General features: G+C 33.8%; 1 protein-coding gene across 1 annotated transcript; it reads right to left on the bottom strand.

The window, feature by feature from the left end:
• Positions 1-21,466: 21,466 nt before the first annotated feature.
• LOC149425135 (monocarboxylate transporter 12-B) lies at positions 21,467-51,337 on the bottom strand. Its single transcript, XM_089650381.1, has 7 exons — positions 51,216-51,337; positions 49,594-49,864; positions 43,569-43,771; positions 31,201-31,513; positions 30,258-30,442; positions 24,914-25,079; positions 21,467-22,343 (listed from the first exon to the last, which is right to left on the bottom strand). Exons 1-7 carry the CDS (start codon positions 51,300-51,302, stop codon positions 22,018-22,020), a joined length of 1,551 nt encoding a protein of 516 aa, XP_089506507.1. The 5' UTR covers positions 51,303-51,337; the 3' UTR covers positions 21,467-22,017.
• Between the last annotated feature and the right edge of the window lie 20,752 nt (positions 51,338-72,089).

Below are 72,089 nucleotides of genomic sequence, written 5' to 3'. Positions count from 1 at the left end.
TCGGAGTCAAAGTTTTCAAGCCGCTTGGGCCGAAAACTGGACAAAATGACCAGTGGCGGGGAGTGGTGATTTTGCCAGTGGCGTGGAGTAGGGACATTTTATAAAAGTAAACAATTTTTATGAAATTAAATAATATGGTCAACTACGTCCGTTACACCTTATATCGTAGGTAATAGGCATTAAAATCGCTTGACTGCTTGGAGTCTAGAAAAGTTCGATTTCAAGCGAAAAACTGGTTTTATTTATTTTGTAAATAATTTTATAAGAAAGCAAAAAAGTTAATCAAGTGAAACTGTCACAGATAATCTTAGCTATAATATTGTATTTTTTAAAGTTGTTTCCTTTATGCGTTCATACATTTCTATTAAAAAAAATTTTTTTGAGTAGTTTGCATTTATATTTTTTATTGAGTAATTTATTTTTTTATTTTTATTCTACTCAAGCGAAGCGATAGGAAAACCTTCAATTTATCTAAAACATATTTTTGGTATTCATTATGTACACCAATTCGTTATAAAGATTAATCAAAATGGTGATTTGGCATTAAGCTTCGCCTTAATGCTTAAATAAATAGCACACCAATCCGTTTATAATTTATTAATTAAAAATCCACATTTTGATGACAAGTTGGTAACGTAACGTGGCCTGCCGGCGCTTTCCCAAGAAGTGCCCTGAATGACAAATAACCCTCTTTAGTTCAAAGTTATAACTACTCCCGGAGAAAAGGTGAAACAGTTGATAGCCAGTTAATTATTATGAATTTATTGCAATAAACCCGGGGTAATATGAAATATTATTTATTAAACAAGGGTAGTTATTTTCATAACAGAGTAGGACCGACATTTATTTTGTATATTATCTGCGTGTCCGTGATTACCACCAAAAGTTGATGGAATACACTGTCATCGACGACGAGTCCATCTGGCGAGCTTCAGAAAAATTGGATGTCGGGAAGTAGGCTGATTTCCGTTTCCAAATATCCACTTTATTCATTCATTCATTCGAGAAAACAAAATTGAAATTCATATTGACATATTTAAAAAGAAGCGAAAACGCATCTCAATCATTTATATTCCACAAATGAAAACTTATTTCATCAATTTACATTACATAAGTAGAACCATTTGTTTTAAATGTCTTTTTTTGCTGACTAGTAAAGCCATGAATAGATTGAACAATCGATTTCATATTATTATCTTTCTTTATATTACGTTCAAGAGAATTGATTTAAGAATATGTAAGCTGGGAGCTTGACAAAAGGGGTAACCAAAAACAACCAAATGATAAAACATTATGTAACAGTTCCGTGAAAAGATAGCTTTACTATTCCGAGTATTTTTCAAGCCTTCTCGTCACACGGTTTTTACATAAACCAATATGAACATTCATCCATCACTCACGAATTTTCATTTACTCCAGACCCGTTTAAACGTAGCATAACATCTGCTCGAGTGTTCAAATGGGTAGCGTATTGTAGGCACAAACAAAAATAACATCAAACAATATGGACATTATTTAATATAAATTTTGCAAACTGTAACGCTGAAAACATCCTCTTCTTTTTTTGGATATGGCATTTGTTAGGTGGATACTTATGCAAAAATATATGTCTTTGATGTTTAAAATAATAATTAATTTTTTTTGTAAAAAGTACATGTTTAAAATAAAAAATTTTTTCGAAGCCCTAAAATTCTGTGAAACAACCCGACCAAATTAAAAATACATAAAGACTGTACCGAACTTTTGTCCCTTATTAATTTTAACATACCTTTGAGATGTATACGACATACAAGCTATTCCACACGCTTAATTATAAAACAAATGCAGCACCTAATTTGCCAATCAGCCGAGCTCTAAATGATATTTGTCTAAACTCAAATATTGACATTTTTTCGGATTCACTACCCAAATTTAAACGTGGATTCATGTCAATAAAATAAACCGTTCAATTTGCATACACACACTCAAACATACAAATACACACAGACACACTCACACCTATATACTAAAAACGTAACCTGGTAATTAAGGAATAAACATACCATTTACCAGACATTACAAGAAACATATCATGAGTACCCAACATGAAATATCTAATTCCTGTATATTGTTTCGTCACTGTAACTCACGTACTGTTTGTTTCTTTAATGTCAAATCAATAAATAAATAAAGTATTATGATCATGATATAAGAAGGTATAAAAGATAAAATAATGAAGAGCATAATTAATGCGATTTCTGGCCTGATGTGTATAAGACGCGGTGTTCCAGTGGCTGTACACGTGGTACTTACTAAACGGGCTGGTGGCGTGGCAATGGAAGGATCATTACAAGAGTTTTGAATTCTTTCAGTATCGTATCGATGAACCTTACAGAATCAAAACAATGCTTGAAATGGCAATAGCCGTGTTTAGGTACTTCCAACTTTAATGTTTCTCATCTCCTTCCACACTCTTTTTTATGCAAATACCGCATAAGCATCCTAACTACTCTCATCCGTCTGGAGCCAGTAAAACTATGGCATCCCCAATTGGGGCATTTTGTGAGGCTGAATATATTGTGGAGGAGAAGGAGACGGGGAATAGGAAGATGGGGGTAACTAGCTATTCAGATCTGGTCACCAAACACAACTAAAGCCATTTCAAGAAACGTTTTAATTCTGAATGGTGATCTTACAACAGGGCAATACAGAGAGTAACTTCTAATCTGGAAGGTGCCACAAGTACACAAAATATTATTTTAAATGAATAAATTGTGACATTCAAAAACTAATCAAATAAAATTTACTTTTCCACCCCAGGATTTGAACCCGCGACCTTTAGATTGCTATTCGAGAGCCTTACCCTCGACCTTATGCCTCTACTGCTTTCAGCCCCATATCATTCCACAATCTGGGCTACCCCCGCTGGTTCCGGACAGTAAAAAGAAGTTTGGGACTCTTGTGCCCTGTGCATCACATAAAAAATATTACCCCATTTTAAGGGAAATAAATGTAAAATTTCTTTATCTGTTTTAGTACTTGTACAGGAACACCAATATTATTCAGCCACGATCGGCAGGTAATTATACCGTTCACCGAATTTCGCACAAATGACCCAAATTTCTTCATATACGATTTTCACTGCGTGAAAAAAATAATGTATTCGGGTAATACAGGAAAGCCGTGAAATATAGTCCGCAAACACTCGCATATAAATCAGCCTTGGCCACCCACACACCAACCCTGTTGATAATGCTCACTTAAAAAAGCATAATTATCACATTGTTTTGCGGGGCATTTAAATACTGACAAACAGGGTGCGATACTGACATGTAAATATGCGTGCATTCCTGGAATTATCTTAATATGTTTCAATCTTTGTAAAGTCATTCGTCATCGAGTTTTTTTCAGTCTGGAAAATCATTAATCGTAAAATTTTTTTGGTTCATTCCAGAAAATAAATGTCATTCGACACTTTTTTTTTCATTCTCAAAAGTCATTCGTCATGACAATTTTTTTTGTCATTCTCGACAGTCTTTCGTCGTTATATTTTTTTTGTGCTAGAAGTTCATTCCATTTTACAATATTTTTTCAATCTAGAAAAATATTTCTTATTACAGGTTTTTTCTATTTTAGTAATTCGTAATTTCAGTTTCTTTTTTTCATTCTGAGATTTATTGGTCATTATATTATATTACAGTTGGTTTTTTTATTTGTCATTACAATATTTTGTTCATTTCACAAATCCACTACAGTTTTTTTGTTCTAGAATATTAATTGATTTTTTTTCATCATAGAAAGTCAACGAGTTAATTTTGTTCTAGAAAGTCAACGATTTAAATTTGTTCTAGAAAGTTTATTGTTTATTGTGGTATTTTAAGTAGGTACATAGTTATCTATGTCCTAATACAATCCTTATATACATGTAATTACAGTAACACATTTAAAATGAATCAATCACATATTTTCGTAATTCAATTTTAAATGTTTTTATGTTTTCTTCTGATTTTATTTCTTCTGGTAGCTCTCCAAATATCTTCAACGCTCCGTACATCAATGACTTTGACTCTGTGTTTTTCTCCTGAAGGGGAGTCTCAATTCATTTCTTTTCCTCGTCTCATGTGTGTGTTTGTTCTGTAGTTTATCAATTTTTCTTAGAAATTCACTAGACGTATGGCCATTGATTATCTTGTAGATTAAAATTATGGTATTTAAGTAAATAATTTGTTTAAATGACAAGATATTTAACTCCTTCAACATGTTCTTAATTTTTGTGTATCTATTTTTCCTCAATATTGTCCTCATTGCTCTATTTTGTAGAATTGTCATTTGTTTCATTAAACCGACGTTTACTGGAAACTGTGTTAAGAAATCTTCTTATTCTTCCCAAAAGTGAGATTTTTTTGGCAATCTTTTTAATAATTTGTTTTGTATTTTGAGCAAAAGTTAATTTGGAGTCAATTATTACCCCCAAATATTTCATTTCAAATACTTCTATCAATATGTCTTTTTTTGTTTGCGTTACTCGTTTTCCAATGTTCATTAATTTTGTTTTGTTTACATTCAATTTAAGTTTATTTTTCTTCAGCCATATTGATATATTATGTAGGTCTTCATTTATATGGTTCATTATGAGTTCATAATCTTCTCCTGTTATATATATCAGTGCGTCGTCTGCAAATAATCTTATTTTACAATGTTTCAATACTTTTACCATATCATTAATGTACACTATAAAAAGAATAGGTCCGAGAACCGACCCTTGTGGTACTCCCAATGTAATCTTTACTGGTTCGGATATCGTCTCACCCACTTTTGTAGTTTGATATCTATTACTTAAATAATCCTTGAACCATTTCAACGCCTTTCCTTTTATTTCATTTTTAGATAGTTTTTTAATAATTATATCTCTATCTATCGTTTCAAAAGCTCTCTGAGTCTGAGTCCAGGAAAACCGCGATCAAATATTTATTTTTATCTGAGTCTTGTTTCCAGTCCTCCAGAACTATATTGAGAGCCATTTCACAAGATTGGTTATTTCTAAATCCACACTGTTCTTCACATAATATATTCCATATTTCATATGTTCAAGTATTTGTTCATACTTAGGGAGCGTGAAAGTAATGACAGTAATGGAATAATAATAAGTAATGAAAGTAATGACTTAAATGAAATAAATTACATAGTAATGAATAATTACTTATTGAAAAAACATGTAACGACAGAAAGGTTTTGCAATTTTCCATATTCTAGAAAATAATATGGTTTATGTTCATTCCAAAAAGTCATTGGAGTTTTTTTTATTTCAAGAAAGTCACCGCAGTTTTTGTTTATTATAGAAAGTCTTTACAGTTTTTTTCATCCTAGAAACTCTTGCCTACTGTATACTGAGTCTCACAGTGCATTGACCAGCGAATTTTCAAAGGCGCAAAAAAGAAGAGAAGAAAAAAACCGTGGTCATTTTCATAATGAAATATTTTTATATTTGCAAAGTTCCACTTCCCGCAGAATTGAAACTCTCGAGCAGTCTCACAAAAAAAATCAACACTTAGGAAACTAACATTAACAACAATTATTTAAACTCAACTTGTGCGAAATTTTTGTCACTTTGAATAAATGTAAACGACGTTCATAGAATTTTTTCATTTTTTTAATTACTTCTTGGCTTTCACCAATCAAGCAGGAGTTTTGCAATATTTAAACTGTCGGTTGTAATAGTTCAGTTTGTCCACAAAGTTAGCTACAATTTTTTTAATGTAAAATGAAGTAGGCAGCTCTTACAGACAGATGCGTAAAACCGTCTTCCATTTGGTTTGAGGGAGGTATGTGGTGCAGAGAGGGGGCAGCTGAACGATATTCACGAACATCGTCCGGCAATTTTCATTGAAATCGTCATCGTCATCATCATTAACTGTGTTACGCGAAATTTTAGGAAAAAAACTTGTTATCGCTTGATTCAGTTAATTGATATACTCGTAATCTCGTCAATTGAATAACGTGGGGAGAATTAAAAATCCTGTGTAACCATATTAAACTCACCATTAATTAACACTCAGAAAATATGTCTTTGTTGTCGTATATCATCCTGTATCGTTCTGCGGAGCATTTAAAATGCTAGCATATTGTTTTATCCCGACGAGATAACCAACACCTGACACTGTACTGGCGTCCCGGGCATAAATCATGACCCGGTCACGTTCGCAGAATGCTATTGAAAACTTTCCAAATTGAATAACAAAATGTATCTTTTGCCACACGCTTTTTACCCTACTTTACTGGCCTTACAATAGTTTTTAGGAACTTTTATCGAAAAATACTACAATAATTTAATAATGGATTGTATCAATATAGGTTGAAAGTTTGTGCAAGTACCTACATAAATTTTCAACAACAATAAATATTTTTAAGTTTCTGCATTATTAATTGTTTGTAGACCCAAGTTGGCTTTTACATTATGATACATTTTATGTATCGATTCTAGAAAAAATGCAATTTTTTTACAAAAAATACTCCCAACACAGCATCCCCGAAGATGTTATGGGCTCTGAGGGTTATTATTAATGTAAAAAATAAAAATGACTCCAACAAATATTAAGCATAAGTAGTAAAACGGCAATTTTTTTATATTCACATGTATTGCAGATAATAATGATTGTAGCCTTCCAGCCATCTCTGTGCTTTTATTACCGACTGCCTGACTAAATGACTCAGTTCTGATATTTCTGTCAGATTTAGCCCGTCGACCCACGGGTCGGTAAACAATCGACATAAACCAATAGTAAGATAAAAGTTTGCAGCGCAGTTCAGTGTGGAACTTTTCTGCGCAGAGCCTTACAGCATTTGTTGATTGCTTACCAACCCGTGGGACGACAGGTTTAAAGAGAATTTTTAGTCGATGATTATTATTATATTGACTTCAGATTTTAAATGAATTTATTGAGCTCTAGCGACTGTCAAACAAGGAACAAGCCCCTATTATCATAGTCATCAGAAGATGCTTGAATGTGAATGATGCAAGCACCATATGTTAAAACAGAGTTGGGGAAACGGCGTGATAGCTAGTTGGTACAACTTAAAAAATAATGTATTATACAGATATTTTTGTAGTATTGTTTCATTTGATGATTTTACCAGGAATAGCTAAAGCATTTCGTATAAATACTTTTATTACTCGTCGTTGTTAAAATATTCAGCACACTCGCTGTGAAATTAAAGGGACAAAACTGCATCACCCCCTTGTTCGTTATATTTCCAACCGCGCTTTATTGTGATATGTCAAATTCCGCAAGGCTTCTCCTTTTAATTCACCCCATCTCTTATGCCTCCTTCCTTCATATGTCGCTAGTATTGTTGTATCGGGGTTGTAGCAGGAGACCGGAACTGGTGTCGATTAAACGCTAGCGGACATCCCGGAGCAGTAGGATATTAAATGACTTTTGCATGAGGGTTCGCGGATTTTGAATTCATAAAGTGGGGGTGAAATATCTACCGGATAAGGCAAGGTATTGGTAGATGACTTACTTAGAAATGAAATGCATTTCTATATTAATTCGCGCAGTTATTTTAATTTAAGTACTTCAGTGACATTATTGTTTACTTTTCGATTCTTATCCTAAGTACAGAATGAAATTATCAAAACGAATTACTATGGTTCCCTAAGTTCATCGCATGTATGGTCAAAACTCACATATTTCTACCTTTTTCGTTTATTTTAGCATTCGACTCTCTCAAAAATATTCAATTCAATGATGCCATTGCGTCAGTAGGAAAAGCAGTTTTTTTTATTTACACAGGAGGGTTAGATCCTAAAAACCTAATAAGGATTATTAATAATATACCCAAGTTGTGTCTCAGATTTTTCACGACGTCTTTTATAATTTAGCTGTAATATATATTTCAAAAAATTCAAAACCTGGTTGACATAATATTTTGAATAAACGTGTTTTGTTTGGCTTTAGAGGGAATCCTTATTTTCTATTGCACAAACAAATGTTTCGAAAAACAATCAATTATTACTATGTTTCGGAAACACACAGTCAGATTTGAAAATAAATTCATTATTCCAATCACTAAATTGCACGGATTGATTCTTCTTCGAAAGTTATCAGTTGTAAAAACATTTTTGGTATAGAATAAAGAAGAAAAATAAAAGTGCGTTTGATACAAATATGAATGAAAACATATATCGCCATTGACTTTGTACCATGGTTCTAGACTACTTAGCACGCACTCTGCCTCACCTATACCTGCTTGATATCGTCTATCTCCATCCTATTTGAATTTTGTAATCACGGTGAAACACTTTTCTGTATTGGAAATGAAGACATCATTTCTTTCCCTCTAAAACCATTGGAATTTGTCAGGACGGTAATAAAATAACAATTGGGAGAATGTTGGGAGTCATGGGATGGTGTTGAATTACACTAATATAATTTTTTTTAATTTGCAAAATTTTTAACGAACTAATGCAAAGTGCACACATCGTGTTAAAACTACAGAATGAAAGGCGAAAAAACAATTTTTCCTTTTTGTGCGTAATGCTTCCGGCAGAAAAAAGTTTTTAACGAGTTGCCTTGTTTCTCGTACAAGGAAGGGAATATGTTTCCACACTTTGCCGCTCCTCTTCCTCTTCCCAATCTGTATGAGTCTCCTTCCGGTAGCGCAGACCTGCACTTCCGAAACACACTGTACACAACAGCCTTTACTCCCCTCCGCGACACAGGGTAATACGGAAAAGTTTGGTTGGTGAGAACATATTTTACATGCCACCCATTATTTATATTAGTATTAGCTACAATACACACATCATTTAATAAATACACATCATAGCTTACAAATCTGGAGTACATCGGAATATCGGTAACTATGCTGAACGACTTACTTACTTTAAAGAAGTCTCACTCGCCAAAAGAAGAAACATATCAGATATAATCTCCCTGTTTAAAATCATTAACAATGTGTATGATTCATCTTTAATTAATCAAATTAACCTTAAGTCTAGAAATGAATTATTATTTTTGGAATAACTTTTATTGAGTAAAACCTCAAATTGTAATATTTAAATATTGAAGACAATATTAGTGATTTTTTAAACGAAAATCTGAAACAGAAAAATCAGAAAAGGAAACGGTCACATCTGGGACTCGAACCCAAGGGTCCTGGGTTCGAGTCCCAGATGTGACCGTTTCCTTTTCTGATTTTTCTGTTTCAGATTTTCGTTTAAAAAATCACTAATATTGTCTTCAATATTCAAATTAACCTTAATATAAGACCGAAGTCCACAAGAAACCCTGTAACCTTATGGATAGATACCTGTCGTAGTAATACAAGTTTTTTCAAAACAACATCGAGAATGACTCGATTATATAATAGATACTGCAATCTTCTAGATTTAGATATATTTTCAAACTCAATTAACACCTTCAGAAAGAACTTACACATACTTATACCGGATGATCTTACTTTTGCATTAACTCCATTATATATTAGGGTGTATCGATTTTTAACTTTTTTTTTGTTTTAAAATTCCAAGTTGAAAAAAAGTTGCTACTAGGTACCACAACTTACCACAACTTACCATAAAAAGTTTTGTATTTAAAAAAAAAATGTTTAGGTCTCCCGCACAAGGCCTAAAGTTTTAATTTTTTTCAAAAAATATCAATTTTTTTTAAATTTAAAAAAATAAAATCGTAACTTTTGTGTTTTCTTCCAAATTAAAAAACAGTAATATTAGGGCATAAAAATAAGTAAGAAACGATATTTTTTATTAAAAATGGATTTTAGGTTTCCCGCACAAGCCCTGAAGTTTGTTAATTTTGATGAAATTTTGTAATTTTGTGTACATATAAAAATCATGTTTTTTTAAAGTTTAAACTACCTATTTATTTTTATGCCCTAATATTACTGTTTTTTAACTTGGAATAAACACAAAAGTTACGAATTTATTTTTTTAAATTTAAAAAAAAATTGATATTTTTTGAAAAAAATTAAAACTTTAGGCCTTGTGCGGGAGACCTAAACATTTTTTTTTTAAATACAAAACTTTTTGTGGTAAGTTGTGGTACGTAGTAGCAACTTTTTTTCAACTTGGAATTTGAAAAGAAAAAAAAAAGTTAAAAATCGATACACCCTACTATATATGATTCGTGCGTGCATATGTGTATACATGTTTGCATACAATATGCGCACAGTGTACACACTTATGTGTGTGTTTGTATTTAAATGTGTATGTATGCATCTATGTATATATGTATAATAAATCTATAAGTATGAATGCATCTTTCTTCCTAATAATTGATTTCGATCCTCCTTGTTTTTATATACATTATTGTAATTAAATTTATTATAACTGTAACTAACCAATTACTATTACACAAATAATATTGAGATGAATGTTGTGATCACCTTTAATTAGAAACATCATTATAACTATGTATAAGCGTAAATTACTGTTAAAATTATGTGATGTATTATGTTGGCGAATCAATAAATAAATAAATAAATGAACGACGTAACTCATAGAAGGTACCATTAAACAAAGTTTAAAAAAAATCTTCATTAGCGCCTTAAATATTGCATTTTATTTTATTTCAGCTCAGTTTTATTTTCAATTTTTTATTGTATTTCATATTATATTTTTATTAAATATTGGGCTTCAGCATGGATAAATTACCCAATGAGACCCTCATTATCAAATAACTAATGTTATAAAATATATAAATTATTGTACCTAATAAAAAAATTATAGCTGTAGTGGAAAGCTGACTAGGCCTGATTAAATAATACGGGTTTTACTCGTTGAAAATGTTATAAATTCGAGTTATTACAATGTGTTGGTTGTCAAATATTTAATGCGTATTCCATCACACAAGTGGCTATCACTAAACGTATTCTCAACCCGATTTTCTTCTTTCTGAGCAAAATGTTTGTAAGATGAGTATCTCATCAGTATCAGAGTGATTATTTTGAACGATAGAATACTTCACATCCTCTTATAAAAATGCGACATTTTAACTGATCAGTGAAAAAAGTTATTACAACTCTACACTACAGAATGTAGGTTCGTATGTTTTTATTACAATAAAAGCGATTATGTATTTAAATCCCTCCCGCATTATTAGCTAAATACATGATTTGTGTCGCTCAATTTAGTAATAGATTTTAAAGTACGTTGAGAACTGTTCGCATTAATATAAAATACGACAACAATAAAAAAAAGAAATTTTTTTTCACTGCGATAAAGCTAAGGGCTGCTTGGTGAAAATTAAACTAATAAACCAACGGTTTCATATAAATTATTGAAAATTTACGGGGTTTAAAACCGAAACGGTTATAAACCACAAGATAAAAGTTTCAATTAGAAAGAAAAATATTTTATTATCTTTATGAAACAATTATTTATAAGGATTTTTTTATTTCCACCCCTATTAACATCCCTCCCCTTTCTTTGAATTTATTTCTTTACCATATTTCAGTTAATTTATTTCACAATCATGCCTTTTCTTCGCAGGGACACTTCCGGATTTGAAAATTTTCTCCTTTTCTGATTTTAGACAATATTTCTGCTGTTGATTCTTTCTCGTGCCGTGTCTTCCTGGAATGTTATAAACTGATTTCTTTCATTTTCAAAATGCTCGTGATTTTTTTTTCATTTTCCATTAGTCAAACACCATTCAAATCATCTCTTTATTACTATACATCTATCAACAATCATCATTTAAAAAATAATAATTATCTTTGATTTCAAACCGTTCTACTTATTAAATCGTTACGCACCGATTCATTACCGGTACAGTTAAATCAGCCTTTTACGCCCAGTTAGACCATACCTGTGCCGGGGATATAAGTCATACGTTTTAATATTCTGAGCACACTCACAAAAGTTTTCGCAACCTGTTTTCGAGAATTGTATTTATTAGCTATGAGACTCCTCGCTGCAAATCGCTGCACACAACTAATAAATTATACCTATATAGCTTTAATTACTGAAATCTGTGGAGGTTGTCATTTTATCTGTGGAAGGGACAGCCAACCGGACATATGGGGTGGCAAACGTGTGGTGGAAGGGATGAAAGAGGTGGAATGGCTCGACATTGCAACTCGTATCCAGTTAATTTCGATCCTGTCATAAAGCGATGCCATCGACAGCTTGTGACTGACGGGCTTGCGCTTGTGTCAACAGAACTCATATTAACTATTTGACAATGGACAATTATTTTAATGGTTCCCGATCACGTTATGATATTTTGTTTACAGATCAGATAAAATTTAGCCAATGATACATATATTTGTTTTCAACATTTGATGTGATTTAGTTAATCATCGAATCACTTCTTAGTCATCCGTTAATATGAAAATTTGTATTGACATCAATAACAAACCCTATGACAAGGAACATTGCAATGCTACGAGGCATCACCATACTGTCCATAAAATCCTATTTGCTGGTCAAACCATAAAAATACCTTTGGTCTTTTTTTGTTTAAAAAAATTACTTAAGGTAAGCAATATTGAATTTAAAGACCACACATTAAAAATAAAAGTTAGCATAATGTTTTAAAAGATTGGAGAATTTAGTTAATTTTCAACTTTTATCTTCTAATAAATTTAATATCAATAATAATGGAGGGGAAAATAGAAAATGTAAAATCAATGTCCAGCGCTTTTACTATAGTGTCCTTTGCGCGTAAAGTCGTAAACTTTTTAATAAAAGTGTTTATCTGAAGTGACCAGCCAGATAAGTATGTTTTTTGTATCTGTTTGAAAATGTAAGTATGATTTTCTGAATCTGCTTGTAAATAATAAAATTAAATAGATCCTGGAAACTAATAAATTGTACAGCACCCTTGAGGTGATTTTTAACAAAAATATATATATTTTTTTAAAGAAATAAAGTCGGTAATGAAAAAAATGGCGAATATTATGCGGTACGGTTTTGTATAATTGTGTGTCCATTGTAATGGTATGTGTGTTACGAATATGTTATGTTTTATTCTATAACCTTTGTGCATTACTTCCTTTCTTATTCTTTAATTACGTTTTTACGTAATTGTTCGTGAAATTTTTTGTTTTCCTCACTTTTGTATCGAGTGACAGATTGTAGAATGCTTCTATTGCCTAGTATTTGTTGTGTCGTCCAAAGCTTGTCTTTACGATCGCAGTTTTTAAGTTTTTTTGTATGTTTGTCTAACTGCTATATTAATGATGGTTTGTATATGTTGAAATTTGTTTCCATGGTCAAAAATATAGCATAATATATAGTAGTAGTGTTTTTTTTTAATGTATAATCGGCGTATTTATACGTCAAACATGGTGAATATTTGGTCACTTACACTGCATCTCTATAATGTATGTACCTTAGGGTGTCCCAAAAAAATTAAAGTTGTTATTTTTGAACGCATACCCTCTAATTTTGTTTTAATAATGACAAAACACTTATATTTTTTTTTGTTTACTTTGGAAAACTGCAACTCGTGCCGACTTGCATCGAAAGATGTCAGTACTTGTACATTAAGACGCCAGCGAGCAAACGTGTTGATGAGCTTGTAGTAACTTGCTATTTTGTTGGTAAACGAAAATCACTCGTTCAAGCAAGATGTTGTTAGATTTACGTACTTCTAAAAAGAGTATATTTTTAATAGGAGTCGTAAAACACCAAATATCGGGTTCTAAACTGCCATCTAATGGACAAGTTCTTGAAATTTTGCTCTACAATATCCGGAAAGTGAAATTAACTGTCAATATATACCAAATATAGCCATAGTTGGTATTAAAAGCTGTGTTTGAAGTAAAAATCAGTCAAGTGACTACAAGCCCTGACATATAACTCTTCAAAAAGTTTCGAGATAATTGTAAAAATGTTGATCCCGATAAAATTCAGTGCTACAGAGAAAATCTCACATTGCACCTAACCGCTTCCGAAATCGATGATTTGCTTGACTTTTACCATACTGCACTGACAACAAAAATACTTGGAGATGACTATCAAGAGTTTTTAGAGCTCTGTGTGATAGTTTTTGGAGAAGATACAGCAAGAAAATTTAAAATTCGGCCTCCAGGTGCTCGATGGATGGCAAAAGCGCTTTATTCCTTGAAAATATCATTAATTTGTGCGCAATTTAAAATTACCGGTAAGGATAGGGCGGCACTTTTAGACGTTTGCCTGTTCATAGTAACATCCTATGTCAAGCCATGGTTACAATGTATTATAGCAGTTAAAGCACCTTACCAGGACTTGTGCTTTTTGAAATCGATGAGGGCTTAAGAAAAAATTGATGAAAACATCTCAATGGAAGCTTTATTTCTGTTCAGTAAGCAGTTATGGTATTTGACCGATGAAGGATCTATTTTATCGCTGTTTGACGACGCTGTGGATCAAACAAATAAAATAAAAATGCTTGAAATATCAAAAAAAATAATTTATCAACCCATGACAAACGTTACACCCCATCGAAGGAAGATCTTGATGGTAAATTGTATGGTAAGTTTATTAAGTAGTTTAAATTATGTTTTGTATTAAGGTTTTTGTTCATATCATAATTTAGTGACTTTTGTTTCAGAGAAAAATATTTACGACTTCATTTCAGTCAAGAACAAGTATTTGTTTGATCGTCTGAAAACAGATGCCAGTTTTCTTAACGAATTCCCTACGATGTGGTCAAATATTGCTTCGTATCAAGAAGTCAGAAAGAAGGTGTCGCTGCTGAGGGTAGTGAATGATACAGCTTAAAGAACTGTTAAGTTAATGCAAGATTTTCATGGTTTAATCTCACGGTCGAAGAGATGCGTTCAGGAACACCGGAAGATTTATCCTGGCTGTAAAAAACAAACTTTAAAGAAAAAATTTAATCACAAATCATTTTTAAATATAAAATACTACATAATTGACCATTTGTGCATTTTTAAATTTTATTTATCCGACAAAAATGAAAGTTGAAAATCCTTCCATATTAACTCTGTACCATATGTTTGGCATAAAATCGGCATGGGTTGCCGGTGTTTAATCAAAATAATATTTACTATATGAGTTATTGGGATCAAATGGAATAAAATAAGAGGGTATGCATATTTAAATTCATGAAAAAAAATTCTTCCTTATGTCCTGGGACACCCTAATGTACCTAGATTTAGTATTACACCTGGCTTGTTGATGTTTACGACAGACTGCAAAAATGCTTACTGATTGACTATTAAATATTACGCTCGTTCATAGCTGCATATTTCATCAATTATTATACATTGTTTATGTTGAATTCATTATTTTTCGTTAGTAAACTTTTGTTTTTATTCACTATTTATGTTGTCACTATTATAATTTTTATATACTTTAACAAAGATGCCATCAATTTTTACACATTTTTTACAGTTTTTTAAACTCGGTTAATACTCTGCTTACCTTTGTGTTGCTGCTATTCATTGTTTACATTTTATTACTACTACAATAAACGATTCATATCAATATCTTAATAATTATGTGTGGAAGTTATGTTAACCTTCCAGCGGGCGCGCTGTCGTAAAATTTACGACAAACGCGCCTTATCGCTTCCCCCACTCTTGCGACTTAGTTGTAAGCATCGAGCTTCGAGCTATGCTAGAGTCAAATCAAATGTCAAACATTTACCGCAAGATATAAATGCTTTTCTCAAAGTGAATTACGGTAGGGCAGTTGAACCGATAACAGAATAATAAAACAGAAGCTTTCCAAAATGCGGTGTTTGTCGGTTATGTGCACTGGATAAGAAAAGATCCTCCGCATCAATGAAGTTTGCCGTTGCCAGTCCTTTACATCCAAGAACCATCTTCAGTTGAGGTGGTTTGTAACAATTGTAAGGATGTGAATATTGATTCTGACTAAATAGGTCGATAAAATATTTTGTTTTGAAATATTAACATGTTTAGAGTGTTGCTTCGTTTTTTTTAAAAAAGTCAAATATATTTTTTTTTAAGTACTGCCTATTATGATTTTTCATATCTTTAAAGAAATTCCCTAACGTTTGTATAAAGAAAACACCACTTACATGGAGAAAACTTGATGACGTAAAATTTACGACAAGCGCCCGCTCAAGGGAAATTTCTCAACGCGCCCGCTGGAAGGTTAATAGTTTTGATATATTATGATATATTTGATATATCACATAATCTACTTACAGAAGTACAGGCTTCAGTAATTTCTAACCCAAATCAACAAAAATTACAACATTGCTAATCAACACATAATCCACCTTGCGGAATTTTCACCTCATTCCGTATTTTCCATTATCCGAGTCAATTATCCAGAATATGCTTAGTGCGAACCCCGAGTACCGGGCATAATAATAATTGACCGTGTTAAAAATAACCCCGTGTCAATATCCCTGAGTGACGGGCGGGCGGAGTGACGGGTGGACACTCAGAGCATAAAGCCGCCCCGTGAGCGACGCGCGCGACAGGGCCAAGGGGGCGGTAGAAAAATAGGACGCTAATGCCCGTAACAACGGGGAGGTATATTATATGAGATGCTTTAATTACGTTAAACAATATTGGCATTTTTAATCGGAATGCCATTGAATAAAATAAATCTTAAACTGTGTTTAAAAAAACAAATTCGTTACCTGGACATTAATGCCGAATTACACCTGCCGACAACTCAAATCGTGTGATCAATACAGTGAGACAATTTTCTCAGAAATTCCTCCATCGCGAATCCATGTTAACAACACTTTAAACTCATCTCAATGAACTGACTCGTCCACCATCTCTTCTATATGTGATCATCTCTACTCTCCAATAAGTTGCCCAGCCGAGTAACAAAGCAAGTGACTCGGCCGAACACTCGGCCGATAATTCTCGGCCTAATTCACCTTTACTATTTGAATGTTTTTAATCAAATTTTACAGTGGCCACGATTATTTTTATTTTTAAAACTGCAGTTCACAAAAATTAGCGTAAAAACTATGTACATTAGTTGCACGTGAGATTTAAAATTGAATAGCCTTAAAATGTGTACCCTTCACCCCCCCCCCCCCCTTTGTCCCTTGTCCCCTTTCCATGACCCGGGCCCAAAGACAAGGAGTATTGTTATCGTTGCATTCTTACCGCGAACATTCGTGTCATCTTGAAAACCCGCATATGTTGAACTCGGCTGTGACCGTTTTTGGAGCACACATCGTCCAGTGAAACGTTTTACCCGCCGCAGTGAATGTTACTGTTTTTGTTTTGTGTTAAGTGAATTTCAAAAAAAGGGAATTGCCCCTTAATTGTATGCAAGCTGATAAGTGTAAAATAAGAAACCAGCGGCTTATGGAGGACGAGACCAGGGTAAGTCTTTGGCCTTTCCCAATCATTTCCTTTTGCAAACACTAAGGCAAATTCAATTCGTTTTTTGTTTGTCTTAATCTATATTGCACCACCGCATCCGCACCCCCGCACAATTGCGAACGAAAGGTTTGCGCACCACCATACATTATTATTACATTAAAGTTTCATGACGAAATTAGACAGGCTCGAATTTCAGCTTACCTACCACTATTACACTCCCAGAATCACACACGGACGGAAATAAACATTGAAGAAATTATAAAAAGAGACAATTTTACCCACTTAAATTACACGAACTAGAATTATACCTATCAACAACGCCGAACCTAACCTTTTTATTCCAATATAAAATTTGTTTTGCAAACACCAAACAATCAAAGTTTGAAACCAACTTATTGAGAAATGTTTTTTGACGTGTAGGTAATATGTAATTAAAGTAAGTGAAGTCAAATACCCTATAATATTTATAATACCTCAAACTTCTAACATTTCTCATACATTCTGATGGCAACGTCCTACACTAGAGCCTCTTAGCCATTTGAGTTGTGCTTCTTGGTTTTCTTTCGTACATTTTTTATAAATTTTTGGTAATAATAATTTTACTATAATGAAATTATTATAATAATACTTTACGTTAATAAATTATAAATATCTAAAAAAAGTAATTAGGTAATCTACAACCGACCTGCTTTTGAACTGCTTTTTTTGCTCATTCATGAGTATTAACCCTGTCTTTGATGGTTCGGGTGATAAAATACCAAAAAAAAATCAATATAATATTTAATAAGATGAAAAAAAAAATATAAATCAACGTATTTAATATTTTCAATTATTCAAAACATATTTTACAAAAATGTGTTTGGAACATCAACATTGACGATGATTTATAACTTCAACGTGAACTCAGAATGGTACAAGGAATTGATATGGCTCTGTTGAATTAACCTTAAAACGTTTATAATTTATTTTTATTGCATTATCCACTTTTAAGTAATCAAGAACATTAAATTTGCTTGGATTTAATGTTTGGGGATCTGGCGAGAAGGCATGAAATGAAAGAAGTTGTCGGGTTGTGAGAGTCAGGATGCCGTAATATGAGTTGAATTTGGGACCGATGATGAAGACCTTGGATGCAGGCGGTGAAGTGTTGGTCAATATGCGGGTCAGTGAGTCGACGCCGCTGCTGGTGACCGGACTCGTTGATTTATCAGGTACTGGTGAAGGCCATGGGCCTTCCGGGTGACCCAGTGCTGAACAGGGAAGCCGAAAGGTGCGGTGGACCTGGTCGGCGGTTGTGCGGGAGATGCATATACCAGCGAGGATGCCACTTGGTCTAGGTGCGTGGATGTAGCGCTGGTCAGATGTGCTGGAACCAGGGTGCTGTGTGATCAGATATAGCGCTGGCACGATGGAGTCAGGGCGCTGTGATCCCGTTGGAGTCCATGAAAGAACCGTGCAGAGCCGGGTATATTGTCCTTCTCGCAGCGGAGGTGCACGGGTTGTCACTCGTTGTGACTTTCTAATTGTTAACTAATGACTGACTGACTGACTGCTCACTGCGTCGGGCCTATTTATATAACCCGGCCGATGGCACCAGTAGCTGCGCGAGATCGCTGGTAAACAACGGGTCACTCGTTTCATCGAGATTCGTCTGGTAGTTTCGATGGCACAGGAATTATGCCTAGGCAATAGGCTAGATCCTTCTAGCGAATGCGCGTAATGTGCTAGACCAACTCGCAATGTATTGTCGTAGGTAGCTCTAGACGTCGGTAGCCCGTAGACAGGTAGGTACGTAAGAACGCTTTGCATTATGTTTGGCATGTTTCGGTTACGATGCTTTTTGTATTGACGAGTCATTCTAGATGAATCTCGTAGCATCGCTACAAATGAATTTATATTTTATTTCACCATCTGACCTAACAAATTTTTTTTGGCATCCTGAAAACGACTTTTTAGCATTTTTGTCGTTGCTAATTATTACATCCGTAAACTGCACAGACAAAACTTACTTCTTACTACATTTTTATAAATATTTTTTTATTAAAATACACATTAGAAAGCGCGAAACACCACCACCAACCAACTACTAAATAAATTCAATTTGCCGCCAATAAAATGAATGTCAAAGTCAATTTGCTACACTAGCGCCTCTGGTGGCTTAAGTTGTTGATATTCTCACAATTTCACTGGAGTTTGACGTATTTTTAATATTTAACGGTATTTAGTGCAGTTCTCTCCAAATGTAGTTTTGACTAAGTTTAATTTCGTCCATTTGTAATTCTGACAGCGTAATTGGTAGGTAAGTTTTTAGATTCTCACGGCCAAAAGCATTTTTGTTGTTTGTTTTGGGGTGTTATGCCGTGTTGCGCTAACTCCTTCTTTAGCCGACGTTTCATGACATCTTCGGATCTACCGGATCTGCCGTGATGATGGACACTGCAACGCTGTCCGAAACGTCGGCTAAAGAAGGAGTTAGCGCAACACGGCATAACACCCCAAAAACAAACAACAAAAAAAGCGTAATTGGTAGGTTGGTCAGTAAGATTCACGCCTGTGATGTCGTCCTGACATATTTATATAATATTATAATAATAATAATAATAAATTCTTTATTCCAGGATGTGGGGAGGTTAGTGCAATTCCACACATCCCATAGAGGATATAAGTACAAATAATATTTACATATAGTAAAATAAATAAAAAGAGATTAATAAATTAAAAAATTAAATAGAAAATGAAATTAAGTTAAAGCAGAGAAGCACGGGAATCCATCGGATCTGAGATTGTGGGAGCAAGTATCTTTCTCCAATGGTCTTCAATACTCGATCCTGAAGTCAGACGGGATTCTATGATAATAATGTTTCTGGAATGGTTTATCCTTTCCCTCAGTCCTGCAATCCTGGTTCTTAACAGAGCTGTAAATCCTGAAACTCGCCCTTCTGCAAACATTGAGGAGGCACTGCAGTGCCTGGGGAGTCCGAACATCAATCGGTAAGCGTTGTTATATTGCACCCGAAGCCTTTCCATTGTTCTTTTCTTGAAATTAGCCCAGATTTACTCAAAAAATACTAATATTTCAAGAGTAAATCAGTTAAAAAGTAGTAGTAGTAAATAGAAATATGCGGAAGTTATCGAGATATTTTTATATTCAGCTATTTCCGACTATTAAGCATGGCTCAATTATAGTGGAAATTTACGTTTTTACATAATAATACCTACCTACCACCTACATACATTTCAGATACCTACCTACGTGTGAACATTCAAATAACTCCATCCCTCTAATTGGTTTTGTTAGCTAGCATATTCATCAAACTGTGTATGTAAAATTAAATTGCTCCAGCGAATAATCAAATGACAAGCAAGGCCGCGAAGGGTGAAGTATCGTTAAATTCGTTTCGTCATAACACGAAATTGCTGAAAATTCCTGTTATACTGAAAAAGTATACCAAATAAAACTACTAGAAATACACCGAACCCAATATTTTCAAAAGTCGTTAAAGTTATTTGCATTTGATCAAAAAACTTATTTATGGGCAAGTTGCAGGTATGTAATCGAGACATTCATTTCCAAAAAATAAATTACTATTTAATACATTACTGACGGGTCCAATGTTTAAAAAAAAAATTTTCGTTGTATCATAACATAGGAAACACTTTTTATAAATCGTTAAAAAATAAAGAATAATACATTTTACAGATTAAATAAAAAAATCCCATATTGGAATTGCCAGTTTGTGGGTATACTTGTTTTTATTATTATTATCTTTGTAAAAGATTAGAAAATAAAATTGAAAAAATAAAAAATCAGTGCTTACTGAATTATAATTCAAAAGACATGATTGAAAAATATAAAAAATGAAATTAAAAAAAATAAATTGCATCAGGTCAGATGTTACAGCAGGTCGTCCTTGGATCGGTCGGATCCTTGGCTAAGAATTTTGAGGTTGCGGGTTCAAATCCAGGCGAGCGCAAGAAAATTTTATTTGATTACTTTGTGTTATTTCACTTTTTTTAAATTAAAAATAATATATACCTCTAGTGTATTTGCGGCAAATTCGAGAGTGATAGATACTTTCAGTATTACTCTGGTGAAAGACCCACTATTCATAATCGAAAAGCTTAATGGCTTTAGCCGTGTTTGGTGACTACATCGGAATAGCCATATATTCTCCCACTTTCATCTATCCCTTTTGTTCGCTAAATATTCAATTTATACAGATTTTTATGTTTTATTTCGCCTAATCAATTAAATTAATTTAACTCTTTTTTATTTAACATAATATATCATAACATAACAATTTTTTGATAAATGTTCACTAACCGCCATCCACACTCACGATCAACATTTTTTGCAAAATTATTAATACACCGAAATACGAGTGCTAAATTTATAACAATTTTTAAGTATTTTGTATCCTGTATTTCATTTATATATAAATATTATTTTATTTCGGCAAGGCTCTGTTCAGCTGAAATCAAAATTATTATTATTATTATTATTAACTTTATTCAATAGGCTAAGATATTCATGAACTGTGAAAATAAAACATAGAAATACATAGATACATTTGTTGTTAGCGTACCAGAGCCAAATTTCATATTCGCACACGAGGCTATTCTCTTACATACTTAGATCATCAATAATTGAATCATATGTGAAAAACTTTCAGAAGATTTTGGTTACAAGCTTGGGGTCCTGTTAATTTTTATTGAAAAAAGTGCCTAAAACTAGCGTTAACGTCATCTTTTTTTGTCTTTAACATATTTGTACACTAATTCTGGAGTCCATAGAGCAATAATCATACCCAGAAGCGAATTCTGAGCGTAAATACATAAATAATAACTCCCGGTATAGTCCCGAATCCATCCCAAAAGTTGGCCGATGGATATAATGGAGATTCCTTTCATGACCATGTTGAGGCCCAGCGCCGCGGGAAGCTTGGACTCGTTTTCTTTGCAGTACTCGGCGACGACGAGGTTCTGGTTGACCACGATGGTGGAACGGAAGAAACCGCAGAGTCCTGATGCCAAGATAACGGCGATATAGTCGTACTGCAGGCATAATACTGAAAAACGACAAAGCGATGATATTAATGGCATATATAATATAAGCAAATATGATGTGCCATGAACCGGGTAATCACAAAAGTGTAACTCTAAATTGCATTTACATGCAGCGACGCCCCGCCTTTTATCTACCTACACACCAAACGCATAACTTTAAGCTGTCGGAAACGTTGGCTAAAAAGGGAAATAGCGCAACACGGCATGAGCAGAATTCTTGCCTGAACAAACTATGCAATGATTACAATAGCGTATTATCCAAGGTGGATATTTTCAGTTGCGAACTTACCAAATACAAGAGGTCCTTAAAAAATAATTCTGTGATGGTTTGTGAATAATATATGTAATGTCTCTATTGTTTATATTTCTATTATGATTTGATTTATGTATATCTACAACCTCTCTCCATGGCTATAAATGTATTGATAAATGTTGTGTTTTGTAATTTTTTTGTTTTATATAATCTTTTGTCTTGTATACATTTTTGAATTATATTCCTTTCTTACAAATTTAATTTAATTATTCTTCATTATGCTGTCTCAGTAGAGGTATAGTCACCAGGAGGAAATCCATAATTGGTTTTACTTTGGCTATATAATACTTATGATTTACCGAAAATTAATAAGTGTAACATGTAAAATAAATTAATAGTGAACCTCAACCATCAACTTTGGCAAAGAAGCATAAAATCACTGACCATTTTTCAAGCGAAAACAATACCGTCGAAAAGAGGTTATCACGAATGGTGTCTAAAGATGGTTTACCATTCTGAGTTTTCTGTACCTCGTCGGATTTGCGAGTTTTTTTTAAAGCCGGGTGTTTTAACTTACCAACATCGTCTAATTCAATCAAATTAATGGTTATGAATTACGGCAAGACACTAAAAATGATGGTTATTCAAGATCTTTAAAGCTGAAAGACAGCAACTACAGATTTACCCTCACTTACTCTGAATTACTTCGAGTCCGTTGGATTAAAAGGCACATACCTTCAATTCACTAACAATGCGCTAATGACTATTGTGCCAACCAGCGTGGAAGCTGAACGAGCTTTTTCAGCCGCTGGCTACCTTGTGTCCAATATCAGAAGCCGTTCATCAGATGACACAATTAATACTTTAACCTTTTTACGAAGCTATTTCCAAATAATGTTTAGTTAAACTTATGATGCTCATTGTACAAGAATATTGTTTATCGTGTGAACGTTATTGTTTAAATTTTAGTTTCAGTTCAGTTTCAGTTTCAGTGCCGGCAATCCGGGCGTTTATTTTATTTTCATTTGTGTACATAGATTTCTTTTACACACCTCACTAGACAAAGTCTGTTCCGAGGCGGGTATGTTATGTAAATTAATGTCTTATCTTATTCTTTGCCAATTTATGACTTAAACTTTACCTATGTCTAACTAAAGGTATACCTATTGATAAATCATTTAAAATGTCCCAAAGAACTTGTTTTATTATAGGTATAAATTTAAAAGTCTAAAAACAAGGTTGGTAGATCGAGGTATTAGGTCTTTATTATACGATTGATTAGATATCTAAGTCCACTCTGCTGGATCCCGCAAATACCTGGATCCAGCGGGACTAAGATTGTTCAGTCCCGCAAATACCTAGATTGACTTTTTCTTGCGGGATTGCATTCCCCAGACAAAGTCATTCATTGTAATTTCATTTCAAGTAAATCTTTATTTAAAGTGTGTCTTCACCTAAAGAAATATATTGTATGACATATAGCCCTTTGCGTATATTATCCGTGGTCACTATTCTATGAATGGGTACAAAACGTATGCAGCTATTTATTACTCGGAGAAAACTTACTGATATGATATATTGTTAATTTATTAAAAATCTGGTCAAATTATTCGTTTTACTGTTAAAATGGGACTGGAGGACTATAACGAATGATAAGACAAATTTCATAACAAACTCATAATCAGTAAAGCACGAATATGTCATCAGTCTAAAAACGTATTCTTGAAAATAGTGATAGTTTCGGATCTGGTCCATTATATTTATTCGGACAAGGGCATCAGCGTGAACACGTGTTCAGATATATTCTGAATGACTATTATTTTTTGGGAAATGGTCATGCAATCACATTCTTAACAGTATCTTGTTAAAAAAAGCCGTACTCGTTTTTCTCGTATTGTTCTATGTATCGTTATTGTTTGAGAAAAATCACCTTAGCATATTATTTTTATTCTGACACATTCCACGAAGCAACAAGTTTGTTGCATTATTTAGGTTCAATAACCACGTCCGAACGTTTGTTTATTTTTAATTTTCACGGTGGTTGTTGTTTAGCTTCATCCCTTTTTTGATAGAGATAGAGAGAACCATCGATAGTCCTTTAGTAACCTTTGATAGTCCGTGCAGATTGGTCGCAGCTCGGTGTCAGTCGGCACCTTTTATATTGTAAGACTATCATAGTTCTATGATCGACACACTTCCATATCATATTTCCCTTTGTTTCTAATATGTACCTATGATTGGAATTTACTGACTGTTGTGACCTGGCCCTATCTTTTACCCCGGAAACCTTCAAATGAATACATTTTTTGTAATACACACCTTGCCGCGATAGAATAAGCGTGAAACAGCCGAAGAGGAAGGTAAACCTGCTGGAGATCTTGTACTTGTCGGTAAAGCTGGGGATTGTCACTCTTCCAATGATGTCAGTGGCCGCCATGGCAGACATACACATGGCCGTCTGCTCCCTGTCATATCCTATTTGTTGCTGAAATATTAAATAATATACTAAATTATTTGGATTTTTTTTCAACAGGGTTGAAGTGTAAGTAGTGAAGTGAATTATTGAACGTGGTTTTTCGCTTCTATCGAAAACTACATTGTGTTTTGGGCATCTTATATTATATTATTATCAAAGTAATAGAGTTTATAATAATTAATATTAGAAATGAAACAGTACGAAACTGCGCTATATAAGTTTTATATTCTTTGAAGTTTTAAGAAACAAAACAATCGTAAGTAAATTGAATATATTTATTTATCTCCTCCTGTTTTATCACCATAGTCATAAAAAACACAAAATAAAATTCCTCGACATTACACAGGTGTATAAGTACTTAAGTAACTTCGAAAAATCTGGAAAATTTGGCTAAAGTACTGAATAATCAAATAACCAAGTAATTTTTATTTAAAAAAAAAGAAAGACAAACATTCCCGGGTTACAAATAACCTGAAAATGTTTGAAAATATTCTACTTCCACCAAAGGAAGAGGAAAATGTTGCTTGTGTTGTGATAGAGCCGAGGAATTAATTAAACACACTACGTCTGGATGGGAACCAAACGCGATGCCAACCCGGACACTGACCGACCATGAATTGAATACTCATAATAATAATTATTATTATTATACGATGAGAATGCCAACATTTTTATAAATCCCAACCAGGAATTATTAGATTCCTGGTCAAATAAAATTTTACACGCAAAACACTTCAATTATCTCAACCAAACGTATGTTGACAAAATTTCGTCAAACAAATGGTTGAGTATTGGAGAGTTGAGCGCAGAAATAGAAGGATTTATGCTTGCCATTCAGGATAGTCATTAATACTAAAAATTATAGAAAGCATATAATCAAAGATACAAATCAAATTGATGATTTGTGTAGAAAATGTTTGGCTTTTCCGGAAACTATAGAACATATTATATTGGGATGTTCTATATTAGCACCGTCCGAGTATACATTTAGGCACAATCAAGTTTTAAAAATAATTCACCAAAATTTGGTAATTAAACATAACTTGATTGACTGCCGTAATGTAGTACCATATTATGAATACGAACCAAATTCATTTTTAGAAAACGAATTTTATAAAATATATTATGATAAAACTATACTAACAGACCGAGCGATTAGTCATAATAGACCCGATATAGTTTTACATGACAAAATTAAAAAAATAACTTATTTCATTGATGTCGCTATTCCAAATTCCTGTAATATTCAAAAATCTGTTGGTGAAAAAATAAAAAAAATACAAGATTTAGGAAATGAAATAAAAAGAATTTGGCATTCTCAGACTATAAAAATATTACCATTCGTTATTTCGGCTACTGGCATTATACCTAGCTCTCTAATTAAAAATTTAGGCGTATTAGATCTATCAAAAAATTTATATATAAAGATGCAAAAGTCGGTCATTTTGAATACATGTAGGATAACAAAAGATTTTTTAAATTTTTAGGATTTATAGGCCCTGTTAGAAGTTCTACCGAGCCGAACCCTCTGATATGAAAATATCTGGAGTCGGTGAATTATTTTCCCATTTCATCTCTGCTGAGTTGACGTGTTCTTGTATTGTTTTGTATTTATTTTGCTTATATAATGCACTTACATAATGTTGATCGACTAGATGATCATTTGTGGAAAAGTGAGTGGAAGGGTTAAGTTTTTCCTTTGGGGAAGATTTAACCCGGACAACTAAATCGGAAGTTAAAAAAATAATCTAATGGATGACTTGTACAGCGCCGTTTTTGTGCAAAATCACCACAAGGGCGCTGTACAAACTTATAATACATTTCTACAGTGATCTATGTTATCACTTAACTATTTTTGGAGATAATATACAGTACAATACTTACCTGGTAGGTCACTTGAGATTAACACTTAGTTAACATTATCTAATTGTTTATTAGCGAAATTTAGATACAAGATTTAGGACATAATTGGAAAATTGAATATAACTGGACTTTCTCTTAGGAATGGTATATTTAATTTAAGGGTACGACAGCTTAAAAAGGTAAATTTTTAGTTTAGACCTGAATTCTGTTGGACTTGTTATGGATCTTAGTTTCGGAGGGAGTTTATTCCAAGCCTTCGGCCCAGATACTCCGAAAGCGCGATCACCAAACTTAGTATTTGCCTTGCGCATAGGTTCTATCAGTCTGCCTAAAGCTGATGATGTTGCTGATCTAAGAGTTGACTGCCTCAGACCAGTGTTTTCCGGGACGCATAGTTCAGAGACGTAGGGTGGGGCCATTTGATTGATGGATTTAAACACCATCTAGCACAGTTTGTACTAGATTCTTTCAGGGCACTTGAGCCAGTGAAGGTTACGAAGGTGTTCTGAAATGTGCGAATATTTTAAAACCCCGGTTATGAGCCGTGCTGCTGCATTAAATACTGATTAAAGTTTATAAATTTCATATTTTGGAAGGCTGGCATAAATGCCGTTGCAGTAACCCAGACGTGAGACTACGTAAGAGTTGATAAGTAGTTTTGTTGCTTCTGTAGGAATGTTTCTTCTGATAGACTTGAGTTGTCTTATGTGAAAAAAACTGGTGCTTACAGTCCTATTTATTTGACTTTTAAACGAAAAGTTTGAATCTAAATTGACACTGAGAAGTTTGACTGTTGTTTTTGGTTTCAATTACTTACCTTATTTTATCTACATGCTTTTTTTCCAGTCTAACACAACGTTTTTTTTATTGTTACTTGTATTTAATATGTGGAATTCCATTAAATCAAACAAAAATAAAGTAAATAATAAAATGAATTAATAATGTAACTGTTGTTCTCAGTTTAACGCCTGTATTGGCAAGAGAACCCTTTCCAGTGAACTGTTATGTTATCGTGATAAATAAAGAAAACAATTACGTCCAGATGAACGAAGGGTGTGGTCGACTGTTTTGGGAAATTCGATTTACAAACAAATCAAATTTTGATCTTATTTTATTAAACAACACTATTTTTTGGAGACGATGATGTGATCATTTTGTTTATATATTTGTTCATTGTGAAATATTTGATTGTTTCGTACAGATGGAAAGTATAGAAACGCAAGCGTGCCACGATAGAAACCAAAAAACATTATTAAAAAAGGAAGATTTCAAATACAAGGAGAAAAGGGGTATAACTTAAAAGCTATTGCGTATTTCAGATGGGTATAAATCGTTCTAGAAAATATCCCTTGCAAATTATTTGTATCGTACAACAAAACCACCATGTTGTGGTGCGGCCCGGCATTTGTTTGGCTGGCAATTATTAATTTACACGAATTTAAATCTGTTCGTTAAGAGCGTTCGTTTTAATTAATAATTCCGAGTTAAGCATTTCAACCACGATAGAGAGCCGAAACATTATTTATTGCGGGGTGTGAAAAATATATTTTATTGTCGGAGGGCAGAGGCTCTAAATCGACCCATTTTAATAATAATACACTAGTTACCCAGTGCCTATTATACTCTTGATTCCTGATACAAGAGCGCCTCTGTCTGTACAGTCTAAAGACAGGGAAACTTTGTCGCCACCCAGTGTTGTAAGGCAGGTTAAGGTAAAGGCAGAATGAAGGAATTAATTAATGTCAATCTTGAAGGAGCAAAAACAGATTCCTGTAGCTTGTTCCACAAACGAGCAGACTTACATAAAAAGGAGTCGAAGAAATGACCTATTCTCATCAAAAACAACAACTCCAGCCAACATCAACAACTGTGAACGGGTGTTCCGCTCGCGTCCTTCGAGTTTCACGCACGCGCACCGGTGGACCGGGGATCAAAGCTGCCAGCTTCTTAGAGCAGGCTTTATTAAAATACCTGTAGAACAGACTCAGCATGACGACATTGCGTCTTTGCATTAGATATGGTAATTATTCTGTTAGCAGAGGATTGTCAGTCAGACGGAACGCCCTCCTCTGCACAGAATCAAGTATTGTCGGGGTATCAACCTAGAGAGCTCTCAAATTCAATTATTGAGCGTACTTGAGAATTGTACAGGGTTGGTAGCTTGTCACGCTTAGATTTTTGAGACGTTGAAACTGACCAGATTGGCCTTTCTCCAGGCACGAACCTTCTCGAGGTTGTGGATCAATGATGATTTTTGTCTCCCGTAAATATTTCTCAAAAAAGGATAAAAATATATTTTATTTGATTATATTGAATAACCTTTATGCGCAAACCAAGTATTTTGACTCTATTACGATAATATAAGTTAGTATATCCTAAAGGTTGACCAGTAAAAAGTTTTTCATTTTCATTTTTCCAGGTAAGGGCCCTATATGACATAATACCAAACGATGGACCATGTTTACCATATTTATATATTTATTTGTAATCATCTTTGTTTATTGATTAGCTTATAAAACATTGGTTTTATTAATACGAGAATAGAAACAAAAGTTTCTTATCATCAGTCCCTGTCAACTATAAAATCATGTATCTTCAAGGGCGAGTTTTAATCGACGACCTTGTTTGAGCATTGAAAGAGAAATAGTTCGGATTTCTGGTGAAATTATCTAAAAGAAATAACGTTTCTACTTGAGGGATAGACTAATAATCTCTCGGTCGGTGGCAAAAACTAAGTGATTATTTATGTTTCGAGTTTATTAGCAATTGTAATCGTTCACGCAAGAAATTCAAAAATTATTCTGAGCTTGAGGAATTTTGGTAGGAATTTTCGAGTTGCTTTGTTTAGAACAAATGAAAACTTATCCCTTTTCCAACAAAAGTTTTAACGTATTTATATTATACTTCAAAAATGTTTTCATTTAAAAATTTTATAAGTATTTTCGAAGTTTATTACGATGATCATTACATTTATTTTTAACACTAATTATAATTTTTTTTAAATGATTTTTAAATGTAACCGATCTCAACATAAACAAATAAATTTTAAATATTATTCTGCATTTAATAACACATCTTCTGTGTTACAAAATTACTGTTTACGCCCCAATAACAGATTAATTACAACAACAACAAAAAAACGTGTAACTATGCAATATAATCTGGCAAACTTGTTTTTCAAACTGGAAAGTATGGAATTTGCTTGTAGTAAATTTACATGGCTTCAGAACAGCAACATAAAAAACTAAACAAGGTTTATAACACAATTTTGGAGGAAGTAGTTTTCTAACCAAGCGTATGAGGATAAAATGAGATAAACCTTACCTGCAAATAAAACGGGAAAAGCATGTTGAAGTTCTGATTTGAAGTGAATACCAAACCGCACGAGAAGATTATGTTGATGAATGTGAAGTCAAGCAGAAGATCTAAATCTAGCAAACGTTTTACTTTGTTCCAAATGCCCCGAGGTTCCGCTGTCACTTCTTCGGTACGAAGCTCTTTTACGTTATCTGGAAACATAATACATTTTTATTTAATGCGATTAGTAAACGGGTTTATCATCAAACCGATACTAGTTGTATAAAATAACAAAGTAGTTTTGTGTAATTAGGACTAGATTCAACAATAAAAACTAGTTTGTCTAAGGAGAAGTGCATCTAGATTAATTTTATTTTGTAATGCGTTAAGGACATATTGATGCGTAATTTTGCATTCAAAATAGTCCCATGATAATTTACTTTAAATTACATGGTTAATCCATCGCATGCGGTTCATAAACGCTAAAAAGCTGAGGGTTCACTAAGATGTTTAAAAGCGAAACAAGGTTTTCCAATAGGTAGGTACTACACTAAAAAGTGACGTAACTAATATCTACGAGTATTAACCCTTTTAAGTTTTAAGTGTCTGTAGTTTTCAGAGAAGAAATATAAAGTAACACTTGCAGAGGATTAATGAAACTACCTTCATTAGTAGGTACCCACAGAAACCAACATATTCGAATCAACCATTGTTAAGTCAGCCTTACCCAAGGATAAAGTTTGAGCCAAAATACAAAGTAAAATACAACATATTACAGTTTATTGAATTTCTTGAGTAAAGGTTTTATTCCAACTAAATTCTAAGATTACCCACGCGCACGAGCTACTCAACTCAGTCCAATTTAAAACATTTGTAAATAACATTTTTTTCGTCGTCTACGTTTTTTTTACTATAAAAAATGTATGTTTTTTTTTTAATTTTATAAAAATTATATTACTTGAATTCTTACCATTGGAATCCACATTTGAAGAGAAGCAATATGATTGGGACCTTTTGAATCTATCTGCACTTTTGTCTGTCTCATTTTTGGTCAGTGTTTCCAGACTGCATGGAAGAGACATGGATATATCCTCGAAGAAGGTTGGGGGCTGGATCATTGAGAATCTTCTCTTCTTCAACCTCTTGTCGTTTTCCATGGTTACGGTTCTGTACAATAAAGGTTCACTCTTCTTTTCAGCTAGTAGTCTCAGTTTTTCACTATTCGCCTTTCGCTCAGGTACCATGTGCCATTCTACGGGCTGGAATAATGCCGCCCCTACTATCTGAAAAAGGAAAATTATTAATAAACCGTTATCCATGTATACCTGTCGTTACTGATCAATATATTTGAAGAATGATTCCAGAGAAAGCAGCAAAAGTTTCAATGTGTCAAGAGCTGGATCTGAAAGATAATAATAATAGTTTGATGATTTGTATAGCGCCGTTCTTGAGAAAAATCACCTCAAGACAGCTGTACAAAAATATACGATAAAGTATTACTAATCTAGGTAGGTACTATCAATGAAATTTAAAAGTTTTTAGAAATGTTGGCTAAATTATGAAAAGTATAATAAAGTAATAAATATTATAATATGTCAAGATATAGATGTTTTGTCTTTCATAATTTCTATTTACCCTTGTGGGTAAATGGCGTGATGGTTAATTAATTATGTGACATTCTTACCACAAAAATGTTACATATTCTGTGTTATATCTGAAATGAACAGATAACTACAATTTCAATGTTTAACTGTTTACATTACAGTGTAAGATGTACACACACAGATTATAATATTAAGGCATGGCAATGTTTTAAAGCTCAAATATCCTTACACAAATCACAGAACTTAAATAATGAAAATAGCAATATATCCGTAAAATTGTTTACTGAAAATCCGTTCATTTGTCCGGGATTAGGTTCGCTCCGTCGGGTCACTCCGACGGGATCGTTTCAAATACCTCGCCAGCGCCGGCTCTGGTATTTATTTAACTCGGCGTAAAGAAAAATACCGTGTTTTCAATTTAACGCTTTTGAATATATTGAGTTTTAGTGATTGAACATATGAATACAATTGGACGCAATGTACCTCTCTAAAATAGATTTGTTTCTAAAGAAACACTTGCTTGTTCCCACATTTGGATTTTTTTTTTCAAGTTATTAACTAAATTTACCTTGTTTTCAGAAATATAATTAGTACTCATTTTATGCTAGTGGAAATCCGTGAATCATAACTGGATATGATAATTGTAGGATTTGTCAAGTTGAAAGTATTATTTATAAAATATTTACACCTCGAAGAAATTATTATCCAAGATCAGAAATTTACCATTCGAATAAATTTCTTTGTTAAAAATCATTATTCAGATCTAGATATTAGTATGTTTTTTAATACAAATGGGAATCATTCAGTTGAAATTACGTATAAGTTTGAGTAAGATTCGACTTGCCTACAAGTTGTGTAGGTTCAATAAAAAGAGAATGGAACAAACTCAATGTCAGAAGTTAAGTTATAACTCTTGTCCAACTTTGATAATATTATTTTAAAAAACTAATATTTTGTTTAGCATATTATAATAATACAAGTAAATTTATTTGATTTATAGTATACTTGCGGCATGTTCCAGAGAAGAAGATTCTCTGAGTATCACCCTGGTGTAATGCCACTATTCCGAATTGAATCGTTACTTGAAATGGCTTTAGCAGTATTTCTTGACGAAATCTGAATAGCCAGGTACTCCCCACCTTTCTCTTTCCCATCTCATTCCTCTCCCCGCAACCTTTAGCCCAACAACATTCCCCGATTTGGGATGCCATAGAATGGCTCCAGACGGTTGGAAGCAGTTCAAACTCTAGTGCAGTATTCATATAAATAAATTAAAAAATAATAACTGAATATTTAGTGAAAATATTTGGTATTATTATACTTCTGTCGCGTAATTCTGAGCTTCTTCTGAGTTTAATAACTGCAGTTATGGAATCAGCTAGCATAGGCGTAAACCAGCGATTCCCTTAAATTAAAATTTGATATTTATGCACCTAACTAGAGGCTTAACCTATTCTTAAAAAAAATACATAAATCAATCTGTTCATTGAATTACATATTTTTTAACGAAAACTAGTGAACTGAAAATAGTGGAAGGTACAGCGTCGAATCTGTTCCTGGTTCCGGGATCGTTCCTTTCATATCGGGAATGGTCCCTCGAGGATTAAAACCGTTCATACAAATCTGCCACTGCTTAGTCCGAACGGGCTTGTCAGAATTGAGGTATATTATTTTTCACCAACAGCAATATTTCCAGATATGTTGTTGCTGGCAGTGGGTGAGGGAAATTGAGGAAGTGTAGATTTGTAGGAAGGTGGTCTCTGCAAAACCTTTGTGATCGACTAGTTATTATTTGTAGCATATTGTGTGCGAATCTATCTACGATTTTTTGTGATTGCTGCACAAATCTATTTCTAGGAACCAATAGGATTAAGATTGCCATTATTCTATGTGACACCTCGCGAGAGCGCCCATTTATATACAGTGTAAGGGCAGGGGAGTTATGTCACCACACAGTGAGGCGGGTTAAGTTAGAGACTGTAAAAAGGAATTGATTAATGTGGGTCTTGAAGAGGCCCGGATTACATAAAGATAGAAAAACAGATGCCGACAGACCGTTCCACTTACAAGCCGTATTACGCAAAAATGAGTTAAAGAAGTGGCCCGTTTTCATGAAGCCAAGATCAACTGTGAACACGTGTTCCGATCGGGTACGTCGAGTTTCACGCACGTGCGCTGGTGCACCTGGGATTAATGTTGCTGCTCCTTAGAGCAAGCTCCATTCAAATAACTAAATAACAGACTGAACAGCATGCCCACATTGCGTCTGTGCATTAGATATGGCAATTGGTCTGTTAACAATGGATGGTCAGTCAGACGGACTGCCCTCCTTAGCACAGAATCGAGTTTTTCAAGTATTGTGAGGCTCCAGCCTAGAGGTGGTCCTATAAAAGACGCTGAGTTTCCGTTACACAATAATACTGCATAAAACATTAAACTACGTCGAAGGGTAGCTTGGGTTTGCTCGTACAAAAAATGTTTTGGGTAATAAACCATCCACAATCAATTTTTTTATGAAATTAAATATTTTATTTTATTTAATATTCGGATTTTTTTGGACAGTTCGATGATTGCATGAAAAATAGCATTATTAACAGTTAATTAATAAATGGTGTTTGTAAAGACAGTAAAAATCTAATTATGTAGTAAAAAATATACGTCTTTTAAAAAGTTAACGAAATTCAGGAAAACATTATGATCTATTCACAACAACAACAAATATTTATTTAAGCTTATTTTCACTGAACTATATCTACTAATTATCACGGTGAATTTCATGAACGCGTGGCATCATTATATGAGTATGGGAATAAAAACGAATGTACCTAGGCAAATAGTTTGTTAAATTAGACTTTTAAAACAATTTCTGAATTGAATATATTGGCTTTAATAACATAACATAACATAACATAACATAACATAACAAAACATAACATAACATAACATAACATAACATAACATAACATAACATAACATAACATAACATAACATAACATAACATAACATAACATAACATAACATAACATAACATAACATAACATAACATAACATAACATAACATAACATAACATAACATAACATAACATAACATAACATAACATAACATAACATAACATAACATAACATAACATAACATAACATAACATAACATAACATAACATAACATAACATAACATAACATAACATAACATAACATAACATAACATAACATAACATAACATAACATAACATAACATAACATAACATAACATAACATAACATAACATAACATAACATAACATAACATAACATAACATAACATAACATAACATAACATAACATAACATAACATAACATAACGTAACATAACGTAACGTAACGTAACGTAACGTAACGTAACGTAACGTTACATCTTTCAAACGGTAAAAATGAATAACCCGCAACAGTAGGTACGCAGGGGTAAAAATATTTAAAATATTTGTTTTAGTATAGTATGGTCATGCGAGTGAAACTACTTGATATGAAAAGTCGCTGTACAAACATTACTGTCTTTCAAGTTAAAAATGATTTACTCTCCCAAAATTCAGGAAAGATGAAAACAACTACCTGTAATTTATGTAACCACCACAATTCGCTCCTTAATTTGAACGTTAAATATTTTTCATGAAAATTCCGCTCGAGTGCTGAAAACTCTAAACAAAACTTTCAGCCGAGCATAAAAAGTTATTCAAATGGTCCAACAAGTTTGCATGTCGCCGAGAGAAATATACAATTATTATCGCCCTTTGATAAAAAGAAAAGTTGAAATTATTTATAAATCTGAACCGTATTATAACCGGACGCCACTCTTTCGTTAATTAAACAGTCTGGTGCCCAAATGAGAGGGACGGAAGGCGCACTGTTCGCGCGGGAGCGAGTGAGAGAACATCTGTACAATTGGAGAAGCGAAGGGTGGAATGGGGGCAATTTTACAGATTCAATTTCAGCAAGTGGCTGTTGCATATTTTTGCGTAAATTAACGCCGCCCATTGGCAGTGGCGCCTGCGAAACGTGACGAATTTATTTAACTTATTTTATGTGCCGTTGAATCGACGGCCACTGTGATTTATTATCAATTGGTTTGGTTCTCATCCGTACTTTTAATGGAGTTATTCAATAATAATTACCTTTGTAGTTATTGCACTCTATTTGAATGCTAATGAAATGATACCGGCTGTCTATTGAAAATACTCTTTTTAGTGTTGTTAAAATTATAATATGACAAAGCACGATATTTTAATTTGTTGGCAGTGGTTTTTTTATTGGCAGTCGCGCATCGAATTTTTCCATCGTTATCTTTTGCGTCAAATGGAGTGTTAAAAATATCATTAATTGTTTGTAAAACGTTAGGAAGTTTTTTGCAAGAACAATATCACTTCACCTGCATAGACAATCACTTTATTCCAATCAATATATTAAGGTTAGGAAACTTATGTATAACGGTTCCGGCAATCTAAATTGTAATGTGGACCAAGGTACTAGCGTATACATGATGTTTATAGGATGCTCCATTCATATATTAACACGCAACTTACCTACCACTTTTACCGTCTTGACGTGAGTACAAATGAAATATGATATTGTAAATATTATTTAAACTCAATAAACATATACTAGTTTCAAAATAACTAAATGTAATCTCGACAAATAAGTGTTTTATATTGAATGCTAAGAAGTAAAGGGAATAAACAACGTTGATAACGTTTTAAAGAAAGTATCAAAATCACGTCCACGTTCATTAGGGAATTACAGTTGTACTCTTATGTGAAAATGAAATAAACGTACTAATGAATATTAGTTATATACTTAGAACTACTCAGAATAGAAACATAATCTCTTTCTCTTATCTGATAATTCAACTTATATCATGGGTTTGATTGAACAAATATTTTTGGAAAGTATCTTGCTTAACTTTTTTACCTAACCATAAAATGCACCACCGTTATTGATTTTTGTATGAAGTTGAATATGATTTTTGTTTAGGTAAATTATCCATCAATACATCGAGACCTATACCAACTTATTCTTGTAGTATCTTCTTATATTTGTTGGCTTTTATCAGTAGAAAGCAGCCCGGAACTGCCATAAGTTTAGAAGCCATGTGACTTCCTCCACCACGTTATTCATCAATATCTCCTTGCACTATCCGATTATTACGAAGTTCTCGTGACGTGACCAAAACATCGGGCTTTCTCCTTACTATAAGGGAGATCAAGGAATTCATGAACTATTGTTAGTATGAAACCACGCGCAGACACGCATTGTCAATATCGTTTATTAATTCCTACTACCGCATATCCTGTCCCGCCTTTGTTTCTGTTTACACACCAATCGCATAACTTTCATTGGCTCCGCCATTTGATTGTCTGTGCAGTTTGGTCGTAGTTAGCCCGCTTCTATGTCAAATCTTTATGTCCCTGAGTTTCTATTATATTTGATACTGTTAGTGATAAAAAATATACGGCTATTATACTTCAGTAGAATTATTTATAAATAGATATCAATATAATGTAAGAAAAATACGGTAGCATATTGTTTTCATTCCACCGCACTCCACGAGGCAACAAGAATATTGCATTATTTTGGTTCAAATACCCGTCCAAACGTTTGTTTATTTTCAATTTTCACAGTAGTTGTTATTTAACTGCATCGCTCTATTGACAAAGAGGCGCCATCAATCAACTCCCTGGTAGGTTTTGCCAAGTTACGAGTAGTGATCTATTGTTTTTAATTCTGGCTTTTATTGATGACGTTTGTTTTATTTGTTTGGGATGTGATATTATTTTTACTTCTCAATAACATCGCATTTTTATACTGTTTTCTGTGACATTAGTAATTAAATGACTAAAATAGATTGTTGTATGAAAAACTCATTCGGAATAACATGATAAAAACATTATGGTCGTATTACAGGTCATTATGAAGTCTATGTGTGCACAATAAAATGCCTAACTATGACATTACTAATGGTAGACAGAAGGATTATTACCAGCAATAGCTGCGTTAATTAAATGCATACCAATTTGAAGAAAAATATAGTAAATTTGTTTCGACTTCCTTATGTGTCTGTTTAAGTTGTCTATGGAACCACGGCGAGAAGACCACAAAACAACAAAGCTTAAAAAGCTTCATACAAGAAAATTCCAGTGTGATTAGTGACTATGCTTGTAGCAGCTGATTTTACCCAGTGATTTTAAACAAATTAAGAATATTGAAAACAAAACAGTAGTAATTAGATCATCGAAATTGATTTAATTAAAAAATAATGTCAATAAGATGAAAACAATAATACTTCGTCAAGATGTGTAATGCACACCAAAAATTCTGTCGTGTAAACATTTTAAATAAATGTAAAAATCATCGCAATATTACGAGACTTTTTATAAATTTGGTAAATAAAGATGTAAACATTTTTTAAGATAAGTCTAACGAACCAATCAGTTTATATCAAATTATCCTTTTCCTTGCAAGATTTCCACGAGACACCTCTAAGTAATACAGCAAGCTAAATTTTGAATTTGCATAAGTTGTTATATTCTTTCCCACTTGAAAACTTTAACGATCTATAAACTGTGTACTTACATTACCCACTGTACGGTGTACAGTATACAGAGTATGTAAGCACAGCAGGGCGCAGGCACTTTCCCCACACGATGACAAGCAAAGAGGATTTTAAATTTTGCAGGTACGGAAAATTTTATTATGATATTTGAGCCAAAATATTACATTTGGAGGATAAACAGCAAAAAAGGCTAGTAAAAAGGAAGATTACGATGGGATAAAGTAATGTTTTTTTATGAGTGGGATAAAAAATGTACCTTATGGTTCTATTAATAATCTGGTTTCAGAAATATCTTAATAGTCCATTGATTTTTTGAATACATTGCTCAGCTACACGGAGAACTGAGAGGAGGAACTGGAGAAAAGAGATTAATAAAATCCTGTTAAAAACTGGACTGCAGGCCGTTTTTTTAATGAAAGTTTTTTAGGAAACTTTTCATTCCTTTCGTTAAAGGTCTGTAATCCCGTTTTTAACGGGATAACGAATAATTTGAAGAGACTCTTAATAAATTAGCAATTATCAGTAAGTTTTCTCCATGTATAAGCAATATATCGATTTGATGTGACAATGAAAAAATAATATTCCTATTTCCAAAAAACATTCGCCGACTTTTGCCGTGTATAAATAAGAATATAATAATCGAGATGTATGTAGGTCCATTGTTTTAAATGCAATCATTGCACAAGAGTTTTCCAAGCATTTGCAAACATTTTCAAGTGCCTGAAGCCAGTGGTACTGTGTCACCCCATTTTTCATAGTAGGTTGATAGGCTGGAGGGAGTCAGAAGGAGATGATATAGGAAAATAGAAAGGTAGGAATATAAAAGTAGGGGAGACCAGGGACAGTTGAACCAATGTGAATTTTACCATTTTCTACGTCTTAAAGAAAGGTTTTTGAAAACTTTTTATTTATTCCAATAGCGGAATGTTGATTATAATAAAGAATTTAGGCATACAGTTGTTCAATTTTAATAATTTTGGCAAGGAACAACAGTTAGATTATTAGTTTTTAAAATTACCATTCAAAATTTCAATAATATTTAACATAATATACAATTTATCTTGCCTCAAAACCACTCTCTTAAAATTCGTCAGTTGAAGTGTTATTACGAAACTTAAATCTTTATAATAAAGTCCTAATATAATAATACACGTTAATATCATAAATTGTTTTAAATTCAAGAAAATGAGAAAAAACCTGTGAAAATAATGTGCTTCAATTGTCCCTGTGGTACAACTATCCTCCAAAAAATATTTATTCATATATTGGTTACAATGAAAATAGAAACATTCACAGTAAAAGTTTGATTCTCTACTCACGGACGCTTTAAAACCAGTATGGAAGTAAAACAAGTATGAACAGAGCGCAGTAATTGTAATATTATGCTATGAATGAATTCAAAAACAGTTACTCTTTCTTCTCAAAATGTATTCTTCCAATTGCAAAGTCCGGGTTCCTCTGTGTCCCGCGAGATAATGGCGACATGTCCGCACGTGTCAGGACCATTGCCAGACGACGCATAATAAACGTACTTATTACAGTTAATGAATGTGTTAGTGAATTTTACTGACTGCAGTGAGTTTTAATATTGACCAGCGTTACAATTGTCCCCGGTCTCCCCTACATCATTAGATTAATAAAATGCCAGAATATATATTATTCTGACTTTATTTGAAAGGATAAATTTTATTGAGCTCTCTAAAAACTGAATTTAAAAAAATAAGAGTATAAAAAGGTATATGTATAAGATAATTTATTTAAAAATGATAATGTCTAGTCACGGATAGTTGCCTTTTAAATAAAAATAAAAACAGTAAAACCGTTTGTAATATTTCATACCTAATTTACCTTTCACGATTGTCAGAAGTGAGCGAACCCGAATCTCACCTACACTTGTTTCGTTTTATATTTGGCAACATTGCCGATACTTTTAGGACATTTCCGAATTACCTCGGCAACCTGAACCAACCCTGTACGTGTACTATTGTGGTTTACGCAGTGATAGAGTAAGTACGTCAGCCTGGAATTTGACTTCTTGATTCTGATTTGATTCCAGATGTGGGTAAAGTCAACATAACTTATAGACCATTGTAATACTTAAGCTTAAAGAACATTGATGTGAATTATTAGTTTCTTTGTATAGTTGAAGATTCACAGCTATTTGAACAACAAAAAACAATTTCGAATAAATATTTTGAAATATATATTTTTTTAATTTATTTAAAGTACCTGACTGGCAAGCTGCGGCTTCAATTATGTATTTTCTCGGAAGATTTTTAAAATTTAAATAGTTTTTCCAGGCTAATAATTATTGCTTAAAAATAATATTTTATTATTTGTGCTACGCATAAAAAACCTTGTCTCTTAAACATTTGTTTATCATTAAAAATTATTGAGCTTATAATTAATGTGTCCATGCGATTTTTGTGAAAATGAGAAATACCTGAACATTATAAAATTTAACACATTTTCTTTGTTATGTTATTTTATTTAACCATAGTAGATAGCGAAGTTGTTTTTTAAATAACATTACAGTAAAAAAAAACAAATAAATTCCAATATTTAGTTTTGTAGTGACTATACAATATCGCTGTCCTCAGTTTCAAGCGCATGCAATGTTACAAACAGGGGAGCGTCGGATAAAATAACCCATAATGTAATAATAACGTATGTACTCTAGATATTTATCAAATAATTTTATTAAAAATTGTCAGTTGCTTGGTTGTGTATTTAAACCCTGATCCAAAGCAAATTTTGTATGAAACACGAACTGAGTGCATTCCTCTTAAGTGACTCGTCAGGGATTTCAGGTATTTTGCCATCAATTATTATTTTTTTATTCTGTCAATCCTTTAAATTCATGAGAACCTGTCAAAGGTTTTAGTAGACAGAAATATTTGTAGGGATAAGTCAGTGCTTGGAAAAACTTTGTTGAAATAATATACTTATGTATGAATTTATAATTGCAAGTAGATTTCAATATTAAAAAATATATATATTTAGCATTCCGTGTACACTAAAATAGTTGAAACCCTGCTGAAGATCACCATTAGAAATAATACTGCTTGATAAGGCTGTATTAAACATGTTTACTTAGCATGTTTGAATAGGCAGATTAATATTGGTGCCTACGTATTGCGAAAGTGGAATTAATGGATCGTACACCCCATGCATACATAATGCATTAACAATATTTACATATTTATCTGACCCATTAAACATTTTTTTATTATCTTTATAGGTAGATACATTTATTAGGAATGCTTGCTTATGTTCGACCCAAGGCAAAATCAGTGTCGACATATAATTTTGCTTTTTTAGGAGAAGTTACTTACGCTAGACCCACAAAACGAAAAATCCCATTGACAATTTGAAAGTAAACTGATGTCGCCAATTCACGTAAGTAATTTCGATACCTAAAGCCTAAACCGGCCAATGGATTTGTTCCATCTATTCAAGAAAGAATTTAGATTTTTGATAATGTTTTCATTTATTATAGAAACACTCAGACTTGCAAGCAACACGATTCTAGCAGTTTATTTCATTGGAGGTATAGGCGGTAAGACAGTCAAATAAAATAATAAAGAATAATAACACAATAACGTTGCATAAACGACACTTATGCAACGTCTTAACCCTAGGTTAGATAATGTATTGCCATCGATATAGTCTTATTTAGTCGATGTACATTACGCATTAGTATATATGATATAGGTACCATTGTTAGTCGGGTAGCAGCTTAAAGAACTAGTCTAGTTCAGAAGCTCATAATAAAAACTATACAAAAAACCTCCAGACTACCGAGCTGAATGCTTGTTCAATTACGAAGAATTCAGGTTCCTATATTTAACAACTGATTGTGTAAAAAATTCAATTAAACAAATCATTAAAAAAATGCGTTGATACTCATTCATAACAGAAAATCATATTGGACACAAGTACAAATTTGCAAGTCCTAAGCTAAAGACTTATTTTGCACAACACAACTATAAATTCTCACCAACGCAAATGTTACTAACTAACCATTACTTAATCTAACATTCCTACTAATTGGTCAACATGCGCTCAACAACTTCACCAATATCACCACATTACCTGAGAAAATATAACTTTTTCCGAAATATACTTTATGTTAATGGTTTACATGTTGTGCCATAAACACATACACAAAAAAATGATTCGCTCTTGGTGAACAGATACAGTTATAAATATCTTCAAAATGATCACATGTTTTCCACACTTCTCGCCGCAGTTCTCTATCGGATATGTGAAGCGAGTCCGCCCTAAGCCAGAGCCGAATTTCGTTCTCGAGGCTCCCCGTTTCCTTCTCGCTCAGATCTGCCGATACAGAAAAACTTTCCGTGTCAGAACCGAATAAGTTGCCCACTTTGCAGTCGAAACTGGCTTATCAAGATGCCAATAATTACTTTTCTGATATTTGGATTCTCAAGTTTCGAAGATGGGCTTGTTTGATAATCGGAAACTCGCTAATATGGGTCTTTGTCTTTTTAAGTAGGTCAAATTGCAAAATGCCAATGATATGAAATTGCCATCCATTCAAAAACTGCTATTTTTTCTTTCGATAAGAATTTTATTCCATAATCTCTATTTTTTAATCAATGATTTAAATTGACTAATATTATTTTAACTAGATCCCGCACACTGTTAAAAATGTCTTTGTAGGTACCTAAATGTCCCTCATAATTCTTTAATCTATTGAAGAGTTGCTTATCACTGAATAGATAAACCTATAAATGTGTGTTGTGGATGTGGCCATGTATCCGTGTGGAGTAAGTTCAAATTTTCATTACTCGACCTGTCTGGGCAGTCTAAATATCTTATCTAAATTGGCAGTTTTATCAATAGGAATTAATCACACGTTTTTAAGATACTGTCTCCAGTAGTAAAGATTTGATAGATCATTCGTAGCACTATCTCGCTTGCAGCGATGGTAACGACGACCATTTTTGGAAAATATTGCTGTATTTTCATTGAAAAAAAAAAACATTTTCTCCATTGAAAAGTGAATTTCATTAACCCTTTTAACATTACATGATGCCAGGATTATCACAGAATGATTATGAGAATAAATTCAATCATATGAGGAGCCTCAAACATAGGTAACTTTCTAACTATAATGAAAAAACTACTCACTCCATTGAATGCCAATGCACCCAGAATCAGGGCTGTGCCACGGAACCCGTAGCAGTCCAGCAGGTAGCGCACCAGGTGAGGCATCAGCATCTGCCCGACTCCAGTTCCGGCCATAGACACCCCCACTGCCCGGCCACGTTTGGCCCGGAAGTACGAGTTCACAGCTACGAAAGTAGATGGCTGAATCAAACCCATTCCTAGACCTGGAAAAAATATGTATTAATATATGGCGGCAACATGAAGGTATTTTAAGAATAATGGTTTTATAAAGGAGGTATTTACTGCCGAGAATTAACTTGACAATCAATACGTTCATCAGAAATAATTAACATAAACCCCACGGTATAGAGATTGACATTCCACGCCTGCTAGGGCAAAGTCAACATTACGTCCGCCCATTACGCCGGGCCGCGTGCTGAATATTGTTTTTACAGGACTTCATCACTTATGTTACTTTATTTTAGAGATTTGATAGGGTAAATTCAACCGCAGGTCTGTCCAATACATCATGGCCGCGCGACGAATATTTTTGTGCATGGCTGCTTCACTTACGTCGTTAAGATTCTGGCTTTATTTTAGGGTATTGTCTCATCTCAAGGGTATTAAACTGTTATATTTTGAAGTCAACTTGAATACAATTTTCCCGTCTGGAACCGTATTACAATATTCATGTATAAGCTATTGAAAGAACAGAAAATAAATTCTTAAGTTTTATATGTTATAAAATGGGTATTCTAGAAAAAAATTTTAACTTTCTTTCTTTAAATTTCTACTGACTTAGTATTTGTGAATAAAATTCTAAATGATGCATTTGATAGTCCAGAATTGCTTGCATTGATAAGCTTTCGGATTCCACTACGTAATACTGAAAGTCGGGATTGATTTCAGTGCAGAAATTCTCGTACTAACTACCATATGTATTCCTAGTTGCCCAGAATACTTATAGAGGGAAATAATTTATCACTTAACAAATAAAAAATATTGTTATTGTATAGTAATGTATAATAATCAATACTATAATTTTACTATTCATTTGTAAAAGCCCCTAAAAAGGCGGTTAATAAATGCATAAATATATACAAATATAAAAGCAAAATATAGTTTCTTTTAGCTAAGGAATTGAGAAAAATAACTAACCGTCCTCCTAACATTATCTGATATTGGGGTGCAATGTATTGTTACCAGTTAAAAGTAATTTTATTAACATGTTTTATGTAACAAAGTGACATCAGGGCTGGAGCCCCACAATACTTGACAAACCTATTTGATTGTGTGCAAAGGAGGGCGGTCTGTCTGATTGACATTCCATTATTAACAAACCGTTTGCCATCTCTAATGCACAGAAGCAATATTGGAGTGTTGAGTCTGTTCTACAGTTATTTTAACGGAGTCTAAGGAGCTAGCATTATTGATCCCCGATACACGGGTGCATGTGCGTGAAACTCGACGTGCACGGGCGCAATAACCGTTTACAGTTGATGTTGGCTTCGTGAGAATGGGCCGCTTCTCCAAATCGTTTTTGTGTAAGACGGCTCGTATGTGAAACGAGTTTCCGGCATCTATTTTTCCTCCTTTATATAATTCGGGCCTCTTTAAGACTCGCAATAATCAATCCCTCTTTATAGCCCCTACCTTAACCCGCCTCACAACGCTGCCCAACCGGGTGTTGACATAGCTCCCCTGCATTTACACTGTACAGTATATAATATATATGGGCGCTCTTGTGAGGTGTCACATAAAGAAGGCATACAATATGCTGGCTTAAATAGCATCTTTTTTTTATTAATGTTTTTGAAAAAAAAAAATTAAAAAAAAAAAAAATTATGTATCTATTGCAAATTTTTTTGCGGTTACCTAAATGGTTTAGGACTAGTTGCAGAGCATAATTTTATAATCATTTCCTCTACACAAACTCTACTAACTCCATTTCAGACAAATTTCACATTTCCTGCGGGACAAGTGCATTTCATGGAATTATTCCGTTGAATATTCAACACATTATTTTGTCTTAAAGTTCCCCTTCATCCTCTTGTTTTTTGGCCAAAACGAGAAGCTTAAAACTATTCAACTATTGCTTTAGCAAACGACAGCGAATTATTCGCACATCGTTGTATGTAATATTTCCTTGTTTTCGTGGTGTTAAGTATTCATAGAGGCAATAGAGGTAATTTAAATGCTAAAACCTTATCATTTTATTTATATGGCCTAGGTTACCAATGGAAAGTTTTGTTATTACAAAAAAGGTGTGTTTTTTTTTTTTAAATTATTATAATACGAAAAATTAAACTGTTTATATTTTAGTATTTTTTCGCCCGCCTTGCTAGTTTGTGTTATGGCAGATAAAAATGACCATTTAGTTGGATGGAAATTACAAAGTACTACAAAATATTATGTAACTAGCAGATATTTTCTGTTGAAAATTTCAAGATTTTTTTTCTAATAAAAGAGGGCGCCACTTGCGTTTACAACATTCCTAAATATATCTACTACAGTCATTAGGATAATAATACTATCAGATGCACTTCAGAACATACTTTTAAAACTTAATTTTCATTTATTCGGAATAAATTTTTTAACAATATTACTATTGAGTCTAGTGTTTTACTGAAATCTATCGTAAGGTAATGTTTTAGTAAAGGTTCATTCGGAATTCATTATTTAACAATATTACTATTGAGTCTAGTGTTTTACTGAAATCTATCGTAAGGTAATGTTTTAGTAAAGGTTCATTCGGAATTCATTATTTAACAATATTACTATTGAGTCTAGTGTTTTACTGAAATCTATCGTAAGGTAATGTTTTGGTAAAGCTTCGTTTAACCACTTTAAGTAATATATATTTTGAGTTGTAATTTTAAATTGAATTCCATATATTTCCCATTTTGTGAATGCTAATACAATCTGCAGCTAGTGAAAAGATATTTCCTCTTCATATTTACTGTAAATAAACAATAAATACGTTAGTATAACTTGTATTCCTACTTAAATTTTTATTTTAACAGATTTACAATATGAATGTAATAATACTATCGACTATAAAAAAATTGTATAATATTTACATAGTCACTTAAAACCATTTTCTTACTAATTTTTATAAAGGTTTTTTTTTACCGCTAACTTAAGCGTTTACTTTGGTATATAAGGAGACCTGCATCATAGTTTTAATTAACTAACAATTTGTATGAAGCTAAAACGTTTCGTAGTTGTAGTTACGAAAATTCTGTTTTTAAAATATGTGAAAACTAAACAAAACGTACATCTAAACACATTTTTAAAAAAAATGTGATTTCCACAGAGTGTGGCTTTTATGGAATTTAAATGGGGCATTGAATAATACGTGCTGGATTCCGATTTCCAAGATCACTAGTTTTTGTAATTGATCCCATGGTGTTTTAAATTTAAGGATAAACAACAATAATTAATGGATGGTTTAAGTTTTTTTTGTCAGTTGTGTAAAATTTAATGTACATTTATTAGTAAGTGGGTAAATGGTTCTAATATACTTAAGCTATAGATTACCAAACAAATATTGTTAAATTGTTGTATTGAACTCGAAAATTATTTAAATTCAAAAATCGCTACTGCTGATAATAAACTTCCAATATTATTATAGTAGGTAATTTTTTTCACATTTGTGAAGGTCTTCTAAAACCATATAAATTGTTATATATCTATTATTTTAGAACGTGCCATTAACGAAATATTTTCATTTCTTAAACTTTAATATTATGTGATAAAAAAATAAAGCTAACTAAACGAAAATCGTTATGAAAATATTTTTATAAATTACCATTTTTAAAATGTTATTCAATACCACATTTTTAGATTCTTAGAAATTAATCAACATTTCATTACTTCAAATCCAAACTATAAAATTAATCTTACTAATGCTTCTTTTGTTGACATTTTTGTTTTTATTTTTTCATACATTTGTTACTAAAATTTGGTTTATTTTTGTCTACCGGTCTCGAAACGACCGTGTCATAAACTTTTCTTTTTTTTGGTTTAAATTTAATGTTGTTATTATTTTAAGTTTACATATATGTATTTTTTTAAATGATATTATTGTAAAGCTGCACATCTTGATACAGGAATGCCCTTGTGCAGAGTATGTTTTTTTATGTAAAAACTGTTTTTTGAATAAATAAATAAAATCTCCGTTTTTGATCAAAAATTAAAACAATAAAAAAATGTGTTTCAAAATAACTTATTTCTAGTGGTGTTTCATTTAAAAGACATCACTTTTAAATTTGTAATATCTTGAAACCATGCGGTTATAAACAATAGAAAAGGTATAACACAAAAAATATAATAGACCGCAAGTAAATATATCTACGTGCGAGTTAATTTACTGAGAACCTCTCGCTTGGCATATTGTGTGAAAATCTTCTTTATTTATCATCCATTCATACTTCATCGAAGATGTTTATAATAGATATTATAAAATAAAATATTTGCAACGGGTTGCTTCAATAGCTCATTGATACACAGCAGTCATCCGAATATTTCTAGATCTCGAATTCAAATCCAATTGCTGCTGTAATCAATTTTACCAGTGTATTTTTCAAAAGACATAAACAAATCTCTTATTTGAAATAAACCTTAGGGTATCAACATTGAAAATCTTGTCGCATATTTAAAAAAATACATTTAAATAATCAATTATGTTTCTATTTTAATACGTATTTTTACCTACCTGATTGCAATCTATTTTCATTTAAAAACTCTCACGATAATGCGAGAATTTTCCAATTAGCAGCCTGTATACTGGTTTATTTTTTGATAATTTTAAGTGGTAAACGGACAGACGCAATTGAGTTTGAGGCCTGGCCAGATAAAAAAAAGTTGAAATCCTCTGAAGAATTTTTACGTTTTTTTTTAATTTTTACGAAATATCATTGCGTAGTATCAGCTGAATAAAAAAGGTAAAAACACGGATACTGTTAAATTTGTATAAAAAAATTAAAGTCAATTTTTGTAATTCTGATCATTGTTCTAAACATGTGAAATCAAAATATTTTCATTCATAATTATTGATTTAAAAACTATATAAGTTCACACCATACTAAATGGTTCTAACTGGCTACAACGTCATCAATTCGTAGATAACGCCGCAGACGTAGATAACGCTCCGACTGGTAAGACGACTGTCAACGACCGACGACAACTCTATATCCACGACCAAACACAAACATGTCGTTCTGGCGGCGGGAAAATGTTATGTCAGCTGTAAAAACTAAACTAAAAACAGCTAAAGTCTACTAAAATAACGTGATCTTTTGTTAATTTAAAAAAATATATAAAATTAGTGGTTACACGCTGCTGGGGTCAAACATTAACATATATACAAACTCCATCTATGTTTCACGTTACTTCCCGAATGATAAAAAAATATTCCAATAATTAGTAAATTTATCAATAAAAAATACAGATAACGGAAAGAAGTAATTGATAATATTTACGTTTTTGCTGATTTATTAGCAAAACATTGTATAAATCAAGTGGTTTTTGAGTTGGATAAAGATATCCTCATTTTCTTTGTTTATCAATCATTACGTTGAAAATATTTGACAGATTTTGAATAGAAAATTGATTAACCTATACGGAAAATGATAAAACATGTTATTTTTATTGTTTTATGAAGGACGAATTTGGAAAATGTTTTTAAATTATTGTTTTGAACCATGAAAATATTGAAAGATAAATGAAATTAAATTCTGGATAAAACGGGAGCCGGTAGAACAAAATAATGACTAAACAGATCACGAATAAATAGTAGATTAGCTTAGGTTAATTTAAGTTAGTTTAAGGTTAGCTTATGTTAGCTTGGGTTACAGTGGGTTAGCTTTGGTTAGCATAGGTTGGCTTAGGTTAGCATAGGTTTGCTTAGGTTAGCTAAGATTAGCTTAGGTTAGCTTAGGTGAGATTAGTTTAGGTTGGATAGGTTTCGTTATGTAAGGTGAGATATATTTTTTGTGATCACAAACTAACTGGTAACGTCCAAGGAGGTAGATGATTAACTCACCAGTAAAGACACTGTACGTCACGATCAGATGCCACATGGAAGTTGAGAAGCTGGCAGCTATCATGCCACCTCCAGCCAAGAGACTTCCTATGATGGTGACAGTCCTGGCCGAGAAGGTCTTCAGAGCTGGTCCAGTCACCAGACCAGAGAAATTGAAGACCAGGAGCATGGTGTTGGCTACCCAGGCTGCTCCCACTGTCCCCTGGCCCATGTCAATCAGTTTTTCTCCAAATAGAAGACCGAATAGAGATAAAAGTGATTGATTGAAGGTCTGAAATAAATGAAAAGTTAAATGTGGTTTGTTATTAAAATACATAACAAACCGTGTATTTGATTAAACGGTAAAAGGTCGAGATATTTTAAAAAAAGTTGTTTTGACGTATGCATTCTCTTTTCATGAAAGTTGACTGCTGTCAAAACTTATCGGCAATCTAATTCTCGGATAGAAGTTATTTACTTCTTCGAAAGTTGTAAAATTACTTTGTCTGGTCATTTTGATTACACCACTTACACATAAATAATAATCTACATGTTTCAAATACAATGGCTTCTTCGTCGGGATAGTGAAAATTAATTAATTAATGTTAGTTATTTAAATAGTCAAAATCGTTACACAACATATTTTGGAATTCTTTCGAAAGAATGTGATAACCAAATAATATGATGTACAAACTACTATGATCTTATTTATCAGTTTTGTCAAATTTTCAACTGGAGAGCCACCTTATTATAATGAATCGAATAAACCAGGGAACAAATTGTATCAAAATTATAACCAACGACTTAATGATTATATTTGAAAACTTCTGAAACTCCATAACTTATACCACGATTTTGTTGGATAATGTCAGATTAAACTTAACAAGAAGTAAGAATCCATTATTTCTACGAACAAAAGTCGGTAATAAACATTTCGGTTTGTGTTAAAATCATTTAATATTTTAAAAGAATACAAGTTGTTGTTCATATCTGAAAACCTCAAGTTGAAAGATATCCATAATACGTTTTTTGTAAATTATTGATTAATTACACGCCCTAGTGGTCTTTTCTTTAAAAAAATACAAGCATTTTGTACCAGAGTAAACAATTAAAAATTAATAAAATAAAGAAGAATGTAAACATAATGGCAAAAATGAATCCTAACGCATATAATTGAATTAAAAAAATTCAACAAAACAAAATAGTAGAAGCGGAGAAGTTATATGAGTACATAGGTCTATTTGTGTCTAGAAGAATAAAAGTGATAGAAAATATAACATTAAATTTTATACTGATTAGTTTTCAATTGAAATATATCACCCAGATCAGAATATTTGTTTCCGAGATTGTGAAGTCTCGGAATCGGAGAATTTTGGTAAGCTAGTGTCCTGGTGTTATTGAAGTAGAAAACTAAGAAATGTCGGCATGATTTTTTGGGAACATGGATATTGATACAATGAAGTAATTCGGGACAGTCAATTTGAAAATGTAGTATTCTTTGTAACAGTATTAAATCTGTGCTTATTCTTCTTTCTGAAAGTTTCAATAGAGACATTTTATCCAAGAGGTAATTGTAATTTATGTTTTGTATAGGAATATGCAATTTATAATTTATAAACCTTAGAAATTATATAGCCACTTACATTTGTTAAAGCTACCCCTAGCACAACCATCCACCCCCACCCCCCATCTGGGGGAACGAGGCCCTCCTTCTTAGTCACTGGAGCCATCTTTACCTTACCACTTGACACTTAACAAAACTATGAGATTCAAGGTTATGATAAGCAGGTAACTAAATCACTAACTCAGGTACAATCCATTATCGTGACATACACGTCTCACTTATTATTAATCAATTAAAACACATTGTTGATTTATAATTATTCAATTAAACACGATAAATAGTTCATAATCGCAACACGATCAGTATTCAAAACACGCTATTTGCATTCTAGTCACGAATTCTGAAACTAAAACAGTGTTTTAACTGTTGTGGTAGTTCTCATTCACAAACTTAAAATCTGACGTTACTATTAAAATTCAATACAGTACTGGGAAATTATCATTGCAGTCTTCAGTTTATAAAGGATTTAAACGGCCCAAGATAAGAAAAATAATCACACGTGATACTAATTGCACGATAACACGACAAATATGTGTACAAATTCATCAATACCAGCAGTTATCTATAACCGACTAAGCACCATTCGATGATCTACTTTCATTATCCTATTTAAAGTTATTTCGAAATGCAAATGCAAAATTTCCTGTTAAAAGTTATGAAAATCTGCTTAGATATGATGAACCATTATAGTAAGAATGTGACTCAGTATCTTAATTATTTGTTTGTTTCAACACTTTTACTTTGTTTTATTATCATCACGCCTCTGACATATTCCGATATCGGTTTTAAAAGTCATAATAAATAATTCATTAGTAAAACGTTTTTTTCGAACAATTTTATTTTCTGGGTTAATTGTGGTAGCGTAAGTTCAGTAGTTCAAGTCGATCGCAATAAATTCATTTTTTATTAAATCATTAAGTTTAAAAAAAATTAGTTTTGGGTTCCATGGTAACCCACAACAGTGACAATTCAAAACGACTAAAAAGTGATATAAATTCATTAAAAGAAATGAAAAAAAGTAACCTCCTTAACCTAGTTTTGTTTCATCATTTTTCACGACCTTATATCGCTTTTTAAAGGTGTGTTGAATTGTCATTTTGATAAGTTTTCCGGTCACATTATTAAGTAACACATTATTTCTTCATTTTATTCGTTTCAAACAATGTCATAAAAGATACGGTTTTATTTCTGATTATGATCAGTGCATAGCTGCGTGAGACATAAGGTTCAACGGGACTTGTTACCATGGCATGGCGTAGGTATTAAACCGAGCTTACGACTGGCTTCTGGCCGGATTAACTATGAGTACCAACGCTATACCGATGCATAAGAATCTAATAACTAAAAATAAATAATATTAATTGCGTTCTACTAGACAAGTTAGTAATGAAGTAGTAATTTTCAATATTTTTCAAAAAGAAAAAACACTAAAAAAACTGAAGGGGTGATTGATTGATCGTGGAATCCCTAACGACTATTCTTATTATTATTTATTTTTCTATTTGATATTGATAATATCAGGTGATTCACAGGTATCACGATAAAATTATTATTGTTAAGATATGATTAAAGACTTATCATTACGTGCTCGCTACGGAACAACGACCACAATAATCGCTCCATTTGATAAAACATTGTTTGAGTTTTATTGTCTGATTAAAATGTATACTCGAAAAATTCATAACGCATGAAAACAAGTCAATTAGTTGTATATTTAGATTTTTAACGCATTACACAATTAAGCTCATGGCGCCTGTATAAATATATTTTTAGTGTTGAATTAAAATTTTTCTTTAACACTCCTGTATCATAATAAAATTACAATTGCAACTGAAAATAGTTTATTTGATATTGGTCAATTTGTTATACATTCTAGAAAGAAAAAACTTTTGGAAATTATTTTATAACTTTTTAAAAATGTTTTTTTCTGCTCCAGATAACAGAATTTTATTCCTTAAATTCACAAATAATTATGTCAACCTTGAACAACGCCCTCGGGGTAATTTTTTACAAAGACAGCGTTTTTTTGCATGAACTCCCCACAGGAGGCAATGAGTAAAATAATGCATTTAAGGGCCCATGCTATCTTTGGGGATGCCGTGTGGATGGTCTTTTTAAATAAAGGAAATAGAGTTTTGGGAAAGAAAATGGGTGAATAAAATTTTGGTGGTCAGTGTTTCCAGGAGTGATGTATGAATCCATGCCTCCCCCTACGGTACAATCGGTGTGTCGAGAGAGTCCGGCTGAGCGGTCAACTGACCTCTCCCGATCCGTCCTGCCACTGGTGAGCAGAAGCATCAACCAAAAAAGCGTGGACAAACCTGGATAAACGGGGATACACAATAAACTTTAAAATACCACCCAGAACGACGAGGCTTTCCGACTTATTCCATATTAGCCGGACGCGCACAAATGCTGGTGTCAGGGATACAATGAGAAGAATGTGCGAATTGTGTAATAAAAACCAAAACCTGAAGGATTCCGACATATTTTTTAATACATATAGTACTTTTGGTAGGAAATTGAAGTCAGTTTTCATATAAAAAAATGTGTACTTACTTCATTCACCATACTCTTTAAGTACTATTTTATGATTTATCTCTAAACTCGTATAAAAAATATTTATACACTTTTATTTGACACTGAGCATTATCTATTTTCAAAAGAATTTTCTTTTATACTTTTCCTTATTTACATGTAAAAAAAATTGTTATCTACAAAGTCAATCTGTGAAAAATAGTTAGGATGCAGGCGAATTCTCAAGTTATTGTTTTTCAAAATTATCTTTTAATTACTGTCTGTATCTGTGTTTTCTCCTTAAATAAATAAATAAAAATAAAACCTTATTGCATGAACCGGGACACCCTTGATAATGAAAATTATTTAAAAATTAAAACTAATTAGCAGCATTGCTACGGCACCAAACGCAGTGAACCACTTGGGGTGACTTGTGGCACTATTTACAAATCATCAGATATAACTTGAGTCGGTTAATAACATTCACGGTTTTATCTGAATACTGCACAAGACTCTCAACTTACCGGAACCAGCAGAACTATGACTCCCCGATTGGGGTATTCTGTAAGAATGAAGTAAGTGGAAGGGAAAATAAGGTAAGAAAGCAGATTGTAACTGATATTATTTAGTAGGTACCTGGCAACTCAGATAATAGGGTCACAAATTCATCAGAGCCATTTCAAACAATAACAAGGTTTGGCTTCTGAATAGTGGTCTTTCACCAGAGTGATACTGAGATGGCCCGATTGAATGCATTGTTTTTAGTAACAGAAGCAATACGTTTTATACTACACATTTTTGTATATTTGTATTATTTGCCTATTACCTTAAGATTATAAATTATGACACCAATTTTACAAGACTGCACCAACAAATCTAATTAGTTTTGTGTAAAAAAACAAATTTCTTTTCTCATGTTTTTAATTGCCTCGGGAAGAAAGGAAACAAAAATATAAACAGACTTAATAGTCACACAGTTAGCTATCCAATTTAGTTATTAAGTTCTCGGTGTGGAAGAATGAAGCACGATAGGATTAAACGCTATAGGAACTTGCCGTGGTACAGATATACACAGAGTAAAGTGAGTTCAGAGTAAACTCAGTTCAGAATAACTATTCACGGAATGTTCAATATCTCACGAGGATCATCTCCACTTTCAAGAGTTCATAATACACAAGTAGGCACCTTGAGCTCTGAAAAATAAGGAAATGAAATACTGAAAGGATTAGAGGAAGCACTTTATCAACCTGCAAGTTTGTATGAAACAGTTAGTCTATGAAAAGGATTATGTGTTTATTTCATTAAAATTTATTGTTTTTTACAAAATACTACGAATTAATGAAAACATTTTGTTTGTCTGATGTTTTTAATTTCGTCATTTCATGACTTTTACTTTAATATATAAAATTTTATTCCGATTGATAAATGGTGTAAGTAAATAATTGGTAATTGGTGTAAAGACCAACAATTTTATTACAAATATAAAAAAATACTTTTACTTTGCCATGGAGCCTAAGTTAACCTTGAAAATACATGCAAAAAAGCACAATGAACAGCACATTGAAAAGGTTATCTCAGACATGTCACCAATCGGAAAGATATTTCATATTTGTTATGAGATTGCTGGTCTTGACACGGTTTAGCAATTATTTACTAACACCATTTATAAATTGGAATCCAATTTTCACAGATGAAAGTAAAAGTCATGAAATGAAAAACATTAACCCAAAAAGTTTTCATTAATTCGTAGTATTCGTATATTTAAATATATTTTAAGTATTTTTTTTTCGACGAATCTAGTGAAAACTAACAATTTAAGAACAAATCTGAAATTTCATTCTGATCGTTTCCATAACGCCTAATAAAACGGCTTTTAATTCCGACACAAACCTTCGCATTTTGCTCGAGAATTGAATGACTTTTCCCACACAAACCTTCGCATTTTGCTCGAGAATTGAATGACTTTTCACAGATGTTAGTTATTTATTTATTTTTATTTTATTTTACGCCTATTAAGGCTTTTACATACATATATAACAATATTTAAGAAATTATACTCGTAAATAGTGCAGGAAATGACTGTTTAAAACACATATATAAAAAATATTGTTGAATTTGATCCACACAGTATGTAGGTATAAAATTAAATATAAAAAAATCCAAAATATTTTTTTTCTTTCAGCCGAAAAAATACTGTTGACGTGCAAAATATTTTAATACTGTCAATTTAAATAGCTTTATCAAAATATTCCCCTACTTATGAAAAAAATTTAAATAAGGTATGCATATATAATGAAATTGATGTACCAAATATATCAAAAACATCGGAGTATTTGTTTCCTAGCTGTTGAATCCGTCGCATGGGAGTGTGATATTGAGACGTTGATATAGAATTGCTACAATAATATGCTATAGTATAATCGTATCTAAATATGTTTTTATCATTAAGTTTTGTGATGTTAGAAGAAGGTAAAAGGAAAGATGAAGGCTTAGAGAATATATAATTAATCGCATTTCAAAGAATCCTACTTGGATGAAGAAAAGCAGCAAAACCTTACAAGTGGCGAGGTCAACCTCAATTTTCTCTGCCTCGAGCTTTAACAAATATATATGATTATATGATAAGGTAAGACGCTACAATGTGTGTTCCATATTTTTCAATAATTTAACATAATAGTTACATGTAGCAATTTTTTGAAATTTACATATAAAACACTTAATTACAAGAGTAGGTGTGTGCTTTAAATATAAAATATATATGTTTTTAACTAGCTAAAGAGATATTAATTTAAAAGTACATTCAAGTTTAATTATTAGTACTTTATCTCGTAAAATAAAACTACATTCCCCTGCCGCAGTTATTCTTTTACAACCATTACCATCTGACTGGCTCTTCTTATCTTTATTAAGTATCTTTTAAATACGCATTTAAAAGTTTAATTCAACCGTAATAAGCGGAAAATCCTTGTTACGTTGACTTTTAACTGGCCGTTATTGTATATAAAAACGTTTCCCAGAAGCTAGATTAATTAAAACAATACAAGCGCCAAATGGACTTCAAAGTACGCCTTTTAATATGAAAAAATGTACCATAAAATCCAATGGAGATTATACGGATAAGTCTGAAGAAATTAAGCTTTTATATCAGGTTTACTTTGCTCAATAGCATGACCGCCTTATAGAATTAGAAGTTTGATATCCATTGAACTTCATTATTTTATCGTAAAAATTAGAAAAATAAAGTAAAAATTGATCACCTGTGTGCATATCACATTGTAAACTTTCAAACACTGAGTTCTGGCGGAATTTTTTGTGATAATGTTGGTCCATTAAAACCAAAAAAAAAATCTCTTAAATTGTTATTTTCTCCACCGTGTAATGCCTACTCAATTGGGTTAACACAACGTTCGGTTGAAACATTTAAAAAGATTTTTCTAAAAATTCCAAACTTTGTGTCACCAGCATGTTCTTGTCTTTTGAGTTATCATCCTATTCCTATGTCTGTCACATTTCTCCAATTGCTAAATTATTTTCAAATGGGACACGCACACTATTACATATATTTTGTCAAAAAAAAAATCACGATAAAAAAACAATCATTCAGAAAACTTAAAACTGACAGGAAAAAATATTTAAAGAGTACATGAAAATGAAGTTGTTTTGGTTTATTTTTTAAGACAGCTTTAAAGTCATATGAAATGGGTTCAAGCAGGGCCGACTCTGAGCCAAACCAAGAGATCATTGCATTCAATTATATTAGGATGATTTGTATTTTTGGGTAGCGTCGTTTTTATGAAAAATAATCTCAAAGGCGATGTAGTAGGACTGTAGGTTTAAGGAATTATTGACGCCTAGACGATTTGGCACCCGGAGAGGGCCGATGCTGGGTTCAAGGAAGGTAATTCTAAGTCCATGGTTGTACTTAAGAGGATACTACAAGCCAAAAATGTGTATATTCTTGGTATACCTTATATTGTAGGTAATAGACATTAAAATCGCTTGACAAAGTCTAGAAACGTTCGATTTCACAAAACTGGTTTTTATTATATTTTATAAATAATTTTATAAGAAAGCAAAAAAGTTAATCAAGTGAAACTGTCACAGATAATCTTAGCTATAAACTGTATTTTTCACAAGTTTTTTCCTTTACGCGTTCATACTTCTATCGAAATAATATTTTTTTTAGTAGTTTACATTTATATTTTTTATTGAGTAATGTATTAGTTTATATCTATGTTACTCAAGCGATACTATAGAAAAACTTTCAATTTATTAAAAACATATTTTTTGGTATTCATAATTTATGCAAATTCGTTATAAAGATTAATCAAAATAGTGATTTAGCATTAAGCTTCGCCTTAATTCAATTAATCGGAGGAGAAGTAAAATTTTGTTCATGTTTCAAATGAAAAGTAGTGTGAAGTTAAAATCATGTCATGATTTTCTCAATGAATAAATTTTATGATATGAAAAGTAAATGGAAAGTTTTTATTGATAATTGAACCTTTACCCGATATCTGTGGGAAAAGTTATGTTAAAACTAGGTCTGTCAGATTTGTGAAATTTCTTCAAGATTTAGTCATACTGATATTATTATGCTTAAGTTGTTTGTGAATGTTTGATTATATTATTTCATATTGTAATTTAGTTTGTTGTAAATAAAAAAAAGGAAGAATGATGGGATGTTGTATATGCCGTTCCATTGGTAGGACATACAATCGCCATCTGCTGTATGTTCACGAGATTGGTACTACGTGCGCATCACTTGTAACTTGTAACATGTACAAAGTCGATAAATATTTCATAAAGAAAATTGTACCTAATGTTAAATTCTATACTAGTTAAAAGTAAGTAACGATAATTTGAAATAAAAAAGTTAAAACAAAAATAAATTACGATATTAAGAAGATTCCCTCTTGGTCACTACACAAGCAAATATTGCATTTAAACGTGTGGTAGATTCGAAGTGTTGTTATATTGCAATGATGTCCATTATCATCATTTCTTAGCTGATTTACGATGATCTTTTATTTTATTAAAATGAAATCGATCATGACCAAGAAATATTTATGTATAACCACATGTTTTGCATTTATAAATGTGTCATGGTCGCATTGATTCATTGTATTTTATCTTGTTATAAAAAAAGTATTTATAAATAAATTGCTTCTGTCATATTTATATTAATTTTATTGTTGTGCTATATAAAAGTATAAAACGATAGTGAGTTAAAAGTAAATCATTTTATTGTTGTCACAAATTGTAAAACTAGACAAAATCAGAGTAAAACAGATAATTCATAATATTTATTGGTGATTTTTTTACGAGTGACAACTAACTAACTAACCATCACGCCTTTCCCCGTAGGGGTAGAGAGATAAGACTGACCCCCAAACAACGCGGTCTTAGCACACTCTCATTGCCACATTCACATGCACACGTCGACTCTTACGTACTTGTCTGTTATTCTTAAGTACTTATTTATATATTTATTTTAAGGAGAAACCACAGATACAGACAGTTTTTTTGTATATATTAACTCCACTCAGGAGGCCATGAAGAAAATAATTTCCCTCAGAGCCTTTGTCATCTTTGGGGATGCTGTGTGGAGGGTCTTTTTGTGGAGAGGAAGGAGTGAACATGGGTCTTGAAGAGTCCCATGTTGTAGGAGGGAGGAAACACAGAGGCCGGCAGTTCGTTCCACAGCCGAGCTGTTGAACTTAAGAACGAATCGTAGAAGCGACCCGTTCTCATGTGACAAATGTCAACCGTGTACAAATGTTGGGCGCGCGTTTGGCGTGTATCCCGACTACGCACCGGTGCCGAAGGGATCAATGACGCTAGTTCCTCAGAGCATCTTCCATTGTAATACCGATAGAACAAGGACAGCATACCTACCTGACTCCTGTGCTCTAAAGATTGCAGTCCGTTTGTTAAGATTGGGGAATCTATCAAACGGACCGCCCGTATTTGCACAGAGTCAAGGGTTTTTTTTTCAGGTATTTAGGGGCTCCGGACCAGAGATGGCTGCCAAATTCGACAGTAGGGCGCACTTGCGATTTGTACAAGGTCAGCAGTTGTATACCTACTATTAAAGTATCTGCGGGCCCTGTACAGTACGCCCAGCTTCTGAGAGGCCAACTTTACTCTGGCTTCGATGGAGCCCCCGTACCTGAGCTGGTCACTTATAGTTTCAAGAAGCATATCAATGGAAGGCCTGTTCGGAAGATTGCTTCCGTTGAAGGAGACTAGATTATCATTTGGATCCCTTTTAGACGTAATCAGACAGGATTGGGTCTTTGAAACATTAAATTCGACGAGATTATTTTTACCCCAGGAGGAAATACTCTCGAGATAACCGTCCATTCTCTGCTTCAAAGCCCTCCGAGCCGTTGGAGTTTGACAATAATTAAAAGATAATTTTATTAAACAATAACTTGAGAATTCGCCTGCATCCTAACTATTTCTCACAGATTGACGTGGTAAATAACAATTTTAAATATTTTTACATGTAAATAAGGAAAAAGTATAAAATAAAATTATTTTTTCTATAGATAATGCTCAGTGTTAAATAAAAGTGTACAAATATTTTTTTTACAAATCAAGTGATAAATCATAAAAAAAGTACTTAAAGAGTATAATGGATGAAGTAAGTACAATTTTTTTTTTATAGGTAAACAGACTTCAATTTCCTACCAAAAGTACCATATGTATCAAAAAATATGTCGGAAACCTTCATGCCATGTCTTCCCCGGTCGTCCCTGACTTCTACTATCATTCACATTAGCGTCATATGAACTCCTTACACTCCTTTCTTCGTTTATTTGCTTTACGTGCATATATTGAAATATAAATGATTAACTGTCGTAGCATTCTGAAGATGTTAGAACAATCTCGATCAATCATAGACGTTTAGCTAGACATGGTTAAATTAAAATAACATTTATGAAAAAATACAAATGAGAAAACGTATATTGTCAGAACCAGTATTATTTTATATTATTCGTTATATTTATCACTGGGATTCCTTAATTCATCTACGTGCTATCTGAACTGCCGAACTGCACCTCAACTTATGGGAAAGGGACAAAGCAACCGCAAATGGCGCGAAATACCGCTCGCAGTTGCTTTGTTCCTTTCCCATAATTCGTGACTCGGTTTGCGTTTAAGTTCGCAAATATATATACGTAGCATTACACATCACAATTATTTTTACACGGTGTGAAAGAGGATCAATTTAGCTATTCAGATCAGGTAAAAAAATGGCTCTAGTCATTAAAAGCTAAATGAACAAAATCTGTTAATTTTTATAAAATTAATAGGGTAAATTAGTTTTAAATAGGTACTCGTACGTAAAATTACAATTGAATATTTAGTGCAGAAGTTTTGCAGGCGTTTGTAAAATAAACCCGAATAGCATTGGTGGTGGTGGCTGGCGGTGGCGCGGCAGCACTGCCGCAATAAATTCAGGAGACATTTCAGCGGCCCGCCGGCGCTTTTGAAAGAATTATACGCGAAACTTCGGACGGCGACGGATCATCCTGGAAACTTGCCTCGGTCCCGTGTAGGTGGGATGGTGCTGGTGCTGGTGATGGTGCTACCCGCAGAGCGCGAGCTGTGCCGCCCTATCCACTCTATCCACAGTATCCTCCCTTTCAACACCCGCGCTCTTCGCGGCGAGGGAGGCGATTCAATATCTGTCGTTGCGTTTTCGTATGATAGCGATGCGTACTGTCAACATTGAATTGTAACTGTAATCCATTTAGCTAAAAAATGTAACCACTTTGTAAAAAATAAAGCTAATTATTAATAGTGGCTATTAAATTTATATTTTAGACATTTTGGGAGGAGGGTTAGGGTACCGCCGCCCTTGTAAATATTTATTGGATAATCAACACCTCTGCCATAGATCACTCCAAGTAGTTCGCTCGTTTGATAATTTAGCAGAGGTGTCCAGGCTCATCGGGGGCGTGTATTCAGGATGCGCCTGCCCACCACCTCCATTACATGCCAGATCGGGAGGCTGGTTTGGGGAGACCCTTTGACCTCTCCAACTGGTATCTCGACCCAACGCCGTGCGCCGCAGTCGAAAGGATATATACGTGTGTCCATCACATGTCAGGACACGCTGATCCCTAGATTCCTACCCAACCCTGATACCTTTTACCTTCCCATAACACTCGCTCTTTCTTTTCCTTAAAAAAACCTAGGCCTCGAGGGAAATTATTTTCCTTTCATTTTAATAAAATGAAGCCTAAATTTTTAATATATTTTTATATTCGGTGGTTTCGGAGAACAGCGGATAATTCTAGAATTACATCACTAAAACATCGGGAATATTTTATTCACGTTGATTTCAGTTCGGAATGAAAATATAAATAATATTGGTCTGTATTCCAGGATTTTAAATAAAGCAAGTTTAATTGTTCATGCATTAATTTCAAAAGTATTCATCCAAATATAATTGAATACTTGAAGGCTTTACTTATCTAACAAACAATTTGCATTGAAAATACGTAACTAAATAATTTGCATTCACTAATTTTTGATTGATTGAAGCGGCTGGCCGTTCACTCCAAATAATGTATTAATAGTGCCATCATTATTTTTTGATTTTGTGACAGTTGTACCACAATCTCAGGATATAACTCAGTTATAAATAGATTGCACACGCTTGGGAACTTTTATGCTAAAATCGCAGATACTTTTAATATTCCCCTTGTTAAGTATAAAGCTGCAATAATAACACATTTTAATGCTACTTATTTTAATGAGGTCACTACATAACATGCTATTATCATTGCTTCTTTTTTTACTGTTATTTTATTTGTTATGTTTTTACGAAAATTTAATTTTTTCATTTTTCTCATCAAAATTTAATACTGCCCTATTTATATGTAAAAAAATAAAATAAAAACTTTGTATGTAAATGGCACTTGTGCCCTAAATTCAAAATAAATAAATTATCCGTTTGAATAATCTAACATTTTGTATGTGACCTATTACGTCCATTATTTCATCGCCATGCATCCAATGTTCCCCACCGAAGGGTGTGAATCTTCTCCTTGCGTCAGGCATGGGAAGTCCCGCGAGCGGTACACGGCGCTCTGGCGGCGGCTGATGAAACTTCTTCCCGCCGATTTCCCTCCAGGCGGGAAAAGAGACAAGTTTGGCGCGCTTTCTTCGCGTGACGGATGACGCAACTGAGAGATTGCTAAACGTGCTGAAATGTATCGCCTGCACCACGATTTCCTAGCAACTTCTCACTCTGCATACAGTATTTGTTTCGAATGGGACGCACCATTAAGAGTACTAAAATTGTTCAGTCAATAAAAGAGTCCGGTAGAAAAGTTTTTTTTGTTTTTTTTTTCCAAAAATTACACGTGATGGCCTCAAAATTGTCTATGTATTTGAATCAGTCAGTGGATTATAAAATATTCACCCTCCCCAATAAAGACTCCATTCAAATGCTTGGAGTAAGTATATCAGACCGGCTCGAGTATCAGGGCTTCATTGACGCGTGAATAATCTGGCTTCCATGAAACTGGGCGTCTTGTGGGCAGATTCTTCGAAAGTGAACAGTAACAGTAGTGAAGCAAAATCTTAAGTACGGTCAAAAATTAAATTTGGGAGTCACCTCTGAGCTGGAGCCTCACAAAACTTCATAAATTTAAATGTTTCTGTGAAAAAGAGTCTGATTTAAAAAAAATATATATATGTATATATATATATATATATATATTGTCCTCTTCCCGTATTATGTTGATCCAGTAAGAAGTTGTTAGACTAAGTTGATCCACCTTTAACACCATATAACTTGGCTATTATGGAATACATCTGAATGAATTGACAACAGTGGTACAATAATTATCAATGTTGCCAGTTTGCCAGAAAAACCATTTGATATACTGTTAGTAAAATTTTCAAAATTTGTATGGAAATCGGATGCATAATTTATGTTGATCTACCCAAATTGGCATACTTATGTTGATCTCATATATATTGATCTATTCCCGTAGTATATTGATCTACCCAAATTGGCATACTTATGTTGATCTCATATATATTGATCTATTCCCGTAGTATGTTGATCCAGGTAAGAAGTTATTAGACAAAGTTGATCTGTGTCCCTATATATGGTTTTACTAAATGAACCAATCAAGGGGCAATCGGTGGACTGTTCATCACAAGGTTTTATGTGATTCCGTAATCTTTTGTGATATTGAACTCAAAGTATTAGTCTCTAGAGTCGAATATCGCATGAAATGACTGTGAAATGGTACCGTTTCAAATCAAAATGACGTGTGTTGCTTGAATTGTTTATAAGAAATGTATGCGTATTTAGATCGAAACGAAAATTTCGCAAAAACAAATCCATAAAAAAATCATAACTTAGCAGGGGTACACGGGTTCATAGGGTGAGGTTTGTCTAGGTCCTGGCGGCGGATGTGTTTTCCCATCTACTGCGTGGCGGGCCGGATCGAAATAAACTGGTTGAGGGATACCTTTCGACCATAAAAATCCAAAATGGCGGCAAAAGGAATAATGTTATGTAGGAAATTTTGAACCTGTATCTTTTACCATCTCTCCTGATTACGCTTCGTGACTTAGTAGGGGAGGCCGGGTTCTTGGTTATAATGGGTAATTAATGGATGATTGGACGCGGTTGGAGCTAACTAAAAACTGTCCAAAGAAGCGAAGCTAGCAGTCCACAATGGAGTGCTGGTACCTACCCTAATATATGTTGCTTGAATTGTTTATAAGAAATGTATGCGTATTTAGATTGAAACGAAACTTTCGCAAAAATCAAATCCATAAAAAATACCTACTGCGTGGCGGGCCGGATCGAAAGAGACTGGTTGAGGGATACCTTTTGACCATCAAAATCCAAAATGGCGGCAAAAGGCATAATGTTATATGGGAAATTTTGAACTTGCATCTATTACCATCTCTCCTGATTACGCTTCGTGACTTAGTAGGGGTGGCCGGGTTCTTGGTTATAATGGATAATTAATGGATGATTGGACGAGGTTGGAACTAACAAAAAACTGTCCAAAGAAGCGAAGCTAGCAGTCCACAATGGAGTGCTGGTACCTACCCTAATATACGGAAGTGAGGCATGGAACTGGCAGAAGAAGGCTGAAAGTAGACTGAATACTGTAGAAATGAGATCCCTGAGGCATATGTACGGTAAAATCATGTATGACGAAATGTGCGTATGCTGTGTCAATTCTACAGATATTTTATTAGAGCCTGTTAAAAGGAGCTAGCAGCATTGATCCCCGGTGCACCGTGCACCTTGATACTCGACGGACACGAGCGGAACACAGGTTCACAGTAAAGTTGATGTTATCTATGTATGAACGGGTCGTTTCTCCGACTCGTTTTACCGTAAGTCGGCTCGCATGTGGAACGAGCTATCAGCATCTGTTTTTCCTCGTCCATATAATTCGCGCCTCTTTAAGACCAGCATTAATAAATTCATTCCTACAGCCCCTACCTTAACCCGCCTCATAACGCTGCCCAACCGGTTGGCGACATAGTTTCTATGTATTTAACGTGTAAAGACAGGGGCGCTCTAGTGAGAGGTGTCACATAAAAAAATCATACGGCCGAATTTGAATATGGAGACTTACAAAAACTTCCGTCTGGAGCCAGTGAGACTATGGCATCCTCAAAGGAGACCTCAAAGGAGATGACGAGGAGGAAGGTGGGAGAGTACCTGGCTATTCAGATATAACCAAACACTAATTGTAAAATAGTGCAAATTAATTTTAATAAAATTTATTTGAACCCGCGACCTTCGGATTGCTAGTCGAGAGCCACCTCAAGTAGTTTGATATGTTTGGTGACTTAGCAGGCGTGCCCGGGTTTATGGGGTGAGGTTTGTTCGGTTCTTGGCGGCGGATGCGCTTGCCTACCAAATGCGTGGTGGGCCGGATCGATTAATCCTCTTTCAACGCATCGCCTTGCAACGCAGTAGGAGAGTTGGAATCTTATGTTTATCACTCGAACACACTGAACCCCAGAATACTACCCACCCATCCATACCTATTTCCTTCCCAGAACTCACTGACCTTCCTTTCTTTCAAAATACCCCCAACACAGCATTCACAAAGATGACATAGGTCTTGAGGGTTACGATTTTCCTTAGGGCCTCCTGTGTGGAGACGATGTAAAAAAATACAAAAAATAAACAACTATCTCGCTAAATCGTTGGCGGTGACTAATGGTAGGTGTATTGGTTATCTAATAAATGGCTCCCGGGGCGGCGGTACACATAATTGTAATAATTCTCGAGGGCTCTGATGTACAGACATTATGGCTCCTGTTGATTGACGAACATATACTAAAACATCGTTGGTTGGAATCGGTGCTTGAAATGACTTTAGCCATGTTTAGTAAAAAACAAATTGGAATAGATTTTTCAGCAATTTCAATTTAAAATTTTAAAAATTAAATTCTCACCAATCTAATCACCGCAATTTTAATAGGCACATATTATGGATATTACGCTTTGTTTCAACTTAATCATTACAAGAAACTTACGTCGGGAGAGATGGTAAAAGATACATTAAAATAAAATTTTATTCAATCAATGTTCAAAATTTCTCTTATAAAATGACTTAGACAAATCTCACCCCATGAACCCGGGCACCCCTGCTAAGTCACGAAACGTAGTAAATGATGCATTAAAGTTACATTTTTGTTTAATCAAGTTCAAAAGATTTTTTATGCATGGATTTGACGTTTTTGAAAGTTCCATTTCAATATAAATACGCGTGAGGCAGTCTATCCTCTTTAAGTACAGAGTCATTTTCATAGAATATGGATATTCTAACGGAATCTAAAAAGTACCACAACGCGCGCGAAATTGGCGGTTACAAGTTACAACACATGCAAGCGGTCAAGTTTGTCAGAAATATATAGATCAACAAAATAAATCGTGTAAAATGTATATGTGACCGAAAAATGGGCGTGGCTTACAGCAAAATCTCGATGACACAAGTTGATCTGTAGGGATTTACATATGTATGCCAGCTTGGGTAGTGGATCAACATATCCGGGGTGGATCAACAAATGCAAACGGATCAACATATACCTGGCGTACCGTCGCGCGAGATCAACATAGTACGAGAGGGGATAAATATATATATATATATATATATATATATATATTGTCCTCTTCCCGTATTATGTTGATCCAGTAAGAAGTTGTTAGACTAAGTTGATCCACCTTAAACACCATATAACTTGGCTATTATGGAATACATCTGAATGAATTGACAACAGTGGTACAATACTTATCAATGTTGCCAGTTTGCCAGAAAAACCATTTGATATACTGTTAGTAAAATTTTCAAAATTTGTATGGAAATCGGATGCATAATTTATGTTGATCTACCCAAATTGGCATACTTATGTTGATCTCATATATATTGATCTATTCCCGTAGTATGTTGATCTACCCAAATTGGCATACTTATGTATGTTGATCTCATATATATTGATCTATTCCCGTAGTATGTTGATCCAGGTAAGAAGTAATTAGACAAAGTTGATCTGTGTCCCTATATATGGTTTTACTAAATGAACCAATCAAGGGGCAATCGGTGGACTGTTCATCACAAGGTTTTATGTGATTCCGTAATCTTTTGTGATATTAAACTCAAAGTATTAGTCTCTAGAGTCGAATATCGCATGAAATGACTGTGAAATGGTACTGTTTCAAATCAAAATGACGTGTGTTGCTTGAATTGTTTATAAGAAATGTATGCGTATTTAGATCGAAACGAAAATTTCGCAAAAACAAATCCATAAAAAAATCATAACTTAGCAGGGGTACACGGGTTCATAGGGTGAGGTTTGTCTAGGTCCTGGCGGCGGATGCGTTTTCCCATCTACTGCGTGGCGGGCCGGATCGAAATAAACTGGTTGAGGGATACCTTTCGACCATAAAAATCCAAAATGGCGGCAAAAGGAATAATGTTATGTAGGAAATTTTGAACCTGTATCTTTTACCATCTCTCCTGATTACGCTTCGTGACTTAGTAGGGGAGGCCGGGTTCTTGGTTATAATGGGTAATTAATGGATGATTGGACGCGGTTGGAGCTAACTAAAAACTGTCCAAAGAAGCGAAGCTAGCAGTCCACAATGGAGTGCTGGTACCTACCCTAATATATGTTGCTTGAATTGTTTATAAGAAATGTATGCGTATTTAGATTGAAACGAAACTTTCGCAAAAATCAAATCCATAAAAAATACCTACTGCGTGGCGGGCCGGATCGAAAGAGACTGGTTGAGGGATACCTTTCGACCATCAAAATCCAAAATGGCAGCAAAAGGCATAATGTTATATGGGAAATTTTGAACTTGCATCTATTACCATCTCTACTGATTACGCTTCGTGACTTAGTAGGGGTGGCCGGGTTCTTGGTTATAATGGGTAATTAATGGATGATTGGACGAGGTTGGAGCTAACAAAAAACTGTCCAAAGAAGCGAAGCTAGCAGTCCCCTCAAGGCTCCAACCTAGGTCCTGAATTTTGGAATATAACCTTCGATGATTCCTCTAGGTTACCCTTGCCTGAAGGATGTATCATGATCGACTATGCGGACGATAAAATGTTTCTTGTCTCCGGGGACAGTAGAAGAGAAGTTGAACGTAAGGCTGGTGAAGGTTTGGACACCCTCCTTAAATGGGGGGAGAGGAATAAAATGACCTTCGCTCCCCAGAAGACAATGGGTCTCCTGATGAAGGGTTCTTTCAGTAAGGAAAGAAACCCTACCATCCGTATGGGAGACACTAATATCAAATTTGTGGATAACGTCAAATACTTAGGTGTCACTCTAGATCGATCGTCCTCCTTTCTGGCTCATGTCAAAGATGTATCCAGCAGGGCTCAGGCGCTTTTCCTGAAGCTAAGAAGAATCTCCACGGCTGAGTGGGGACTTCGCAGACCGGCTCTGCACGCTCTCTACAGGGGGGTATATGTTGCGCAAGTCTCATATGCTGCCTCTGTTTGGGAGCACCGCCTGGATAACTGCTTAATACTTCTAGCTCTCAATAGGGGTCAACGCACTCCCCTGCTGGCACTATCTGGGGCATATCGAACCGTCGCCTCGGACGCTTTGCCAATTTTGGCTGGTGTACTACCAATTGATCTAGAGATTAGGGAAGTGTTAGCGAAGCAGCGATTAATCCGAGGATCCCCGGCAAACCACCTTGGTGTCGTTCTGACACCGGGTGGACCAGGAACTCTCCCAGGACTGCTCCGAACGATGAGGGACCTGTCGCTCAAAGAGTGGCAGGTCCGTTGGGATAGGTCGAGCAAGGGAAGATGGACCTTCTCCTTCTTCCCTTCAGTTAAACTCAGAATGGAAGGGGCCTTCCTCAAACTGTAAAAATAAAACTGTAAAAATAAAACTTCCTCAAACTGTAACAAATAACTACCAGTCGGCCGAGCACATTCTGTGGCACTGTGAGATTTTGAAGGATGCCAGAGAAGAAATGATAGAAGGTCTGAATGTCCCCATTAGACCGGTGTGGAACACCGATCTTGTTTCTAACAGTGTGAATTTCGAATGTTTGAGGAAGTTTACTAGGATCTGGGTTGAGAGATGGCCTGTGCTTAGAGTCGTTGACTAGTGTAATAATTGAGAACCCCCGGTGTACTGCTCCTGCTCCATGACTTATTCTTTTACAACTCTTTCATTATTGTATATGCTATTCTGTTTTTCTTATTTTACTATTCTTATCTTATTTCTTTTTCTTACTGTACCAGCTGTTGCAGATGATTTCCATTCGTTTATTTTTTGTTTTTTGTTTTTTTTTTAATTAACTTGTCTTGTACTTTTAATTCTTATTTTCTGTTTTCTTTTCATATGTTTCTTTTTCCCTGTCTAAGGATAACACACTGTTTTTCTTTTTACAGACACTGTAAGCACTCTTATATATTTGTGTTTACTAATTATCTCTCTTACTTCTTATTCTTATTCAATACTTACTGTCCTCTCTACAGACCATGCAGATCTTATTTTTACACCTTTACTTTTGTTTTTACTTATTTACCGTTGCCCTTATGTGGCACTTTTTGGATTGATTATTGTTTTTCATTTTTCCTCTTATTTTCTCTTCTTTTTGCATGTATTTTTTCCGGTTTTCTTTTCTTTTTTTTTAGTAACAGCAACGAGTTTACAGGCGAGAACTGAACTCCGTTGTCTGTTTTGTTTTGTTTATTTTCCCCATTAGGGGTTGGATAACGGGCCTCGTCCCCGCATGCACGACTGGAGCTTCTTATTATTCTTTCTTACCGGGGGACTCCGCCAATCACCTGCGCCACCCCTGATGAGCGTTGGTGGTCAGAGGGGTGACTGTGCGGGCTGGGGTAACCTCCACCCTGCCTCCGACCTCCTGACGCTTCTTTCCCCTAGGTTCTTTAGGGTTTTATCCCTCTTTTTCCAATACTTATCTTCAGGGCACCACCGGGTGGTCGGCTAAGGGGTGTGGAAGTCCTGACCTGCACCAGTCGCCCCAACCACCACCAATTTCTCAACAGGACTGCCAGTCGTGGTTCGGCGAAACTCCCCCGTCACTCTATTGTTTTTTTACTTTTATGTGTTTACAGGTACTGGAGTGTGGGTCCCCTCCACCAACTATCTGCCTGACACTTGAACTTGATTGTTTTGTTGTTTATTTTTCTGTGTTGTCCTTAGTTTAGTACTTGTAAGCGCTTGCATACCGCTTCATAACACCGTATGCGGGGACATTGAAGGCCTAGCTTCATTTATATAAATTGTAGAGCCGTTTATTCAAAAAAATTAGATTCATGCGAGAGCTCCGAAGGGGTGACCATAAGTCACCTATACCGGGGTGGGACAGGGTGGGTGTACCTTCAAAGTCCACAATGGAGTGCTGGTACCTACCCTAATATACGGAAGTGAGGCATGGAACTGGCAGAAGAAGGCTGAAAGTAGACTGAATACTGTAGAAATGAGATCCCTGAGGCATATGTACGGTAAAATCATGTATGACAAAATGTGCGTATGCTGTGTCTATTCTACAGATATTTTATTAGAGCCTGTTAAAAGGAGCTAGCAGCATTGATCCCCGGTGCACCGTGCACGTGCTTGATACTCGACGGACCGAGCGGAATACACGTTCACAGTTAAGTTGATGTTATCTATACATATATGAACGGGTCGTTTCTCCGACTCGTTTTATCGTAAGTCGGCTCGCATGTGGAACAAGCTATCAGTATAATCCGGGCCTCTTTAAGACCCGCATTAATAAATTCATTCCTACAGCCCCTACCTTAACCCGCCTCATAACGCTGCCCAACCGGTTGGCGACATAGTTTCTATGTATTTAACGTGTAAAGACAGGGGCGCTCTAGTGAGAGGTGTCACATAAAAAAATCATACCGCCGAATTTGAATATGGAGACTTACAAAAACTTCCGTCTGGAGCCAGTGAGACTATGGCATCCTCAAAGGAGACCTCAAAGGAGATGACGAGGAGGAAGGTGGGAGAGTACCTGGCTATTCAGATATAACCAAACACTAATTGTAAAATAGTGCAAATTAATTTTAATAAAATTTATTTGGACCCGCGACCTACGGATTGCTAGTCGAGAGCCACCTCAAGTAGTTTGATATGTTTGGTGACTTAGCAGGAGTGCCCGGGTTTATGGGGTGAGGTTTGTTCGGTTCTTGGCGGCGGATGCGCTTGCCTACCAAATGCGTGGTGGGCCGGATCGATTAATCCTCTTTCAACGCATCGCCTTGCAACGCAGTAGGAGAGTTGGAATCTTATGTTTATCACCTGAACACACTGACCTCCAGAATACTACCCACCCATCCATACCTATTTCCTTCCCAGAACTCACTGACCTTCCTTTCTTTCAAAATACCCCCAACACAGCATTCACAAAGATGACATAGGCCTTGAGAGTTACGATTTTCCTTAGGGCCTCCTGTGTGGAGACGATGTAAAAAAATACAAAAAATAAACAACTATCTCGCTAAATCGTTGGCGGTGACTAATGGTAGGTGTATTGGTTATCTAATAAATGGCTCCCGGGGCGGCGGTACATATAATTGTAATAATTCTCGAGGGCTCTGATGTACCTACAGATATTATGGCTCCTGTTGATTGACGAACATATACTAAAACATCGTTGGTTGGAATCGGTGCTTGAAATGACTTTAGCCATGTTTAGTAAAAAACAAATTGGAATAAATTTTTCAGCAATTTCAATTTAAAATTTGAAAAATTAAATTCTCACCAATCTAATCAGCGCAATTTTAATAGGCACATATTATGGATATTACGCTTTGTTTCAACTTAATCATTACAAGAAACTTACGTCGGGAGA

Source organism: Hesperophylax consimilis, chromosome 3 (genome assembly GCF_061612785.1).
Source record: "Hesperophylax consimilis isolate HC1 chromosome 3, BYU_Hcon_1.0, whole genome shotgun sequence".
NCBI lineage: Eukaryota > Metazoa > Arthropoda > Insecta > Trichoptera > Limnephilidae > Hesperophylax > Hesperophylax consimilis.
This window is presented reverse-complemented; position numbering and strand designations above follow the sequence as displayed.

Coding starts and splice junctions, on each gene's coding strand:
- LOC149425135 (XM_089650381.1), bottom strand. CDS start 51,302: ATGGCTCCAGTGACTAAGAAGGAGGGCCTCGTTCCCCCAGATGGGGGG. Junction 49,865..51,215: donor TAGGGGTAGCTTTAACAAAT/GTAAGTGGCTAT, acceptor CATTTATTTCAG/ACCTTCAATCAATCACTTTT. Junction 43,772..49,593: donor GACGTACAGTGTCTTTACTG/GTGAGTTAATCA, acceptor TATTTTTTCCAG/GTCTAGGAATGGGTTTGATT.